The following is a 70,895-nucleotide window of genomic DNA, read 5'->3' on the forward strand; positions in this document are numbered from 1 at the left end:
TCTGCCCAGTATTTATATGAGTGAAGTGAATGTACATTTCCACAAGAGGCTGGGACAATTTCCATGTATGTAAGATTGGGAGCAGTGTTTTGCTCAGCTCGTTCTGGGATTTCTAAGCTTCCTGGGGGGGTAGTTCCAAGGCAAGAACTAGAGCCAAAGAACCAGAGAGGGATGTGTTATGAAGAGCAGCAACCCCATGCCACGTGAGCACGCTAGATGAGCCCTCCTTTCTTCCCTCTTGTTCATGATTTATCTGCAGTGATAAGCAAATGTGACTGGTCCTCACTACTGGCACCAGATGAAAAATACATCCACTCTCCTTTTGGGGACATGTTTTCAGTATACAAATAGAGCCTTTTGGGCCCATTGCCTAACTCAGGTTCACCTTTCAGAGCGACTTTTGACTCATGAAATCTGCTAGACCACGCATAGAAGCTCCTCTAAAATGCTTGGTAGAAGGAGCGACTGGCTGGCTCAGTTAGTAGAGCATGAGGCCCTTAATCTTGGGGTTTGGGGTTTGTTAGGGTATGGAGACGACCACCCCTCAATTAGAGAACACTTGATAATGCAAGACCCCAGCTAGCTGGGGTCCAAGTATCGGCCTGGCGCAGCGGGTTTCAACAGGGACCCCAAGCACTCAAAGCCAAGGGTTTATATAGCATTTTCAAGGCACTTCTTCATAGCTACATACATATCTTGCGCCCCACTTTGACAGTTTAACTTGGTTTAACCTTTTTCCACCCCGGCATCACCCTGGCGCCATCCTGGCCGTTTAGTGAGACTTAGGTTTAGAAGAAATTTAACTTGATTTACATTTCCTTCTGCCTCAGCCTCCCTCAGTTTTATGGTGGGGAGGGTTAGGCCTTGAGGAACTGAGCCCTTTTTCTCTGGAAATTGGGCCATTGAAGAGATAGCCCTTTTTGTTGTAAATCACCAGGACATTTGCAAACCAAGGGAGATTCCTGTCTTGCAGGATTGTGATTTCTGCAAGTTAACTATTTGTTTTCTTTAACATCTGGTCCCTGTGGCGCCACTACCTAACCGCCCTGGTGGTATATGATTAAGGTGTTTCTTAGGTTTTAGCTACTTTCGCTTATCTCAAGTTACGTGCGCCTTGTGGGCTGGTTAGGGACGCTCAGTAAAATAGCTTCCCAGCCTTCAGGATGGCCATTCTTATGCTAACCCACTCTTACAGTGCAAGGTGCCAGCTTTTGCTTTGCCAAGATGGCTGTACTTCTGTCAGCGCTAGACTCAAGGTGGGTACAGCCTTGTTTTTCTTGGCCTCCACACCTGGAGCTGGTTTCCAGGGGGAAGGGGAGCAGGGGCAGTAAAATAGGTCCTTACAGGTTCAAGCCCCACATTGGGTGTGAAATAAATATTTCCCCCAAAATGGCTTGATAGAAGCATAGCATTTCTCTTAATGAGAAAGTTGGCACTGCTGTTGGACTTGGTCAGAGGAACATCTAACCAAAGAAGACCTAATGAATCATTCCTTACCCAAAGGCTGGAGGCCATGACCTGAGGCAAACTTCCCGGCCCCACATGACTGGGCAGACTTTTCCACAGCCCTGCTGGACTGACAGCATCTACTGGCCAGTCCAGTCCATAGCATGGCTGTATTTGTATGAGAGGGTGAGAGTGGTGTTTTAGATTTAACTTCAGCTGGACTGCCCGTGCTGCCCCTTACTGTGTGTCCTTGGGCAAGTCATTTACCCTTTCTGAGTGTCTGTTTCCTCTTCTGTGAAAACAGGGGCAGCAAGAAGATTAAATTAGTTCGGGTGATGGACTTAACACAAGGCCTGGCTAGTAAGTGCTCAGCAGATGTTTGCTGTTGTATCACTTCTCAGTTCAAAAACATTCAGAATCTCCAGTCTAAAAGTTTGACCTCATCCTACCTTTTTCAGTTGGCCTGAGTTCCCACAAGCCCGGGACAGAGCAGAAATGTGACTTTCTCACATTTTGCGCTATACTTTGCCCCTTCCTCATGTTCCAAGTATCTACAGTTGATAGGGAATGTCTTCAGGTAGGTACATGACATTGGTCCCAGAAATTTCATTGATAGGGATGCCTTTTAAGATTTAAGGTTTTTGTTGTTGTTGTTGTTGTTGTTTGTTTGTTTTGTTTTGTTTTTAAAGTAGGCTCCACACCCAGTGTGCAGTCTAACACAGGGCTTGAACTCACAGCCCTGAGATCAAGATCTGAGCTGAGATCAAGAGTCAGGTGCTTAACTGACTGAGCCACCCAGATACCTTTTAAGATTTTATGCTTGACTTAAGAACTAATGAATTCTTACAGTATAGTTCAACTGTCTTGAGTGGTTTTGGGATCCTCACTTGAGGCTGATGGAGAAGACAGCAACAATAAAGCACATTTCCACTCAGTTTCTAAACAGACATGCTGGTGTTTATTAGGACAGCAGGGTGTCCTGTTCACCAGAATAGGTTTAGAGTTCCCTTAGTTCCCGCAGCTGGGCGGGGGCAATTCATGTGCTTCTCTACGAAAGGGGGAAGACATGGAAGCCACGTGAGGAGCTGTTCTCTGAGTCCTCCCGTCTGGGGTCAGACTTGAGCGAGGACAAGCCAATCAAGAAGAATGACCAATAGGGGGCGCTTGGGTGGCGCGGAGGGATAAGCGCCTGTCCGCCTTTGGCTTAGGTCATGGGATGGAGCCCCAAGTTCGGCTTCCTTCTCAGCTTCTCCCTCTGCCCCTCTCCCGGTTCGCGCTCTTTCTCTCTTTCAAATAAATAATACATACATACATCTTAAAACAAAACCAAAAAACTAATCACTAGGATGGAATGTTCCAAGTGCCTTTTGCATCTGAGGCGGGTGGTTTGGGAGGCCGAACAGTGAAGGGGCGACTAGACCCGACCAGACCTGGCTCCTCAGCCTAAGGGAATATCCACAGCTGAGATGTAGGAGGAGGAAAACAAAGAGGGAACTGAGAAGGGAGAAACCCAAGGCTATAAGTCCCAGCTCCGGAGAAAGGGAAGGTTGGGGTGGGGGCGGGGGCGGGCAGGCTTAAGGAAAAGGTGGCCTGAACTTGAATGAGACCGGCGGGACCGGCGGCATCAGGTAATCCCGCACGTTCTAGCAGTTGCCCCAAATGTCCCGTTTCCTTATATTTTAATATTCCAGGACAGCAGCAGAGAAGCAAGCTCCGCGAGGCTGCTGCTGCTGCTGGAGGCAAGCGCGGAAGGAAGTGCTTCAGAGCTGCCCAGTCCTGCGGCAGAGTTCTCCGGTCCCCGTACGGGCCCGCCGAGTGGGACGCAGCTTTATGGGGTGGGGGAGGGGCTCGACAGCTTCCCCTTCCCCCAGTTACAAAGTTGCCTCCATCGCGTCCCAGACGTCCAGGAAAAGTGCTGGAGCAGCGGGGGGAACGAAGAGAAGCCTGGCTTTTAAAACGCAAGCCACTTTGATGGAAGGACTCCACCGAGCAGACGGGAGGCAGCAGAAAAACTCTGGGAACTGGGTGGACAGGAAGCAGGGGACGCGAGACGAGGCGGGGCCAGAGCGGGCGGGGTTGGTACGGCGGGGAGGCCGGGGCGGGGCTGCTAGCGAAATTACGAGGGTGCGCTCAGCGCAGTAGGGCCTTAGAGGCCAGCCGGACGCGCCATGACCGCAGGGAGTGCGTGTGGCTGGGCCGTGGGGGTCCTCGGCGTGGTCTGCCTGGTGCTCCAGTTCGGTGAGTGGGGGCCTTCCCCGCGCCCTGGCGGGGACTGGGCAGCGCTGGGGGTGTCGATGGCTTCAGGGCTCTGGAGCCGGGTGGACGGGTGGGGCTCGAGGCGGCCACGGCTGGGTTGGGGAGAAGAAACTCAGCCCGCGGGACCTTGTCCCGCAGAGCTGTCACTTCAACAAGTCTCCCATGGGTACTCAGGAAGCAACTTTGACCTTAGGCACCGGAATCCGCCTTTGGAAGAGGGGTGGGACTGTGGCTTTTTCTTTTTAGAATCCTAAATCCCCATCTCCCCCAAGCCCTTTCACCTCCCCACTGGGTGTTTCTCCGGAAGGGTGTGCCTTTGCTGGGGTTCCAGTGACTGCGAAACCACTTGTTGCCCCCCCCCACACACACACACCCCCGGGGTGCCGTCGCCTAGCGCTGGGACGGCCCTTTCACTTCTTCCGAAGCGGGTAAGCTCCCCCAGGACGGGTCCCGGCGGCTGGACCTACCAAAGAACTACGCTTATCCGCGGCGCGCGGGATGGGGCTCAGGAGCGGCGACTGCCGATTGGTTCCCCTTCTGCTCCCCTCTCCTCCGACGCCGCCCCGCGTTTGAGTTGAGCTCCTGCCCGAAGGGTACCCGACCTGGGACAGGGACCCACCAAGAAAAATGACTGAATCGCCCCAGGATTCCGAAGCAGGGTGGCTGGTGCTCCTTTCCCCTCCCCTGAAAATGTAAAAGAAATCTGTGCGTGTAGAACTGCGTTCATCCCTTGCCCATTTCTTCAGCTAAGTTAACAGCCCCATGAAATATTTATGTCTCCATTTTTATCTCCCCACCTTTATAAACCCCTACACACAGCCATAGCCAAACCTCTGAAGCATAATAATAAACGCTTAACTAGTTCTTCTTTCCTTGAGGTTTCCCGTTGGGGGCCCCTTTGCACATACAGTAAGTTAATCTTCCATCCTCTTTCTGCACCCAGCTCCCATTGAGTGTCTATGGGGTGCGTGTCTTTGGAGACTGCCTAGCGCGGAGGGGTTGAGGATCGCGAAGTGCCTACATTCTAAGGCACAGAAGTAAATGCTGTAAGACAGGTTGAGCATAAAGTGCTCTGGGCCTCTATAGGGAAGGGAGCAGTGTCTTCTGTGGAATCAAGTCTGTCTTGTGAAACAAAGACTTCATGGAAGGGAGGGTATTTGAACCTGGCCTCGGAGGATAGATGGTGTGTGGACCTGCTGTGATGTGGGGAAAATTCCAAGAGGTGAAAAAGACAGGGGAGCACAGTGTACAGGGTGAACCTGGGCAGTTGAGAATCATTTGGTGTCCCTAGAGCCTAAGTGTGCCCGTGGGAGCTGGAGGCCCTGCTGCAGAGCTCTACACATCCCGGATGGGAGTCTGGATTATCTTCTGCAGGCAAAGGAGAATTCTTTCTGGGCCTCACAGAATCAGAACCATGTGCTTAGGAGGAATAATCTGGCAGCAGTATGGAGGAAGGATTGCAGCCGGGAGTCATTGGAGGCAAGGATGCTGTCACGGGGGGATGCCATCACAGGACACCCCCCCCCCCCAACTTTCCTATGCTGATGGCTGTGCCAAAGGGGCAGATGCACCTACAGGCAGAGCCTGTCTCAATGGGAAGCTGCCCACCAGTGATTAAGAGCATCAGCTCTGCAGTCAGATACTTGGCTTCCCACCCTGGCTCTGCTCCTCACCTGAGTTATAATTTCTGTAAGTTGACTAACTTCTGCAAGCCTCACTATCTTTGCCTTGAAAGAGAGACAGAGTATCACTCACTGGTGAGGAAAGGTAATGAGAGTATATACTTCCTGGAATGTGAGCATGAATCACTGAACACATTCTTACTGAGGGTCAGCTATGTGCTGGGCTCTATACAAGGGACTGGGGTTACAACAAGGGACAGACTTCCCTGCTTTTGTGAAGCTTACATTATAGTGGGGGAGAGAGACAGCAAATGAATAAATGAGTAAATATATAGGTGTTGGGTGGTGGTTAAGTAAACACTAATACAGAGATTAGTAATACAGAAGAAAGGGGAGTAGGCATGGTTGATATTTCTTTTTCCTTCTTTAAAACTTTGCAACATCAGAAATCTTTAGAATAGTTGCAAAAAATAGTATGATGAACACATACACACGTTTCTCCTGGAATCCCCAGTTATTAAAATTTTGACACATTTGGTTTACTTCTGTTTATAAACACAATATTTTTTGTCTAAACATTTGAGAATTGCAGATCTTATGACATCTTACCTGTAAACATTTCAACATATGTCTTTTTAAAAACGTATGTCTCCTGGAATCCATGAAACCATGATCATAGGAGATATACCATCAGTATAATACTGTTTGCTGATAGAGTCCAGAAGCTGATCCTGGATCACACACTGCATTTGGTTAGTCCTGCCTCTTTAATACCTTTTAATCTAAAACTTGCCAACTCTTTTTTCTTTTCTTTTCTTTTTTTTTTTTGGTACTTTATGACATCACCATTTTTGAAAGGTCTGGGCCAGTTTTATAGTGTCCCTAGAATTGGATGGTCTGTTTCCTCATGATTAGATTCTGGTTATAACTTGCAGGAATGTTCCATAGATGTGTTGTGTCCTTCTCCGTGCATCTCAGTAGAGAGCAGATGCAGTCCTATTTGTCCCATTATTGGAGAACTTAACTTTGGTTATTTGGTTAAGGTGATCCACTAGATTTCTCTATCACAGAGGCACCTGTTCCCCTTTGTAAATAATATGTGATTTATCAAGTGACATTTGAGATTGTGTAACTGTCCTGTTCCAAAACAATCTTTCATCCAGTGTTTTAGCTGTTTTAGCATCCACTGGTGATTCTTCTCCAAGTCCACTAAAATATTTGTGGATGGCAGTTTTCTATCCCTATTTTTCTTTATACATCATTGACCTTCTTGAGTAATGAAGAGCTTTTGCTCCTCTTTTTAAATTTTTTTTTTTTTTTTTTTTTTTTTTTAGTTTGAGTATGGACCCATGGGTATTTCTTAAGATGTCATTTTTTGTCAACTCTTTTGATGCTCGGTGATCCAGATTTTGGCAAATGGGAACCCCTGTGTGCTTCTATGTTCTTTGCCATGTTTCCATCAGTTTTTGAGAACTTCCTACTTTCTGGCACAGAAGCATGTCTTGGACTCATTTTGTACCGTTTTCCTGCCTCAGCCTGTAAACATTAGAGTCTCTCGTTCCTTTTAGTGGGAGATGGGATTTAGAAATCAGTGTCTGGGTATTAGGTGTACTCAAGGCTACTGGAGTCTTCATTTCTAAGCTGCCAGTTCTCAGAGCTGGGAAAGTTTTCACAAAGTCATGAGTTTATCCTGTTACCACTAAGCCTCATTCAACAATTTGGTTCAGTTTTCTCTTCCTCTATTCCTTATTCGTATGTCCCTTTGCCACAGTGAGAACACTATTCCTCATAGCATCACTGTGTTTTCCTAATATGCATTAAACACAAAATAGTTTCCTCACTGCTCTACCAGTACTGCTACCAAGCACAAACTTTATAGTTCGGAGTTTCTTCACTGTTCTTTTTATTCATCCATATATCCCACTGAATATGTACAGAATAATGTCTTTTTAAAAGTTGCTTGGATTAATTTTTTTCTTCTGGGTGGTTATGCTATCAACGCAATGTATAGTTGCATTAATTTGTTTCTATTCAATTTTCGGGTTCCCCCTTGATTTAATTTTTAAATAGGTGAAATATTAATATGGTGCCAGTCAAACCATATAGAGCTATGCTCAGAGAAATCCTGTTCCCACCCTCTCCCTGTCATAACAGGTACTGTTTGTTTCTGTTTTATCCTTGTTTTTTTTTTTTTTTTTTTGTGGTAACAAGTGTTTGCTGCAAAAACAGTAACAATAGTAACATCCTCAATATACCCTTTTCTACCTTGCTTTTGTCTCTTAACCATATGTCTGGATAATCATTCCATATCAGTTCATAGAGATCATCATCATTCTTTTTTTTTAAGATTTTACTTATTTATTCGACAGAGATCACAAGTAGGCAGAGAGGCAGGAAGGGAAGCAGGCTCTCTGGTTCACAGAGAGCCCAATGCGGGACTCAATCCCAGGACCCCGGGATCATGACCGGAGCCGAAGGTAGAGGCTTTAACCCACTGAGCCATCCCGGCGCCCCTGTCGTTATTCCTTTTTTACAGCTACATAGTCTTCCATGGGCTGAATGTCTGATGTTCAGCCACCCTGCTCTCTAGTGGTTTGTGTTCTACACTTTGTAGCCCAAGGAGGGTCTCCCTAAAACGGTAACAGGTGAGCGTGGCCTTAAGGGACCCAGGCAGCTGTCTGGGGGAGCAGTATTCCAGGAAGAGGGGCTAGTAGCAAAGACCCTGAGACGGGCTTCTGGCATTTAGGGGCATTCAAGGAGCCCATTGCACCAGAAAGCAGTAGGAAAGGAAGTTGTAAGCACAGTCAGGGCTAGGTCCTAGAGATAAAGTTCTGTGGGCCCCTTTAAAGACTGTGACTTTTTTACTCCCAGCAAGATGGGACGTTTTGGAGGATTTTGAACAGGAGTGAAATTACAGTGACTGGAATTTGTAAATGAATTATTCTGGTGAATCTGGAGAGCTGTCTGTAGAGGGAGCAGAAGAGACGCGGGGGACCAGCACGGGAGGCCATAGGAACAGTGTAGGTATGCAATGACCACAAGAGCGGGGGACTGGATGGGAGACAGGGGGCTGTGTTTGGAAGCGGGAACCAGCAGGACTGGGTGCATCATCAGGATGCCACGTGGATGGGGCTGAGGTAGTCCATGCAGGTAGCCAAGCTCAATAAGGACTGTTGTTTCAGCTCTTTTTAGCAGAACCTGCCCTCTTCTGTTGCTGCTTTGTATAGTTCCTTTGTCTTGCCAGCTATCTCCACAGAGATTTTCTTTCCCTGTATGCAGAAACAAAGCCATTTACTACTTCTTAAAATGTTCTTTTCACTGATTTGTTTTCATGGTTTGTTGTTTGTTTGTTTTTTTCTTAACAATACAGTGTGTTAAACCTGGACATTAGATGATATAGTGTCTAGCATTTCTCCTTTTTAAGTTATTATCTCACATTATTAAGTGAAACTTGTTCATTTTTCTTTCTGCAATCAAGATTCACAATCTGTGTGTTTTTATTTAGGAAAAAGATACTCTGAGTCAAAATAGTGTGGTGTATTCCTATAAGAAAACTAGACCTATTGTTATAATAGTAGCTGTCAGGAACTGAGTACATACTCTGTGCCAGGTCCTATGCGTAGTAGTTTGGATTTTTGTTTTCATTTCATTATCACACCAGTTTTTTTAGGTAGAGACTATTAAAGAGGAGAACAAAGTTCAGTTAGGTTAAGTACCTTGTCCAGGTTCACTTCACACAGGAAAGAAATGAAAGCGTGACAGAAGTCAACGTCCATCTGTCTCAGAACCCGTGCATTCCCAACCCAAGTTTAGATAAACTTTATGAAGATTTGAAGATCCATAGGTGACCTCTCTCTCTTTTTTTAAGTTTATTTATTTTGTTAGTAATCTCTACACCCAATATGGGGCCTGAACTCACAACCTTAAGATCAAGAGTCATACGTTCTTCTGACTGAGCCAGCCGGGTGCCCCCGTAGGTGATCTCTTACGTGTGGCGTGTATGCATTGTTCAGTGTAATTTTTGCTAAGACATGTAAAGTTATGTAGGACAGCACAGTTGCCAGTCACATAAGATTGTTTTCAAAAGCACCATCTGCAGAAGTGGGTTGGGGAAACTTTGTTCGGGCTGTAGAATTCAGGATGTGGATTTATTGACATATTTATGAACATTTTGTTACAGTTATAATCTCTCTATACACCCATACTTTACTCCCTAGTACTTTTGTGTAATCCTGATCACATTATAATATTTATGAAAATTAATGGTAATGCATCATATCACCTAAATTCTACCCTTACTCAGATTTCTCCAGTTGTTACAAGAATGTCTTTTTTAAAACACCAGGATCTAATCAAGTTTCCCACATTGCATTTGTGACTAGGTTTTTGGTTTAATTTTGATGGGTAGCTTTGAAAAATTTTTAGAGACTTAAAACCACCTTTTGAGAACCAGGTCAAAGAATTTGTTTTATTGTCCAAGAAATTGTAGGTGTTTCTTGAATGAAGACAGGCTTTCAGGGTAGGTATTAGTTCCTCTGTTTAAAAGCAGAAAGTTTGCCTGCATACATGAGGCATGAGTGTTTGGTTGCAGAAGTTTTCTGTCTTTTGATTTCAAGTGCAGAAATCAAGTGATTTCTTCTCAAGTGCAGAAGATCTTTTAAAGCTTTTACATAGGAAAACAGACTCAGCAGTCACAAATCAAACCTGTCTCCAGATTGAAAGTGAAACCAGGATACTACCTTGTCCACTTGTTCAGACCCATTGAGATCTGAATAGGAGTTGTAAAAAACGGAGACTGTCCCCATGAAAGTGCTAGAAGACATCTTAGCATTTCTTTGGAGATAGCTTTTGGTGTCTGTCCACTAGCATCCAAAGAAAATGTCTTCCTGTTACTTTATAGACACAGCATCTTCTCTTTTGACTGTTTCCTTTTTTGTTTTCTTGTTTTCTTTTCCTTTTAAAAAATCTTCTTGCCTTTGCACCCTTTTGTCTTTCCTTTCCTTTTCTTTTCCTGCTACTGGTGCCTGTACCAGTGACCTCTGAGTCCAAGGACTCTGAGGCTCCAATTAAAATCAGTGGAAGTAAGGCGACCTATTGCCCAGAATCCCTGTAATAAGTTCATGTCTGCTCTCTGCCCCCCGGTGGGGAACTCCTAGTTCATAGGTCTGCCCTTTGTGGCCTTGACCAAGTATCCCATCTGAAGGAAACAAATTATTTTGATAGGCTTGTTCTCAAGACCCATTTCAGGTCCTAGTGGACTTAAACTTCCTTTCTATAATGTTCCTCAAAATGTCTGTTGTGATTAGTGTCTGAATTTCCACCAGGCTCACTGCTGTGTAGTTTCTTGAACATCTTCCCCCTGTAACAGTTAAAAACTAGGGGGAAAATGCTATTTTATATACACAGTCAGAAAATAATAAGAAATTCAGATTCATAAGAAACTAATAAGGCTGTGTCATCATAAATTAGTTTCTCAACTATGAGCCAAGTAACCTGAAAATGGTAGGGATTATATAGAAATTCTTAATGAAATGATCAATAGTGTATAGAAATACCTTGAATCAGACTTTGGAGAATAGATTTTAAAAGGCTCACAGAGTCTTAAATTGCTCTAGTAAAGTCATTATTCCCCAAAGCATGCTGTAGATCTCAGATATATCCTCCAACAAGAACATGTGGCTTTTGAGCCTAATGAGCTCACAAATGGGGCTTTTGAGCAAGATGGTATACGGGTATCTTGAAAGACAGGCTGGAGGAGTGCTGACAATTAGAAACATAACATGAAACTGGCAAAAATGATTTTGATAATATATTTTGCTTCACCTAATAGAACCATAATATTTTCATTTCAACATCTAGAAAACATTAATGAGGGATTTTACATTCCCTTTTTCATATTAAATCTTTAGTGTCTGGTGAGTATTTTATACTCACAACACACCTCCCTTTGGACAGACCACATTTCATATACCCATGAGTCAGGTGTGACTGGTGGTGACTGAGGCACACTGTACAGATGGAGAGGGGAAAGGACTGTAAGTATCAGCCCAAGGGGTAAAACGGGGAAAGCTTTAGCCTGCCAGGAGACAGAAAAGCTCAACAGGAAATTGATTTTATTGGTTCCAACATCTCCATTCCAGATGAGCTCAGCAGGAGTCAAGTTGTAGCTTGACAACTGAGAGCACACGTGGGGCAAGTTCTAGGCTGTTTCTGGGGCTGGGGGTGCCAAGGGGCTTACAACCTTCTGAGATTCAGGTAGCTGCTGTTTCAGGCTGAAATCAAGGAGATGGGGAAGCAGTGGTAGTGTAGCTGAGAGCAGGAGATTCCTGTTTTTAGCAATCATGGCAGCACAAATCCTTGACTGGATCTGGACAAGGATGGTATGGACAAGGGAAGACCAAAGCATCTCACTTCCTGGCTAACAGTGTGGGCTCCGGAGCTGGCTGCCTGTGTCTGGGCACCAGCTCTGTGTCCTCTGCATGACCTCAGTCAGCTTCTGAACTTCTGTAATCTGGTGGCTCCCATTCTTTGGAATGTTCTTCCCCATATTCTCAGGCCCATGCTGTCACTTTTTCTAGGCTGAGTTGGCTTAAGACTCATTTGGAGTGGATTTATGAAGAGCTAGGTTAAAGAAACGAGCTGCACTGCGCTTCCTTAAGTAAAAAGACTCAATTTCCTCTTTATTATCTACACAGATTTCCGACCCCAAAACTGGAATATGGGTTCTGACTGATCTGCTAATATCTATGAACCTAATAGGACAGATTATCTGATAACAGACATTTTAGGAGAGTGGCCACTTCTCTGTGTTGTAAACGTGTGTACGTGTGTAGAGAGAGACTTTGTTTCCCAAAATGCCGCCACTTTCACACTCCAGGCAGATGTCAACGGGCAGTATGCCATGATACAGAGGAGAAAGGTTATGGTCACAACCTCCCATCTGGAGAAGAGACTCAGCTGCTCGCTTGGGTTCAGAATGCCCCCCAGATCCTGCTGTCTTCACGCTTGAAGGAGTCTTTAACTGAAACACCGTTAGAATATTGAACATGGGGAAATACCAAGATTTATATATTCAGGTACTGAAACTTTTAGGGGATTTTTTTTTTCATCAAATCAACTTCAATCTTAGCTACTCAAATCTGCAAGCCATCCTTAAAATATATTTTAGAGAGAGAAAAAGACTTTAAAATCACATCCTTCATTTCTAAGAAATGACTTCAGTAAACAAATTGCATCTCCTCAGACCCTATACGGGCTGTTGCCTTTGATTCTGAGCTGACATCCTGCATGGGTCCACTCTTACCTGGTGGAGGTAGCAGGCAGGAAGGGGAAGCAGGAGACATCTTGAAAGGAATAGCAGTGGGGGAGAGATGGGAGTGGGGATCCAGCAGCCTCTCCAGTCTGGCTGTGGTGCTGGTGGCTAGCACTGGGAAAGGTGCCTCTTTCCCCTGCACATGGTGGAGGGGGCTGTCCCAAGCTCAGGGTCTGGGCGAGCTGCCAAATTCCGAGGTTCTGTCAGGAAGCCCCGCTTTTCAGACGGTAGTCGAGTTGTATTTCCGTTACATTATTCACTCAAATATTTATCAAGTGCCCTTCCTGGGCCAGGCAGCGGTGAAACAGCGGAGGCAGAGCACCACCCTGTCTTTGTCTGAACTCAGATTGGGATCGGTTGCTGCCTTTTAAGAATGAGAAGTTCCCCCACAAAAGTTGAGCATCCAGCATTTCTTGGAAAATCAGAAGTTCGGCACGTTGCACGCGCACCCGCGGGTGGGAGCTGAGGAGTGCATGTGCGTCAGTGCCGCGGCATCCGCGGGCTGCCCCGGGGACATCTGTTCATGCTGCTGCTCCCCGTTCTCTCAGGCTTCGCAGTGGCACCTGTGGTTTTGTTTCCCATGTCACGTCTTCACCTGTCCCTTGTTTTCCCTTTCTTTCTTTTTTTGGCTCTCGCTTTCCTTCGCCCCCACATTCAAGCCTCTCTTGTCCCTTTTCCGCATCGCACATGGTACCTTCCATCGCGCATGGTACCTTCCATCACGCGTGGGGAGTGCAGACTCCTAGACCCTCCCTTCAGCTTCGTTTCTCATGGCCTCTAATTGTGAAGCCCTGTCCCATGTCCCTTTGTCACATCTGAAGTCGTTTGCAAACTGCAACACTACCACCACAAAACTTAGGTCGTCACATTTTGGGGATTTGGGTTTTATCACTTTCTTGCTCCGTCAAACCTCAATTTCCTCATGTATATCAAGCCGGGGGTCCTGGGGGCCACAGACTCTTGTTCTCTCAGGACCCCTCAGACCGTGACAGTCAGTGATTTGGGGACCCCTGAGCCCGTTACCTCGCCTGCAGGTTTCAGAGGCGTGCTTGAGTCTCAGCTGGAGTAGTCCCCTTACAGGAGTTCTACAGATGCAGTTTCTAGGATGTATCCTGTCACGTCTGTAATAGCCATGTGCCACATAGCAGGCTACATAAGAAAATAGTGGTTAAATTTTCAAACCGTCTCGGTTCAATTCTAGTTTTACCACTTCACTAGCAAGTCACTTAATCTTTGTGTTCCTCAGTTTCCTCATCTGCAAAATAGGGTTAAAAATAGTGCCTGCCTCCTCCATATTTGTAGAACTCTTCCAAGGGTGCCTTGCAGACAGTGAGTACTATATAAGTGTTTGATTACTAAAATTAGCAGTCAGTGTCAATCCCAGGACCCAAGGAAAACACCCAGAGGAATCTGTGTCTGGGAGTGGGAATCTGTCCTCTTTAACTCAGTAGTTATGGTGACCATATTTTCTAAGTCAAAAAATCAGGACACTTCATCTTTAAATATGTGAGTTCCAATTCTGACTTCAAGCTATATAAGAATTATCAAAATTGGGTGTGATGGTGATGTTTTGCAAGGACACTGCCACTAAGTACTTGGAGCTGAGGCTGATTTTAGATGTAGGATTTCTCTATCTATTGGTATTAGGTACCTCCCCTGTCTTTAAAAGATCGTTTAGTATTCTTCAAAACAGTTTTTAAAATGCAGGCTGGCATGGAATGTCTGTTTAGGCTATCACTAATGCATTTTTTTTCTTTCCCTTCGTTTGTAAATGATGCAATCCCGCACCATGCTCAGTGGTCACACCGCCAGGATCACACACAACAAAGGCCTTGATGTGGCCTGACTCACTGCAAGAAAAAGAGGGAAAGCCCTGCTGAAAGCCACATTTATTTCAGGCATTGTGTAAACACTCTCAGTCTTATTCAACCCTCAAAACAATCGTTTGTGGTGGGTGTTATGATTTACATTTTACAGCTCATATGGGAGGCTTTTGAGAGTTCCCCTGGGCCCATCTGCCCGAGAATCTGGGCACTTACCCTTCTGCCCCCCAGGCATAGGAAGTTGGCATCCTCTCTGACCACCCCGATATCAGCAAAGCAACCAGCCCACTGCTGACCCCTTTGTTGCTGTTTGTGTGCAGATTCATTCATTCATTCGCAGTGTGTGACCTTTGAGAAAGAACTCACTCCCCTTTCTCCCATTCTTCTTTTTCATTGGCAGTTATCCTATCAGCAACTTACTTCAGGGTTAGTCTTGAAAGTGCAGTGGAAAAGAGTTTACTGTGGGAAGGGAATACTAGACGGTAGCCACTGCAAATGTAATGATCCCCAAGTCTGTCTCCTCTCCTGTGTGCCCAGCAGCCTACTGGACATATCCACCTGGGAGTCTTACAGACCCCACCCAGTGCTGGCATCTGAAAGTATGATCTTCTTGCCCCAGCTGGCTCCCCTTCACCTCCCGTGTCTTAGGGAATGACACCAGCCACCCATCTAGGAGAAGAATTACAGTATAGATAACAAAAATTTCTATAACGTACAAGGAACTCATAAACTCTGGTGAGAAAAAGACGAGCTAGCCAATAGAACAAAAGGCAAAGGATACAAAAGGACAGTTCTCAGAAACGGAGATCCAAATTACCAAAAACCAGAAAAGATGCTTAAATTTCTAGAGGTTAGGAAAATGCAAATTCAGAGAACAATGAGATGTCACTTTGTGCCTGATAATTAAATGTGCAAAAAAAAAAAAAAAAAAAAAAGGAAAAGATGGCTGGATGCTTGCAGGGTGCAAGAAAAAGGTAACTCATATGTTACTGATCAGAATGTAAATAGCAAATGCAAGCATTGTGGCAGCGCCTATTAAAAAATCTGGGGCACCTGGGTGGCTCAGTCCGTTAAGTGTCTGCCTCCAGCTCAGGGATCCTATGATCAAGCCCCACATCAGACTCAGTACTCAGTGGGGAGCTTGCTTCTCCCTCTGCCTGCTACTCCCCCTGCTTGTGCTCTCTCTGTCAAATAAATAAATAAAATCTTTAAAAATTTCTTTTAAATAAAGAATGTGTTGCCCTTTAATTTAGCCCCACTCCAGGGACACTGTCCCATAGATACAAAGCCATAAATATGCAAGAACCTGGACACAGGTATGGTTGTGACAGTTACTGTAGTAGAAGAAGCTAGGGACAGCAGTGGTGGATGGCTAATTAATTACGGTTCATTCATACCCTGGAATGAAAGTCTTGCCCTGCCAGTGGATTTGGCGTGACCTCTATGAGGTACTCTTGCCAGGAAAGGCAAGATGTGGAGAAGCATGCATAAGACCGTTTTCGTTAAATCATGACCAGGCATATATATATGTATATATATACATATATATGCATTATATGTGATGCATCTTTGTTTCTATTTGGTGATCTGAGCAGGGAGAAAAAAAAAAGGGTATATTCTGAGTTGTTAATGGAAATTACTGGACTGAGGGTGGTTAGAGGGCTTGGGAGATGGGGTAAGGCATCCAAGCCACACACACCCACACAGTTCAGAGAAGATTGTGCTAAATGTCTGTATCTCCATTCTGCAGCTATATAAAATTATATCTATGTGTCTATGTATGTTTTGTTTTTAAACACATTTTTTAACTAAAGAGTTCATCTTATTTGTCACCATCCTGCCTAAAACTCTTTGGTAGCATTCTCGTCTCAACATACAGGGCAGAATTTTGTCTGAGGCCTTGCAAGGCCTGGGCTCTGCCTGCGCGTGCAGCCCCCCAGCTCGTCTTGTCTCATAGCATTGCCCTCCTGCCTTCTGGACCTGGATCCCTGAACAGGGGCCAGCTCCCCCCAACCCCGCTTGGTGGCACTTGCTGCTCCTCCTTCTTCACAAGCCGTCTCTAACCCCTCGTTGGCTCCCCAAGTGGGTGCTCTTTAGTGACACCCTGTGTTTCTACTTGCTGGCCCTGAGCACAGCTGCAACAGGACGTTGGTCCAATTATTTGTGGTTTTTAAAAATTAATTAATTAAATAATTTGACAGTGTGTACAAGCAGGGAGAGCAGGGAGCAGGCAGCAGGAGAGGGAGAAGCAGGCACCCGGCTGAGCAAGATGCCTGATGTGAGGCTCCATCCGAGGACCCTGGGATCATGACCTGAGCTGAAGGCAGATGCTTAACCCACTGAGCCACCCAGGCGCCCCGGTACAATTATTTGGATCAAGTCTGACTTTGCTAACAAAAAGTGAACTCTGAGAGGCTGGGACTGCATCTGTCATGTTCTGGGGGTGGAGGGTGGGGGTCCCCACATCATAGAGCTGCCCAGTGGGTACTTAAAGAGCAAATATTTCCAGAATGAGCCTGCTGTGAAAGGGGGGCAGCACAAGAGTCGGGAAATCTGCGTTCCGGTCCCTCTGCCACCCTGAGTCTGCAGAGTGACTGCGAAGCCTGTTCGCTCCTCTGTGCGGCATGGCCGGCGCCACTGCTGCAGTGTGCGTGACGGGTGTTACAAAGGGACATGAGGGTGCGGGAATGCACCGCGGGCAGCGAGGAGGCGTTCGGTGACCTTGTCCTTCAGTTTTCTTGGTACCCTGTCACTTCACCTGTGAGATGGGGAGTTGTCTTGTTGGGTCCCCCAAAATTGGGTCCCCCAATAATGGGTCCGTGATTAAAGGAGCGAGACTGATACAAAGCGAAGGTCAAACAAAGCTTTATTTCGCGCCTAGCATCAGGAATCAGACCAAGCGTCAAACAGACCGGTCAGGGCCGCCCCTCCAGAGAGGGTGACCCCTCCCTGCTTTCCAGACTAACTTTTATAGAGCAAGGGCCATTTGATTGGGCCTGGCCACACACAGGTGGCCAATGAGATTGTAACACACACAGGTAACTCTGCAGTGATGCTAGGTGACCAATTGAATCACAATTTACCCTAGAAAACATTGGAACCAGCCTATCACACCTTGGTTAGGATTGGCGCCAAAAGTATCCCAAAGGGTGGGGCCCGTACTCCTTGGTAGCGAGGAGACAGTATGTGCCCCCACTGATTGAATACCTCCACCTGGCCTGACCCACCCTTGTACTTGGTGTTACGTGGGACTGGTTTCCCGGACTTGCTTTCAAGTAAGTTCCCCTGGGGGGCAGCAGGGGGGGGTCAATTTAAGTTTTACAACAGAATGGCAGTTCCACCCGGGGTGGGGCGGCTCTGGCTGAATAGGCCCTTACAGTCTGATTTTACAGTCGGATTTTGAGAATTTCTTCCAGCTCAAAACTGGCTTTTTTGGAGCGGGTCTCCCCCTTCCCCTCCCGTGCTTTCTGCCAGCACTGGCTCCATTCCCGACTTGCTCCGTCCCTCTGTTCTCAAGCCCAGGAGCCATGGCCTCTCCCTGGGAAGATGGCAGCCGAGGGTCATCTCATACCGCTTCTCTTCCCCCACCGCCCTCCCCACTCCTGCATTCATTCACGCCCAAGACCTTTCAGGCCTCCGCTAGTGGGTGTGGCTAGACCGTCTCTCCTCACATCCTGCCCCTCTCATCCACCTTCCCACGTGGTCTGGTCGAGCGACCGGCACCCCAACAAGGCTGCTGGTGAATGCCTGTGGGCAGTCCCCCTTAGTTAAGGGAGATGGGTTTTCAAAATTCTCGCAATAGACAAACGGGCCCTATTTACTCCTTATTTGAAATTACTGAACACGGCTGCCTACCATCGGTCTATTTAAGAGTCTTGATTTTTTCCCATGTTCTTTCAATTACCCTGATTGCTACTAGGCAGAAACTTCAAGTTTTAATTTATCGTTAATGTCTTTCCCTTAACAGCTGCTCTTCTCTCTGAACAGGAAAGTCAAGTCTGGAACCAGATGCATTTAAACCCATTTTGGGGTATTGGGAATATCTCAGTCTAGTGGTGGTAGTAAATACTCAACAGCCAGATTGGGGGCGAGTAGGCGGGAGTTTCTGTTTGAAGCCTTAGTTCTTTGCTGTGGATATTCCCACGGTGTGGATTTCAGGCTCTCAGCCAGGCTTGGCGGCATGGGGTCGGGCACAGATGCTAACAGTTGACTCGCGAGGAGGGACAATTGAAGACAGCTCACCCACGCTCCCCACGCCACTGAACCCAGTCCTGTGCCCTGAGTGGCTCCGCTTGCTTCCCAGTCCTTGTTTCTGATCTCCGCTGATAGCCCGTCAGTCAGCCAAGAAGGACACCTGACCAGTCCATTAACGCCCCCTTGTTAGGGTACGGAGTCGACCACCCCTTAATTAGACAGAAATCACTCTCGATAATGCAAGCCACACAGCGAGGTTTATTTCCAGCTAGCTGGGGTCCAAGTATCTGCCCGGCGCAGCAGGTTTCAACAAGGACCCCAAGCACTCAAAGCCAAGGGTTTATATAGCACTTTTTAAAAAAGATTTTTATTTATTTGACAGACTGAAATCACAAGTAGGCAGACGCAGGCAGAGAGAGAGGACAGAGAGAGGAGGGGAAGCAGGCTCGATCCCAAGACCCTGAGATCATGACCTGAGCCGAAGTTAGAGGCTTAACCCACGGAGCCACCCAGGCGCCCCTATATAGCATTTTCAAGGCACTTCTTCATAGCTACATACATATCTTGCACCCCACTTTGACAGTTTTTGACTTGTTTTTAAGTCCCCTGGCACCACCACCTAACCGCCCTGGTGGTATATGATTAAGTTGTTTCTTAGGTTTTAGCTACTTTCTCTTATCTCAAGTTACCTGCGCCGTGTGGGTTTGTTAGGGACGCTCAGTAAAATGGCTTCCCGGCCTTCAGGATGGACATTCTTATGCTAACCCACTCTTACAGAGCAAGGTGCCAGTTTTGCTTTGCCAAGATGGCTGTACTTCTGTTAGGGCTAGACTCGAGGTGGGTACAGCCTTGTTTTTCTTGGCCTCCACACCTGGAGCTGGTTTCCAGGACTTGTTTTTAAGTCCCCTGGGGGAGGGGAGCAGGGACAGTTTAAGGGTTAAACAACAAAGTTATTGTTGAACCTCAGTGGAAGCCTCTGGCTAAAATAAGAATATAACATAGGGCCTTACACCCTCTCCCTCGTCTACACCTCCAGTCACTAAACCCTGGTGCTTTCTGACCCTAGCTGCTCTTGAGTCTGGCCTTTTGTCTGTCCCCTCCCTCCAGACCTTGCTCTGGCCCGCCCAGGCGGCCACCCTCTCGTTGCTCCAGCACTGACCTCGATTCCGGTTGCCTTGCCTGCATGCCTGTCCCGGGCCACCACTGTCCACTTTGCAGGCCGTCCTGTGGCTTTCGCTTGCCATTAGGATCCATCCCAAGCCCTGAGCCTGTCTCACCGGACACCCCCAGACCCTACCCACAAATGCTGTGACCTGGCCCTGCCTGCCCCCCCAGCCTCACCCCCAACCTGTGACCCACTTGCTTGCTTCTTCTAGCGATGGGGAGCTGCTTTTATTTCCTCAAACACACCCAGCTCCTTCTCCACTCCGGGCCTGCTTTTTTTTTTTGGCGGGGAGGGGGGGGTGTTGGTGGGGGGAGGCTCCGCTTCCTCTGTCAGTACAACAATGACCTCTCCTCCCCTCCTCCCCCAGGCCTGGGGCGATGCCTCCCGTGAGCCTCAGCATGACTTCCTGAGGAAGGCCCTCGAGGAGGTAGCTCCCCAGGCCTGCTTTGTCTTCCCCACACAGTGGGGCTTCTGGAGGGCCTGCGCTGCCCACAGTTCCCAAAGGGGACTTGGTGCTCCATCGAAGCTGAATCTGTTTCTTGCGTGTTTGTGGGCCGCGGCGTCCCCGTGAGAGAGGAAACTCCCGCCTTCCATGAGCTGTGTTTGCCATCAGCTGTTTATCTGTTTAGTGTAAAAAGTAGCTGATGAATCATTTTTACTGCAAAATCTCTCCCCCCCACCCCCACAAAGAGCATCTTGGAGGATGGTTTTCTATTTTCAATCAAGTCGTGTTGGTTTTCCTAACCAATTTCTTTTTCCCTCCTAGACTCCATCAGCTGTAATTTCCCGATGTTTGGAACTGTGAACCAGAGCGTAACTTTCCCTATAGCAAGCTCTGTACCCTTTACGGAGATTATGTGGACAAAAAATAGGGATAAAGTCCTTGAATGGGAAGCAGGCTTTCCCGTCAGAGTTTTCCCACCTTTCATAGGCAGAGTTCATTTAGACACCACATCAGGAAGCCTTACCATCTTCAACCTAACATATTCGGATGAGGCGGACTATAAACTGGATTCTTTGAGCAGTGGCGACACTTTGTTCACTCTGAAGGTGATTGGTGAGTATTCCATAAATTTATTCCATAAATTGGTTTGTTTAAAATGGCAACTGTCCCAACTATTTTAAGAGATGAACACAAATGAATGGTTTCTGAGAAGTAAGAGACTTGGATCTCTGAAGGTGATTGGTGAGTATTCCATAAATGTATTCCATAAGTTGGTTTGTTTAAAATGGCAACTGTCCAACTATTTTAAGAGATGAACACAAATGAATGGTTTCTGAGAAGGAAGAGACTTGGATCTCTTAGGCTGTCAGGCACACCTGTGTCCGTGCCCTCGTCATCCTCTGAGTGAGGAGAGGGTGTGACGGAGATGGAGGCCAGCTGGGTGGAGCTGCTGCCAGCAGCATTGCTTGTCTTGCTGGGAGTATTCTGGAAAGGGATGTAGTGGCAGCAGTGAACTCAGAACTCTGAGCTCCACTGAGAGATGATGCTCTGGAAATTAGAGTGTGCACCTGCACCACACCCCAGGAGGTGGATTTTTTTCTCTCCTCTATCACCTTACATGGGAATGTGAGATGGAGTCCTTGTTCCTCCGCACTTACTTCCCATCATGCTTCCAGGTCATTCTCCTTGTCATCTGTAGGCTCCTGGATACATCCCAACATTTCTGGATCATTGGAAAGCCTGGCCCACTTTTGCTGTTTCTGATGTTCCTGCTGTCATAATTCTCAGTGATTATAATATTTAAATATATTGTTCTAATATCCTGGCTTCTGAGCCCGCGGTCTCCTCTCCTGTGATGGTCTTGTCCTCCATCCACCGCCTCCGCTGCCTTTCCCCACGGATAGAACCTGGAAGTTGTCATTACCACTCATTCTGAGCCCTCCACTGTGTCAGGCCAGGTGTCCCCTGCTCTGCCAATCCTGCTATCCCTTTACCTCGCGTGACCCCCTATCCTCCTTAGGCAGCCCGAATGTGCTCACTCACTGGGCCAAGCATTGGAAGATTTGGTTAGTTTCCTTGCTCCTTTTAATTTTTTTAATTTAATATTTTAAATTTTTTTTTAGTGATTTTACTTATTTATTTGGGAGAGAGAGTAGGGGCAGGAGCAGAGGGAGAGGGAGAAGCAGACCCCCTGCTGAGCAGGGAGCCTGACGTGGGGCTCGATCCCAGAACCCCAGGATCATGACTGGAGCCACCCAGGCACCCTTTTTAAATGGGCTGTACTCCTGTGGCCTGTGTGGCCAGGTCCAGTCCAGTGCTCTCCCTGTTTTATGCTAACACACTGTGGCTGTAGATAAACTCATTGCCCCACAGAGCCTCACACCTGAAGCGTCTGGTCACTTGCCTCAGTCAAATCCAATATGTCATATGTCCCGCAGTGTCCCAGCAATTATCCTTCCTCTCCTCAAGCCTCGTAGACCCTCTTCTCCAGACCCACTCCTCAGCTGAAGGCTTTGCATCTTGTTTCACTGAGGAAGAGAAGCACTTAGAGGAGAATTTCCACAGGCTGTCACCCTCAGCCTTTCTGCCTACCTGCCCTGAGCACCGGTACCCTGCTCACAGAGGTCTAGGCCCTCTGCTATACTCCAAGTCCTCTTCCTGCCACTGCCCTTGGGGACATCGCCCTAGTCATTGCCCTTGCCCTGTTCCTGCCTCAGCATCCTCCATGGACCCAACTCTCATCCGTAGTATGCCGTCAAACATTGACACCAGCGCCGGGAGCCCCCGGATGCCCCCGCCCCCACCCCTCCAGCTACCACCCACTTGCCACTTGTTTGTAGAGAATTCCATGAAGGATTATTTGTGTTTGCTTTTTAACCCCTTTCCTTCTTTTTCCTTTGCCCCCACCCCAAACAGGCTTTTATCACCCCAGGCTTTCACCCGAACTCTTGATCTCATTAAAGAAACCAGTAATCCATTCGTGCTCTCCTCACCACATCTTTCTTGGCCACTCAGCAGCATCCGACAGAGCGGATCCCCGTCTCTCCTGAAACACGACCTTCTGTGGGCATCCAGGATCCCACCCCGTTCTGGCATTCTGTTCGCTCACTAGCTGTTCCTTCCCGGTTTCCTTGGCTGGTTTGCTCGTCTTGCCCACCTGCAGGCCTTGGAAACCTGAAGGCCTGAGCCACCTTTCTCTGCCTGCGCTCACACCCAGCTGGGTGAGCTCAGCCTGGCTTCAGGCTTTCAGTATTATTTTGGCACTGATAACACAGATTGAGAGCTCTGACCCGGGGCCCCACTGACGTGTGTTTCGAACCGCTTCCTCTGGATTTCCACTTGGATGCCTGTCTGATGATCGTGAACTCATCAACTTTCCCTTGAATCCCGTTCTTCCCCATGTCTTCCCCGCGCTTGGTTAATGGCAGCTCCTTCTTCCCAGTTGCTCAGGCTAAGCCTTGATGTCATCTTCAACACCATGTTTCTCTTCCTCTTTCTCTCGAACACCATGTTTATTCCACCAGGAAATTTGCTGGTTTTACAGCCTCTGACCACCTCTCGCCACTTCCTCCGGGGCTGAGCCAGGGCTCCTTCAACTTTGTCCGGAGGACTGCAGCGACCATCTAACTGGTCACCCGTTGCCCCTTAACAGGAGGCATTTTGTGTTATTTTCAGATTTAACTACATTTAATTTTTTTCCCGTTTTATTGAGGCATAATTGACCTGTTTCACTGTATAAGTTTGAGGTATACAGCATGATGATTTGACTTACATGTATTATGACCACAGTTTTTTTTTTTTTTTAAAGATTTTATTTATTTATTTGACAGAGAGAGATCACAGTAGGAGAGAGGAAGGGAAGAGATCACAGAGAGAGAGAGAGGGAAGCAGGCCCCCTGCTGAGCAGAGAGCCCGATGCGGGACTCGATCCCAGGACCCTGAGATCATGACCTGAGCCGAAGGCAGCGGCTTAACCCACTGAGCCACCCAGGCGCCCCATCCACAGTTTATTTTTAAATGCAAGCAGCCAGAGTGATCTTAAAACAGAGGTCAAAGCATGTCATTCTTCAGCTTAGAAACTTCCAGTGGCCCCATCTCAGTCGGAGCTAAAACTAAGATCTGTAGTGCAAGGCCGTATGAGATCTGGCATCCCTGATCACCTCTTTCTGTTCTTAGGCATCCTAGTGTTGCCCTTGACTTTGCTACCTTTTCTGTGCTGCCCCTCAGCATTGCCAGCTCAACCCGTACCCATCTCGGCCCTCTATGGGGTCCCAGGTTCACTGTTTTCTCCTAGAAGTGGATGTCATTCTAGCCTTACCTCCTCTATGCCAGAGGCATTCTAGAAAGATCCATCTGGTAGCAAAGTGTGTAAGATGGCTTGCAGGGAAGGGAGAAGAGGCAGAAAGTCCAGTGTAGAAGTTCAAGTCTGAGCTCTCCAAGTCCTTTCTGAGGCAGTGTCAGTGGAATGGGAGGGGGTGAGGAGCTGGTGGAGTAGCTATTATTCATAAGTTCACCTGCCTGGTCTGTTGGAGACACTAGGAAGAGGAGAGAATTTCTCTCCTGTTATCATTGTAGCCCTAGAACTCAGGTACTAGGTGTTCAATAAATATTTATTATAGTAATGAAAGCAATTGAACCAGGTGACCGGGAGGTGGGGGGGGGGGGGAGTTGACAGAAATGGAGGCTTTCAGGCTGGGTGGCTGGTTTGTCCAGAAGATGATTAACTCCATTTAGAAGAGTGAGGCTTGTTAAGGTGTGGAGGCATCCCATTAGGAAAACCAGTGCATGCCTTCAGAGAAGCAGAATTTATAAAATATGCAGATTGGGGATCTGGCTATTTATAGAGCCAGCAACTAAAAAGATTGATTTTGTATTTAGATAACACTGGGAAACATTTGAAAAGCCCTTTCATAAGAGTTTGTAAAACTGCGTTCAGACTTTTGGATATGTTTAACTTTTTAAACTTGATGAAAGCGTTAAGAATAATTTGATTTTTAAAATTCCACGGTCATTCAACTAAGGTGCATGATTTCAGGAGTCAGCCCAACTGAATAGCCCTTAGGAAGCCTCGTTAGCAAAGACCTGCAGAGCCTGAGAGAGGTGAGTGTTGATCAGGAGGCAGTGATGTGGGCAGCGTAAAGGGTGTGACCTCAAGTCCTGGCTCGAGAGTCTGGCTGTTAGCCTGTGACACTGAGGAGCCACTGGATCTGATCCTGGAGCAAAGAAATGACTCGATGAACTCTATTTTCAGATGATTAATCAGATGGTAGGTATTGACAATGGATTAGAGAGGGAGAGCACCAGGTTGGAAGTGACTGTGATCTTCTAGGGAGACAGGTGTTGCTGGTAGATGTTGGGAAAGGAAAGAAAGAGAAGATGCTTCTAAGAAAGAGTCAAGCGAACTTAGATTTGGGTTATAAAAAGACAAGATGACTCAGGATTTCACACCTGAATGACAAAATGATTGGTCATACCTTTTTTTTTTTTTTTTTTTTTTTGAAATGAGGAAGGACTACTTCCTTCAGGGTATGTTAGTTAATACCTAAGTGACTTGATGATCTTCCGGAGACACCAGACCTATTGGGAGATTTTCAGAAAGGATATTTTCGGCAGGGGGATTTCCTGGCACCCCCTCAATTCAGGCCATCCACTTCCTTGTGTGTAAGTTCGTATTTGGCTTCCTTCTTCCCTCAAAATCCCCTTCAAATTTCCACCACCAGTGTTTATTAGTGCTTTCTCTCGTTAGCTGCATTGAAGGCGGTAATGGTCATATAAGTAGAATTAACTACTCGATCCTTAAACGATCTGAAGTGGTGTGACTTTTTACTAAAGTTAAGAGAAATACACAAATATCATCAGATCTGTAGAAGCGGTTCTCCATCTTACAGAGCAGGGCACTGGATTCCTGCATTGTAAATGGACCGAGTTGTCTTAAGGATGAAGTGGGTATGTTTCCTGTCAGTTTCATGCTGCTTGAGGTCCAGATGTAACTCCTACTTGTTCGCTGTGGCCTTGGGAAGTCCGGTGGGCAGTGAGAGAAGCTGGGGAGTCTCAGCAGAGATCTGAGCTGTGGGAGACCTGAGGAGGGTTTGCATCCTTTCCCGTGAGTGGGACCGGCTCTTCCAGCGGCCATGCTGTGGCGAGACCACCAGAAAGAGGTTTTGGATGGTTCCATGCGCTCTAACAACACACAAAATTACACCAGCTCTCCCATGTGGGCCCTTTCAAATTCTCTTCATACTCCAGTAGACCTTTCCAATCTTTCAGAGTATTACGTTCCATTTCATAGGTGAAAATGAGATCGATTTAACCAAGGGCTTCCTTCTGCATCTGTAGAACAAGGGGCCTGGGCTGGTTGGTTTCTTGAACATGTTCCCGCTACCACAGGAGCCATGGGCCAAGGTCACACAGCCAGTCGGAGTGGAAGTGCACACCTCCCAGCTCCTGGTTGTGTAATGCACGCCCGTGGAGGGGGTGCTCACCTTGCCGCCGTGCGCTCTGTTACAGCTGATGTGACCATGCCAGGCAGCGCGTGGTAGTCCCCATGTCAGCTGTTACCATGTCACCTCTTGTGATCCTCATCCTCATCGTGAAGGGGCGGCGCTGCTGGTTTCCCTGTTGTGCAGGAGAGGAGACCTAGCCACAGAGATTCAGTACCTTGGCCAAGGGCACGTGGCTCTTCCTAGCAGCGCTGCAGTATGAACCCAGGCAGTCAGGCTCTTAGCCACCTCACCCTTCCTTTTCGGAGGGGAGCCAATGAAGTTTACCTTTGAGACAGTGGAGAGAATCCCTCCCCTCTGTCCAGCGTCCGCTCTCCTCACTGAGGAGCCACCTCTGAGCCTTGTGTTGGGTCAGGCGCCGTTGGTAAGAGCTGAGGCGTGTTGAGTCCTTACCTTCCACAGACATACAGCCGAAGGGGGCTTATGAGGTGCCACTGTTGAGTTCACAAAACACTAGACGCTGGCTGAGTCAGATCACTACACGAGAATCTGGGACAGAACGCTCAGAGCACCCACATCAGCATCCTTGGTTGGGGGTGGGGAGCCCAGGAATCTGTATTTTAATACACACCCCTGGTGACTTCTCATGCCCACTGAGAGTTGAGAAATGCTTCTGTGGAACATTTCCAGTGAACTAGAAAGCTCAGTTTCAGGCCCAGCATAGTCACAGAGGGAGGCATAGGTACGTGCAGAGCGTAGAACAATCAGTTCTGGTTCTTAAGTACACAAAGACACTTGGGGCCTCAGGAAGGTGCTTCCTGGGGCTGCTGTGGGCATGTGGTAGGCAGGAAGGACCGGAGGAGGCTTAGAGAGGAGGGCTCCGGGCTGGCTAACTTGGAGTCAATGATAGCAGCTCTTACTCTTTTAAAAGCTATTGGTCTGTGGCTTACAATTTAATCTGGAGAAAGATGTCCATTGCTTGCTGTCAGGCAACACATAAAAAGTTATGTGAACTAGATTAAATCCAACAGCTGAAGAAGTCCCAAGCAGAAGGGGAAGTCATGGGTGACTCAGGTCTCTAACCGGGTGTGTTACTTAACTGAGCATGAAAGAAGTCTGGAGAAGATGAGGGGAAAGAGAAATTGAATATTTTCCATTTTTAGATTTTTTTAAAAAAAGACTTTACTTATTTATTTGACAGAGAGAGCATAGGCAGGCAGAGCAGCTGGCTGAGGGAAAGGGAGAAGCAGGATCCACGCTGAGCAGAGAGCCTGACGTGGGGCTTGATCCCAGGACCCTGAGTTCATGACCTGAGCCGAAGGCAGATGCCTAACAACTGAGCTATCCAGGTGCCCCCATTTTGAGATTATTTTAGATGAATAATTAGATTGTAAGCATTCCTTTGCCTTAGAAAATACTGTTTTAAATAGCAGCATGGTATTCTGTCATCTTGATGAATGTTACTTTGCTCTAATTTGCTTTTTCATAGATGTTCATAAAGCATTGAAATTTTATTATCCAAATGCTACCATGACCATTTTCTGGAGAGTCCGTATATTTATACATGTTTTCTCCAATTTCTTATGGTGAGTTGTTGGGGCAAGGTAGAGATGCAAAAAGGCCTATGAATGAATAAATACATGGACGTCTAATGGGATAAACTAGCGTTATGGTTCTTAACCCTTCCTTGCAGGTTTGGGCTGCTTTAGCCAGTCGGGGGCACCTGTAGAGAAAGACTGGGCCTGAGGCCTCCAGACTGACAGGTCTGTGGCAGGTGCCGTCCCCCACTCTGCCTATTAGCAGGACCTGCTCACGGCACGGCTCCACGCATGCTTTGCAAACACTGTAAGTTAGATATCTTTTGGAATTAAACATTTTTAGATTGTAGAATAATACGAACTGTTTCCTCTATATATGTTAGGAAGCACCCTGCTTAGTTTTGGGTACCACCTTATACTCAAATACAAGAACATTTTTAGTACAACAGGGTAGTGAATACTTGAAGTAAGTGAGAAAAATATGGAGCGCCTGGCTGGCTCAGTTGGAAAAGCATGCAACTCTCGATCTCAGGGTCACAAGTTCAAGCCCCACATTGGGTATAGAGCTTATTTTAAAAATAAATAAATAAATAAATAGGGGCACCTGAGTGGCTCAGTCACTTGAACATCTGCCTTCTGCTCAGGTCATGATTCCAGGGTCCTGGGATCGAGCCCCTGCATCGGGCTCCCTGCTCGACAGAGAGCTTGCTTCTCTCTCCCCCTCTGCCTGCTGCTCTGTCTACTTGTGCTCTTTCCCTAGCTCTCTGTCAAATAAGGAAATAAAATCTTTACATAAATAAATAAATAAAAATAAAAAAGAAGTAAGTGAAAAAAAATAAAAACTGTTAAATCCTCATGTCAGCTCAGATGAGGATTTGCAGCTACCTGACTTTGCTGCTATTCTGTGGAAACTTGTGTCTTCCTGCATGGAGGATAAGGGATTTAGTGCCTGCGTATATTCTGAATTTGAGCAGGAAGATCTGACCCAGAAGAAGAGGGAATTCTGTCCCCTGAGTGCTCAAGGAAGGGGGTCTGTTTGTCTTTTCTAGCTCATGAGGAAGCTGGGAGCTCTTCATCTCTTCATAGATGATGAGCCTAAATGTTCCTCTTTCCTATACTAAATATTACCTTTCTTTTCTCCAGATCCTCTTCCATCTCCAACACTAAATTGCACCTTGGCTGCTGAAGACATTACAGTCAATTGCAGGATCCCAGAATCTTACAATTTCATACAACTTTTAAACTATTCATGGAACTGCTTTCCGGCACTGTGTAAAAATGGCTCGAATATGTCTGAAGTGGTGATTAAGAGGAACAATGATCTCTCGCAGGAAATAAGCTGTACTGTTAACAGTCCATTGTCCAAACAGACATCCTTGCTTGTCTTAGCAACCTGTGTCCCAGCTGGTGAGTAAACAACCCAGTGTGTCATGGCAGAGATACTCTACGGGGGCGGGAGGGTTTGGGGGGGTGATGCATCCAGGGACCCCAGGTGGCTCGGGAGTTTCAAACCAGAGATGCTCACCTGTGTTTCATGTCTGAAATGTAAGATGAAGAATGGTTTCCATGGACCTTGCATTATAGACATGCAGCTGCCATTTCTCAGCCTCTGCTGGGCCAAGCACTGTTCTGATCAGTTCATGAAGTCAGTCCTCCCCCAGATGCAGGAGTTGGGTACCAGCCATTATCTTTATTTTATGGGGAGGAACCTGGACGCGGGGAGTTCAGCGTGGTTGCCTCAGATCACAGATAGTGAGGGGTAGAGCCTGGTTTTGAAGTCAGACCATCGGGCTCTGGAGCTCCTCAGGAACTGTTCCCAGCAGTACTCAGTAATGTTCTTGATAACCATTGTGTTCTTGAAGGCTGCCCGTGTGCCGCAAGAATGTGTACTTGGTACCTTATCTCGGCTGCTCCCTGGATGGGATGACAATCTGTCTTGGCTGTGGCCCTTTTATTTTGTTCAACTCTCGTGTATCTTTGTAATTTGCAATTTTTATTAGCAGGTTTTGGTTTTTTTTTTTTTTTTACATTATATTCCCAGTTTACAGACAAAAGGATCGGTAATTTGAAAGTCGGTCATTAGAACATAAAAAAAGAGGTGAAAATAGTGAACACTATGATGCAGAACAATATCATCCTTGTAAATAGTGAAGAGGACTCTGTGAGTTCCCTTGGGCAGTGATGGGGTGATTCTGTGAATCCATTTTTTCTGAACAGGCAACTAAAGCAGAAAAAAGCAGGTAGTCAATGTCATGAATATAAAAAAACCTTGAATTATATTTGATTAGTGAGCCCTTCTCCCTGAGTTGCCCATGTACTACTGTCCTTCTTGAAAATTTTCTTTCCTCTCTCCTCTCTCCTTTTTAGTAGGTTCCATACCCAGGGTGGAGCCCAACATGGGGCTTGAACTCTGAGGTCAAGACCTAAGCTGCGATCCAAAGTCAGACACTTAACCAGCTGAGCCACTCAGGCACCCCCAAAATTTTCAAATAATGACATGGAGGGATTAAGTTCATTATATCATTTTCAGACTAAGCAGTGTGAACTCCTGGGTAAAGCAAACAAATACTTCCAGATGAAGTACAAAATGAGTTCTAGTTCTTAACCTATGGTTTTGATCCCCAAAGGCAGAGAAAAAAACCAGACCCACAGAGGTGCCACTTAGGATGGCACCTTTTGTGCAAGTCACACAATTGTCCAGAAGATTTGAAAGCCAGCTGCAAAGTCCACGACAATTGTTCTGCGTGGAGCAGACACGTCTTTAGTAATTCCACTTACTGGGTGTTACATAATATCCAAGGTGTGGAAATGCAATTTGATGCTAGCAGATAGTTGCCTTATTGTGGGAACAAAAATCAAAAGCAGTGTGCTTTTTTGGCTTAGGGGTGTGTGTGTGTGTGTGTGAGAGAGAGAGAGAGAGAGAAGAGAGAGATGCCCATAACCAACAAAAGAAAGAAGGTATTGCCTGCAGAATAAACCAGATGGTTGAAATCTTGAAAAGCTTCTTGTGCCCCAAGCATTTTGCCCTTGCATAGGTTTTCACTTAACCTTTACCCTTGGAATTGAGTGTCCAAGTAAGATGCCCTTTCCTGTGGATACCTTGAGAAAAGATCATCATGATCTCATCCCTCTTCTTGATGATAGAGGTGGTTAATTTGCAAACAGACTCTCTTGGTTATGCAATAATGGTGATCCATCTTTCTTTTACATCACCCTCCAAACTAATAGTTCACATTGCATTATAGACTTTGAAAGTTTGAGAAACAGTGCTAGGTAATTCCAGGTCATTTAAATCCTGGAGTAGTGCTGAGGCATCTGGGTGGCTCAGTGGGTTGAGGGTCTACCTTTCTCTCAGGTCATGATTCCAAGAGTCCTGGGATTGAGTCCCACATCAGGCTCCCTGCTCAGCAAGGAATGTGCTTCTCCCTCTCTCTGCCTGCCCCTCTGCCTACTTGGGCTCTCTTTCTGTCAAATAAACAAATAAAATCTTTTTTTTTTAAGATTTTATTTGTTTATTTGACAGAGATCACAAGTAGGCAGAGGGGCAGGCAGAGAGAGAGAGAGGAGGAAGCAGGCTCCCTGCTGAGCAGAGAGCCCGATGTTGAACTCAATCCCAGGACCCTGGGATAATGACCTGAGCCGAAGGCGGAGGCTTTAACCCACCTGACCACCCAGGCACCCCTAAATAAATAAAATCTTTAAAAATAAATAAATCCTAGAGTAGTCCTGACATAGGAGATATATACCTGGGGACCCACTAAGCTAGTGTTGGCGGACGTCTTTCTTCCCTGCATCTGGGGCCCAAATTTAATGATCGTAATGGTTCTTCTTGACAATAAATTGTCTAGGATCTCTTTTCTTTCCAATGTGATTTTTGAATACTTTCTGTAGAGTTGCATGCATCAGAACAGATAAATTTTTGTGGGTATAGTGGTTAAAATCTAGGTGTTACTTTTTTAAGTGCTGATTTTTTTCTTTTATTCCAGACTTTTCCTATTTTATCAGTGAAACATTGTAACTCACATGGACCAGCCTGCTGCCCTCTGGCAGGCCCTCCCCAATAATCGTCTTGTTGGCTGCCCACTATCACCATTCCAGACTGCCCCACAGGAGTCACTTACCTTATAAGAAGATGTTTACCTTTTAAGAGTGAGGAAACAAGTTCTACTAGCTGGAGCGGCTTCCCCAAGTTCAATTATGTAGTGGAGATACAATTAGAATTTAGGTCTTTGAATCCTAGAGCCTTTTATTTTCCCCATTACATCATCCTGATTCTGTATGTCTTAAAATAAGTCAAATTAAGGAATAGATTTTGACTCACGCACAGGACTTGGTTGCCAGAAAACCGTACCATTGGAATGATAGTATGGACTATGGGGGTGTTCTGTAGGACCAGGGATCAGGTTTTTTAATAAATAAATTATAAGGGGAAGAAAGAGAGAGGCGAGGGGGAGCTTAGAATGTCAAGAGATTTAAGAAGCCTATAATTAATTGCAATGTATGGACCTTGTTTGAACCTGATTCAAACAATCAAAAAAAAAGTGAAAAAATAAGAGAGATTTAAGTGGTGACTGCATATTTGATTGTATCAAGGCCTTAGTTTTTTTTTAGCTATGATAATGGCATGGTTATGCTTTATAGATAATCCTTATCTTTTGGAAACATATACCAAAATGGGTATGGCTTAAAAATGGTGCTCTCTGGACTTAAACAGGGGCTCACTTCTCTACTTACCTTGAAGCAAGTGAGAGGGAGAGGAGAGAGCACAGTCCTTCCCTTTAAAGAGCCACCCAGTGTGGCATGCATCACTTCCAGGGCCAGCAGCTTGGCCAGACTGAGTTCATGGCCATGGCCCCTGGGGGAGACGGGGAAGTGTCCTCCTTACTAACCGGCTGGCCGGGCATGCACCGACTTAAAACACAGGGGTTCTATTCCCAAAGGAAAATGGGGAGTTGGGTATGGGGACCAATAGATTAATATAACTTGTACCGTTTTATTTTATTTTTAAAGATGTATTTATTTATTTTAGAGAGAAAACATGTGTGAGTTGGGGGAGGGGCAAAGGGAGAAGGAGAGAGAACATCTCAAGCAGACTTTGCTCTGAGTGCAGAGCCTGATGCAGGGCTCGATTTCACGACCCATGAGATGATGGCCTGAGCCAAAACCGAGAGCTGGATGCGTAATCGACTGAGCCACCCAGGTGCCCTAACTTGTACCATTTTAAAACTTAAACGAAATCGGAAAAACGTAAAGACTGATAAAAGTAGCAAAGTAAACAGAGGGTCTCGCATTTTTGCACCTCGCCGGTCAGTTCGTGTACTCCCTGGGGTATGTGCACCTAATTTAGAAACTCTGGGTCTCAGCCAGAGGTTATGGTGTCTCAGAAGGCTGTAATGGCAGCAGATTGGGAGCAGTGGTTCAGGTTGGGGTACGTGTTGGAAATACAGCCACAAGGAATTCCTAATGGTTTGAGTAGGGGAGAAGGGTCCCAAATAAGAAATGTGCAGATGACCCCCAGATTTCTGGCTCAAGCCGCTGGATGAACAGTGTCGTGGTTTACTGAGACTGGAAAGCAGGGCAGCAGGTGTGTGGAGGACGTGAGAAGTTTGGTTTGGGACATGTTCGAGATGCCTGTTAGATTTCAAGTGGAGACCTCAGGTAAGGCGTTTTGATTTGAGTCTAGGTCTCTGGGGAGTCATTAGCACGGGAGAAGGAAGTGTGGGCAGAATCAGTGTACAGTCAGCATTTAAAGCCGTGGGACTAGGTGAGCAGATAAGACAGAGCAGTGGACTGGGACTGAGTCTCAGGGACTCCAGCATTTCGAGGCTGTTGAGAGGACAAGTGTCCCACAGAGGGGACAGAGAAGGACCTCCCAGGAGGCAGGAAGAAAACTCCAGCAAGGTGACCTCTCAATCAGGAGCCACGTGAAGAGGGGGGAGTACCTGTCCGTGCAGCAGACGCCGAGGAAGAACAGACTGAAGAACCTGTGTTACTGTTTTGTCATCTCCCCTGAATATCTGCTGTCCCAGAGTGGGCGTGGCATATGGCATCATCCCTGGGAGAAAGGTTTTTGGAAAGGACTGGATCAAGTACCATTAGACTCAGCGGTTTAAAAATAATACTCTTTTAAAAATATTTGTGGCTTGAAAATGAAGATGGCTTTTTTCACATTAGAATCTATATCTATCTATATTTATCTATCTATCTATCTATCTATCTATCTATCTACTGGGGTGTGTGTGTGTGTGTGTGTGTGTGTGTGTACATACATACATACATATCCAAAGTAGGCAGTCCTGGATGTATTGCCGCTCGATAAAGTTGTCAGAGACCCAGCAGCAGCCTGGCTCCTCCTGCCTTGCCCACTGGTTCAGGCAGGAGGATCCAGAAAGGGGAGACTTTGGAGAAATCCACACAGCCCTCCCTACAGCTCAGTGCCCAGCACTTAGTCACGTGGTCAAACCCAGTTGCAAGAAAGGCTGAGGAACTAATCTGTGAGTGGAGTGATAGCATGCCCAGCCGAAAATCTGAATTCTGTCACCAAAGAGCGGGGGAAGGATAGGGGGCATTACAGGGAGGTAACTAGCAGTTTCTGGTTGGGGGGCCTCTCAGCTCAAACAGGTGGGTGACTTTCTGTTTGTTCTGACCCACGTGTGTTCTGAATAAGAGGAAAGGGTGTGTATTCACATTCTCATTCTCATTTATTCATTCACTTTCTCTCTCCCCTCCCCAGCCTCTCCCTTCTCTCTTAACCCTCAGTGGTTGCTGTTAGTGACCCCAGCCTTCCCTTAGCAGTGCCCTGGGATCATTTTGCCATATGCTTAGGTATTCTGCCTTTGGATTTTTAGCAGCTGGATGGAGTCCACATTGTAAATATGTCCTGCCTTTCTGCTGAGGACACGTAGGTTGTTTTAGCTTTTTTTTTTTTTTTTTTTTTTTTTTTTAGGATTATTTATTTGACAGAGAGAGATCACAAGTAGGCAGAGAGTCAGGCATAGAGAGAGGGGGAAGCAGGCTCCCTGCTGAGCAGAGAGCCCAGTGGGACTCTGGGATCTCAGACCCTAGGATCATGACCTGAGCTGAAGGCAGAGGCTTAACCCATTGAGCCACCCATGCGCCCTGTGTTAGCTTTTTGATATTGTCAGGAAAGCTGCGGTAAACATCTTTGTGCCTTTTCTGGAGGGAGGGAAGAGCGCATCACTGATCGTTTCTGTAGAAATGGACTTGCAGGGTCAAAGGATGTCAGTAGCGATGCCAAGATCATCTCCTCATTAGGGTGATGGTGATAGGTTATAGCTGTTCTCAAGGATCTTAACTCAACTGATGCTCCCAGCTGCCCTGTGAGACAGGTGTACGTATCACTCCCATTTAGCCACCCCTGGAGGAAACCGAGGCAGCAAGAGGTTTGCAGCACACTCCGACTCTTATAATGGTTCGACGAGACTGGGGGCACACTGTGTAGCTGCTTTACGATGGACGTTTTTACGGAGCCCTTGTTACGCACTGCCACCACAGTGCCCTACCAGACACGTGTTGCTAAGTTAAGCTTCCACAGACAGTGTGGGCTAGCTGGAAACAACACTTCTAGTGGAGTGTTTGCATCTTTGAATAAATAGCACTGGGCTTGCTATGTATCAACCGTATACGGGTAAGTTTATTTATAAATACTGTTGGATCTCTTGATCTACGGTAGTCGTGTGTCATAAAGTCACCGTGAATACGGAATGAGTGAATACTGAATGTTGCTTCTGGGAAATGCAGGGTTAGGTTCCTGCAAGCTTCTGGTCAACATTTTTGGCAAGAAATCAGTAAACAACCTTGTTTTGTGTGCGTTTCTATTTAAAGACACCTTATTATAGATGTGCTGTTGATTCATGAACATTGGACTCTCGGCCAACAGCGCCATGACTTAATGCCTAGATGAAGCATATCTAACAAAAACATATATTTTCTCTGAAAGGCATATCCCAGCCTTCTTCCACGTAGGAACGCTACATAGCACTTTGGCACTGTGTTCAGGGCTGTTTTAGACAATTAGCCAACAAAAAGCACGAAAGTATGAAAAATGTGGCCGTACACAGACCAGGCATAGGACACTTCCTTACCTTAGAGGAGAGGACTGAAGAAGGGGGAGTGTTGCCTGGTTCAGCCTCAGTGGGGACATGTCCACCTAGCAGTCGGGTTTTTTGCGGTCCTGCCGCATGTGTCCTCCAGGGACCATGAACATGCTGTGGCATGGACATGGGGAGGACACATACTTGCCTCTTAGCAAGTAGGCGGATTGTAGATATGGAATCTGCAAATAAGAAGAATCCCCTGGACTCTGTTTTGGTCAATCTGGCTAATTGTATTTCCTTCTTTCTTACCAGCTTCCTTTATTTTTATTTTTATTTTATTTATTTATTTTTTTTACAGAGCATTCAAGGAACAGGTTTGCACTTATACCAGCAGTAATCATACCCCTAGCAGCAGGAGTAATTTTTTTGGTTTTTCAAAAGAGGTATGTATACTTCTTTTCAAAAAAATCCGCTTCGACCTCGAATTGGTTTTTCAAAGGCCAGAAAGTTAATAGTTTAGAGACTAAAGCAAAGTTTGAAATTTTAGGCATTTGGAAAGAAACCAAGGCCTCTGTTTCTTCCTGTGTTCTTCATCATCCAAAGTTGCTGGGTCCGCCAGGTTTGCCAAGATTTTGCATGGTCTTGGGGGGAAGGAATCCTCAGGCCATTAGGAGGCTTTACAGATGTGGGAACCCCGCTGGATGTTCCCCAGCCTCCTTCTGCTTGTGGTCTGCGTCAACATGTATTATATCTCTGGTCTCCAAGCTAGATTTTGCACAAGACCCCTTGCTCTTGGCTGCCAGGGCTTTACTTTCCATTCTTCTAGCCCAGAAGGGGGTCCCAGGGAGGAGGAAGCTGTTGTTGGGGTTTGGTGACTTGGAGGGGGTCCTAAAGGCCTGGTGTTACTTGCACTGCCTTCCTGAGCCATCCTGGGTCCCCTAGACATGTGGGCCAGTGCCGAAGGCAGCCCATGTGCCCTGGAGAACAGGTGGGCTGTTCCCCCATCCTGTTCTTCTCCACATCTGCTTTCTCAAAAGGGCTCTTGGCAAGGCTGATTTGTTACTCCCACAGGGAATGCAGAAGAGTCACCTTTCAGCCACGTGATGGCATGTGGGTCCCACGTCATTTCACATGCATGTCTTGGACCAACTTAGATTTTATGTTCCCCTAGACCTGCGCTGCTCAGTACCGTAGGCACTGGCCACGTGGAGTGGTCTAAATATAAAAGCAATTCATTAAATTGAATTTAAAATTTCTTTCCTTATTTGAACTGTCTACATGTAAAGTGCTCGGTTGCCACACAGAGCTAGCAGCTACCATGGTGGGACGGACCAGTCAGAGAAGAATTCCATCATCGCAGAAAGTTCTGTCCGCCAGTGCTGTCCGAGACTACTGTTGGTACCTGGCCACTAACATGTTATATCCCAGGGATACTGTTTCCATATTAAAGGTTGCATATACCATGAGGATCCCTAGGTGGTAGATTATGAGTCAGTCGACTCTCCTCTAAATAAGATATAAAAATCAGCTGAAGAAAGTTTTGAGGCTTCATCACCAATGAGTAAAATATTTAGGAAGCTCAAATGTTCTTGTAAAGAATTATTTTTAATCCCCAAATAACAGTATCATTGTTCATCAGCTCCATAACAGATGGGTTCCCAGAAACCAAAATCATTATCCACTCAGAGTTCTTGTGCATCTGTCATCAGAATACCTGAACCAAAAAAGAAGGTGTACTCAGTGCCCATATAATTCCAAAGCAGTCAGGTGATTTAACTTTTTTAAAAAGTTCATTCAGTAGAGAAGAAATTAATTACTCCATGGTCAGTACTCGTAGCACCTTATAACCTGAAAAAAAATTATCTTGAAAAATATCCTTACTTCAGCTGGCTTCACCACCCTAAAGCCATAACTTGGGAAAGGCTGAGGCATTTGGCATGGAGCCTTCTGAGGGGGATGGCGGTGAGTTGTAGTTGACAGACACCGGGACGAGTTCAGTCAGGCTTGTGGACTAGGCTGCTGGACCACCAGCCTGGCTCCAGACGAGGGCTGATGCCTTTTATGGGAGGACACTGATGTGTACGTGTATGGAAGCCACATCTTAACATCCAAAATGGCAAGCCATGAGCCAGTCGTTGAACCTGGGAAACATGGGAGTCCAAAAACACATGCCGCAAATGTAAAATGCACACTGACTTTTTAAGACGAATTTGGAAAGGGCTGCAAAATATCTCATTAGTAATGTTTATTTTGATTACACGTTAAAATGATAATATTCATGACATGTTTTAAAAAAATTATAGTGTCAAAATTAAACAACTTTAATTTCAAAATTAGAACATATTGAAAATGAATTTCACCCTGTTCTTTTCACTTTGTAATACGACTGCTAAAATTGTTAAATGACCCGGGTGGCTCACATATTCCTGGGCAGTGCTGACCCACGCCATCCGAGCCTGCCCTATGTCTTTAGCTTTGTGCATGGGCTGCCATAGACATATCCATTTTTGTTAGCAGTATTTGCATTTCTTTTCCTATCATGTGAGGAGCCATCTTGGAACACGTCCCTGGACCCCCTCTGCAGTTAGTTTGGCTTCAGCATTTGGAAGGGTGGGAAGACCAGCTCGACAGGGCTTTGATTTAGAGTGCTTCAGAATCAGGTCTCCATCAGGCACGCAGGAACTGCAGCGTTCAGCTTTGCTTTTCAGTCCTTTAACTGAGTTGAAAATGTCTTCATTTGTAGGTTTTCTGAAATATGGCAGAGATACAGAGAGAACCGAGTAAGTACCCCGTAGACTGTGCGGTGGGTAAATTAGGTATCATGCAGCAGAGCCAGAACAGGCCTGATGTGGGCCACCTCTTCCTTGGGGACCATGTGTATCTGTCACTTGTCTTGAATGGTAGTAAGTGACATCCGTGCTGGGCTCAGCAGTTTCCGGGTGTCACCTCCTCCCGCCCTCGCAGTGGGTTTTGCACAGGGGTATCGTGGCCACTTGCTCTGAGACAGTGACTATGAGAAGTCAGGGCCCATTGCTAAGACGTCATCGAGCTGGGTCAGATCAGGGTCTTCAGACTAGGAGGGTTATCCTGTTAGCCTCCGTCTCCTGTCCCCGGAGAACTGGACCAAGGATTGGGTTCACTTTGGGAGCCAGGATCAGACCTGGGCCTGTATCACAAGCCAAAGGTAGGATCCACACAGTCAACAGCAGCAACGTGGCTAAACTCCCCTATGGAGGCTCCAGAAGGACCCCGGTCCCCTGCCAGGTCCTTGGCAGTCGGGAGGCAGGAGCCCAGGAGCTGGGCTTTAGGGGGTGGTGGGAAGAGTAAAGGGACTCAGGGCTGTGAGGCAGGATAGGGAGTGATGAGTGTCATCCTCTTTGGGACAGCAGATGTCGGCGAGAAGAGGGAGCTAGGGCTGGACTGGCAGGCTGGGCCAAGCCAAGATACTGAGAGAGTTGCCAAGAGGTCTGTGTCGTTTTTTTCTGGGAAACCACTGAGGGTTTCTGAGCAGAGCTATGTGTCAGACAGAGCTTAGGGGGCGTTAGTAGACAAGAGGCTGGAGATGGGGACACGGGCTGCTGGACAAATGGAAGAGTGCAGCCAAGTAGAGAAAGCCCGAGTCATGGTCGCCCTGGCAGGGCTGCCATGGGGGGCCGGCTGCTGGAGGAGGTGTGGCAGTCATAGTGATGAACACTCCAGCTAAGCAGGCAGGCTGCCCGGGCCGGGGGTGCGAGTTCCCTGCCAGCTCATCTCTCCCGGGCCTTGAACAAGTCACTTCAACCCTCTGTGCCTCAGTTGTCTTCTGTGGAAGAAGGGCGTAACAAGAGTAGAGGAATAGTAGTGTGGGTGATAACATAGAAGTAGCAGCATGCACAAACACGTTAAGAAAAATACAGCGCTTAGAAGAGTGACTGGCTTGGAGGGGAGCTTAATCAATGTTACCACGCTAGGATGATTGTGAATATTATTATTATCCAGGAAAAAAGCCAGAAGTGGCAGGGATTCTGACGCTTGGTGCCCAGGCGGGGCTCTGGGTTGGGAAGCCGGGTCTGTGCTATGACACGCTGAATGTGGGCTTCTGGCGCATTACACGGGTCCCGAGGTCTGGTGCACAATTGCTGAAGTGGCTTCCGGGGCTGCGGCTGGAGCTCCAGCTTGGGGTGCACCTTCATTAGTAACCGATGCCCTGAGCGTCTGAGGTCACCAAGAAAGACAAGTCCTTGGGTGACAGGCTGAGTGGAGGAGCTGGGCTGGGTCGAGTCAGGGACGGAGAGCCAGATTGGCCCTTGCTAGAGACCCTCAGGGCAGCGGCTGCATATTAACGGTGAGGAGAGACTGGGGAGGGTGGGTGGGCAAGACGTCTTCTTTGGCTTTATTGAGTGAGTTGCTGATTTTTGAGAATGCCCCCGGGGTCAGCGGTAGGAGTGGGAATGAGGAAGGGCTGCTGTGCAGCAGGGAGCACCTGCCTGCAGCGGGGCCCATGGGCTCAGAAGGTCCCTTTCTCCCCAGCTGCCGAGTGGGACACACCCAGGTTACCAGGGAGGCTGGCTGGAGGCCTGGGGCAGCTCTGGGAGGCTCCTATCAAGGCTGTGAGGAGGGGTCAATGGGCCAGGAGGCCATGCGGAGGGGGCTGGAGAGAGGGTGAGCAGCGGTCAGTGAGGTGAGGAACAGGTGTGCCAGCAGGGAAGGGGGAGAGAGAGGACAAGGGGCTGTGGTCAGAGGTGGGGATTACCAATTGGCAGCAGTGAGCATGACTGCTGGGGAGGGCGAGATTCTGGGCCGGCCTCTGCTGGGACCCTGCTGGTGACAGCGGACAGGCGGCCATCGGAGGGCCACTGGGAGAGGTGACGGGGTATCCCAGAGCTCATGCCCTCGATGGCTGCTCTCTCCATTCAGCACACTTTCACGGAGGTCCCTCTGCGCCAGCAAGGTGAGGCTCTGTGTTCGCTGGTGGCTTGAGATCATGTGCCCAGGGAGGCCTCCACTGTGTGGGGTTCAGAGAAGGGGTATGTTAGGGCTCCCCCCTCGAGCAGCGTGTGGGCACACTGGAGAGAGTGGATGAGTACATAAACAGATGGGCTGAGGCCCGGAGGAATGGGCCAGCATGTGTGGTAGGGATGGTCTGGGCTGGGCAGCCACCCGAGGGGAGGTGAAGAGGCCAGAATCATCACGAAGGCTCTGAGGGGAGTGGGATGCCAGCTAGATCTTCGGAGCAGGGTGGAGTGGAGAAGGCATTCCAGCCGGGGAGGCAGCAGGGGCAAAGACATGGAGGGGAGCTAGACCCTCGTGGTTTATTTGACCGAGAGATTGGTCTGCTTAGCATCAAGCTGAGTCGGTGGCAAAAGAGTGAAGTCAGGAGCATTAAGCTGGAGCAGTATGAGAATAGGGAGCCATCGTAGGCTCTTGAGCAGGAGAGCTCTGCCAAGCAAGAGAAGCACTGCTTTGGGATAGTGAGTCTTGGAAGGTAAAAGTGACATCCGAGGGTGACATCCTGGGGAGAGACCTGGGTAGCCTGGAGCTGGGTGTGGGAGCTCACTCACAGCTCTTGGTGTAGTTTTGTTTACTGTTCAGATTTTGTACTTTGTATATTTACAACCTACTTAATACTAATTGTTACATTTAAAGAGGCCACTATAGCCACAGTGGGAATTCCTTAAACTCAATTATTAGTTACATATATGGTTGGAAGAGTAGTGGGGGAGGGGACAAGCATAACCAGGAACAAAGGCCAAATTTTCACGTTTCTGTGAGGACAGTGTCTGAAAGAGCTAGACCCACTTAGAATATATCCAAGGACAGCCAAGCACATTTCAGAGTGCTGAGAGAAAAACAGGCTCATACCACACTTTTCAGCCAGACAGTTCAATGTCGACAATTTCCAGGAGTGCTGGTCATCTCTATTTTTGTGTGAATGCCTGGAAGACAGGTCACAGAGTCACCCAAGCTAAAAAGGGAGCCGAGAGCCCTGTTTCTCTGGGAAAAAAGATCTGTAGTCTGTGGGGGTGTCTCAGCCTGAAGGGGAGCTGGAGAGGCAGGAGGAGCAACCCGTGTGGGCATGGGTGAGGAGTGCGGCCACCCAGCCCTGCCCCTGCTCTGAGGAGTGCTCTGCCTGCCGGGACACATTTGGGAAGCACCTCTCACTTCATGCCCCTCAAAAATTCACAGCACCCATTTTTGGGTTCTATTAGATTCTTTTTAAAAAATTTTTTTATTTTTAAGATTTACTTATTTATTTATTCGAGAGAGAGAACAAGCAGAAGGGAGAGGCAGAGGGAGAGGGAGAAGCAGGCTCCGAGCAGGGAGCCCGACGACGTGGGGCTTGATCCTGGGACTCCAGGACCGTGACCTGAGCCTAAGGCAGCCGCTTAAGTGACTGAGCCACCCAGGTACCTGTTAGATTCTTAATAGGAAAGCTCATAATCTTCTTCCTTTTCCCTAATCCCTGTGACCACAGCACTCACTCTTTATGATCTCTGGTCACCAATGGGGCACAGATATTTGGGGAGCCCTGGTGTGGTCTGGGCTGCACCCAGTGGGTCTGGCCTGACTGAGGAAGTATAGGTGGTAGGGAAGGCACGAGGCAAGAACAGGCAGGGGGGTGTGAAGGGGCGTGTCCAGGCTTTGCTGCAGCTTTGTGCCTGGACTCGTTTCTTCTGAGCCAACCCCAGATTGTCCTGTCATCACTGCAGAGATGACTCATCAGGAAGAGAGGTTGAGGAGGAGCGGAAACCGTCCCCAGGAGCCATATGTGGCCAGGAGCAGATAGCCCCCAGAAGGAGCGACAGCTCACTTAACAGTCCTTAAGGTCTCAGCTTTGTTCTTCGGAGGTCTCAATGACGCTCCAAGACTGGGTCGGTTTGAGGAAACGGGACTGAATGTGAGTGCCTCGCACTGAAGGGGCTACTTCCAATGGGCTCCAGCTACCGTCCCAGGAGGGCTCAAGACCCATCTCCCTTCATCTCTGCACCGCAGAGCCCTTGGCTTTGATGGCTTCATTATAAAAGGTCTACTCCCAGTAGAATAGGAGGGTAACTTGGTTTGCATTTTACAAGTTACTAACAGAAAATCTTTTTTCTTATAGCCCCAGTTGACCGGTACTTCAAGATGATCAAATGTATAGTGACTAAGTTATTTAAATAATGGAATCAAAAGCCATCTGATTTGCTGTTCAAGTATTCTGTCATCTTCAAGGACATTTTGGAACTCTAATCTGAAGTGACCCTCCACTGGAAGAGTTTTTTTGGAAGAAATATCAACTATTAACCAGAACTAGTATCTACCCTATCCCTGCTCTGGTCTCCAACTACATACTGTAAATAGTTTTTGATTCTCAGTTTCTTACTGCTAATTTTCTATCAGATATGCACATGTAAATATGTAAATATACCCTAAATGGTAGGTGGTTTGGCTTTATTTTTTCCTCTTAGGTCAGAAAACTGTTCTGAGTCATCTACCTCAGGAGGTGAAGGCTTTTTACTTAGATCCGTCCTCCGCTGCTCTTTTGTCTTAGAGGGAGAAGAATTCATTGCAGGATGGGTAGTGGAGTGAGGAGATGGACAGAACACGTCCGTGTGCTGCATCCGTGGCTCTTGATAGGAGGTGAGAACACATGGGTCTTCCGTTTACTTCGCTAAGACCAGATTGCCGCCATCTACACTGAGGGGGACTTGCCCCATGAAGGTCTCTTAACGCACTCAGTGTCTGGTGTTAGCTGTCACATGGGCAGGGAAACAGCAGAGAACTCTTAAAAACACTGAAGTCCTATACAAATGCAGACCAACAGCCTCTCCTGAATGAGGAAGCAGATGGCGCTGCCTATCCCCTGGGTCACCGTCATACATACCAACGTCCAAGGCCCTTAGCTCCTGAACCCACACTACCCCTGGAGCTCCTGTCACATGAGAGTCTTCAGCCTGAAAGAGGAAACACCGCTTTATCACACCAAGGCAAAGCGTGCTGAAAGGAGCCCCATGAGACTGCTCTCTCTGGCCCCCTCACAGTTACCAGCAAGAATGAGGTGGGGGCCTGGGAGCCCCGAGTACTCTTGGGAAGAGCCCTTCTTCCCCTGCTCCTTCTACCTCTGGGCAGCAAAGCTTCCTATCAACACGTGTGTCTGGATCATCTTGTGAAACCCTTTTATTTCAGGCCCTGTGGGGAGCCTGGGACTCCCAGACCCTCCTTCGCCTTTTGGACCTTCATCTCCAGACGCTCTGTAAGGCCGTTTCTGACCCCTTCATTAGTAGCAAGATTCCTAGGATTCTCTGCTATGAATGTTGCCTCCACGATTCTGTTCTCACCAGAACCCGACTCTCCCTGAGGCTGATGCTTCCCGATGCCCTCTCAAGGGCCAGCTGCTTCCTCTCTTGGGCTCCTTGGACCCTGGGCAAGAAGGAGGCCTGGTGTCCTCTTGGCTCCTTTCTGCTTCCAGCCCATGCCTCCTTCCTCGGTTCTGATGGGCAAACCAGCAGCTCAGCACCACCAGACACTCCCTTTTCTAGCATCTTCGTTGTTCCTCAACCTGTGAAGATTTTAGCGCTAAGCCCAGATCACTCTCCTAATGCGCCTCCCTTCCGAATCTGAGTGTGCTTTCAGAACCCCAGATCCGGTGCCCTGGCATGGTCTGCCCCCAGCATTTTGCCCCCCTGTCCCTTCCCAGCAGCCACTGCCCTGGTCTTGTCCCTGACCTTCTACCAGTAATGCCTGCAGCCCCTCACAGTCCCTGTTACAAGTGTCCCTGCTCCTCTCTCCATCTTACACATCTCTCCCAGCGGGCCCTGCTCCACAGACCCCCACTGGCCTGCTGCTGCAGCAACCTCTTGTTCCCCGAGCCACGCTGGGTTTCCATGTTCATCGTGAGAGTGACTCCTCTACCTTTACTCTTCTACCCTCCCACTTGTCCTCATTTGGCCAGATCCTAACAAGGTGGGCAGAGTCACCTCTGCTGGTTCCCTCCCCACACCCGAGCTGCCAAGCACCCCTGCAGGCAAAGACAGCCCTGGGCTGAGTCGGGTCATCTTGGACTGCAGACCCCCAGGGGGCTCGCAGTGGCTCTCAGATGACCTTGCAGCATTACCGGGGTCTGCTCACTCTCTCTTCCTCTCTCTTCCTAGACCTGTAGCCCTGTGTCCGCATGCTCGGCGGCTCGCCTCACTTCCTCTGTCACCGAAACAAAAGCATCCAGAAAAACGTCCCACCACGTGTCTGCACACCCGACTGCGTTGGCAGCCGTGTCTTTTGCTTCCCCTCCTGTGACTGTTTGAACACTCCTTGCTCCGCCTGAACCCAGTCTCCCCGACCTTGTCTTTGTCTGCTGGGGCCACCATAACAAAATACGAGTAACTTAAAAAACAGAATTTAGACTGGGCGACTTAAAAAACAGAAATTTATTTTCTCACGGTTCTAGAGGCTAGAAAGTCCCAAGATCAAGGTGCCGGCTGGCTTGGTTCCTGGTGAGGGCTCTCTTCCCGGTTTGCAGGTGGCTGCCTTCTTGCTGTGTCCTCTCATGGCTGGGAAAGAGCCCTGGTGTCCCTTTCTCTTCTTCTGAGGGCACCAGCTCTATCAGAGCAGGTTTCCCCCTCTTGACCCCATATAACCTTTGTCACCTCCTCACGGTTCTGTCTCCAAATAGAGTCACATGGGATTTAGCGTCTCAAAATATGAGTCTTAGGACAAAATGTTCCTTCTATAACGCTGCTTCTGGGTGGGATCCCACCCACCTTCATCTGCTTAAGGAGATCGCTCCTTGTCTGTCTCCCACATCATCAGCATTCACCTTTCTGCTACGTCACACAAACAGAATGTCATTTCCCATATCTTCAAAAAACCAAAATACCCTTGATTCACTTCCCCAGCTGGCCCTTGTCTTAATTTTCCACTATCATTAATGGAAAATTTTCTCAAAAGAAAGGGTCTGTACTTCCTTTTTTCTGACTCCTCCCCTCCTTTCTTGAACCTACTTCTATCAGGCTGTGGTCCCCACTGCTTGTCAAGGTTACAAGGGATGCCCTCCCACCCCGCCCACCTAGGATCTGGTGGGCAGCTCTCCAGCTTCACCTTGCCGTGTCTGTAAGCAACATTTGACTCCCACATAGTTAGTACTGTAGGTGCCCGGTTCTGTGGGGTATACGAGAGGAGAGCTTGTGATGTGATAGGGTAAACAGATCTGTGAGCACTTGGGGAGAGTTTACGAAGTCCTAAAAGGGAAGCCTATACAAAGAACAAAGGAATTACAGCCGTACCATCCGGCTGTTCCACTCCTTGGTATAGACCCAAGAGAAATAAAAACATGTTAACGCAAAAACTTGTGTATGAATGTTCATAGATCATTACTCATAATAGCCAAATAGTGAGAACAAGCCATATGTCCGTCCACGAGAAAAAGATAAATGTGGTCCATTCAGACAATGGGCTGGTAGCCGGTGTAGAAAGTAATGAGGATCTGAGGACGCCTGGGTGGCTCAGAAGGTTAAGCAAGTGTCCGACTCTTGGTTTCAGATCAGGTCTTGGTTTCAAGCCCCATGTTGGGCTCCCTGCTGGGTAAGGAGCCTACTTTAAAAAAGCAAAACAAAACAAAACAAATAACCTACCAGGGTCTGATACATGCTATATACCATGCGTGAGCCTTGAAAACATGCTCAGGGAGAGAAGCCAATCCAAAGAGACGGTATGATTTTGTCCGTGCAAAATGTCCAGAATAGGCACATCTCTAGAGCTAAAATGTGGATTTCTAGTGGCCCAGGGCTAGAAGGAGGATGCAGGGTCAGGGGAAGGAGGGACTGCTAATGAGGGCATGGTTTCTTTTTGGGGTGATGACAATGTTTTAATATTGTAGTAAATGCATAACTGTTGGACTAAAACCATCAAATTGTCCACTTCAAATGAATGGCTTGTGCTGTGTGTGAATTATGTCCTGATAAAGCCATTATTACAACAAAAAACTAAGCTATTAGTTCAAGGTGGGGGTCCCCCCTCCCCAGCACCGGCCTTCCCCATCAGCTGGCTCAGCCCTGGAGGCTGATGGGAGATGTAGGCAACTTCCCTAATCTCAGGATCCCAACTACAATTTTCCCTGCTCTGCCTGGGGCTGAAAATTACCAGAGGACAAAGTAACCTTCTTTTTGGAAGTCAGAGCCCAGAACAATCATCTAGCTTCAAACACCGGCCAGTGAATCTATGAATGTGTCACGAACCAGAGTTTGACTTAGAATCTTGAGACACGGGGGGCGCCTGAGTGGCTCAGTGGGTTAAGCCTCTGCTTTTGGCTCAGGTCATGATCCCAGGGTCCTGGGATTGAACCCCGCATTGGGCTCTCTGCTCGGTGGGGAGCCTGCTTCCCTTCCTCTCTCTCTGCCTGCCTCTCTGCCTACTTGTGATCTCTGTCTGTCAAATAAATAAAATATTTTTTTTTTAAAATTTGAGACACAGGCACCTGGGTGGCTCAGTCAGTTCAGCGTCTGCCCTCGGCTCAGGTCATGATCTCAGTTTCCTGGGATGGAGCCCCGCATCAGGGGTTTTGCTCAGCGGGGAGTCCGCTTCTCCTCTTCTCCCCCTGCCCACGACCCACCCTGCTCATGCTTGCTCTCTATCTCAAATAAATAAATTAAATCTTAAAAAAAAAAATCTTGAGACAGATCCTTCCACTGTGTGTCCCCTCCTGGCCACCCTTAGTCATGTTATGCCCAGCAGCCACAGCCTGGCTCACCCATCTTCTCCCACACTCCCCTTCCCAGGCCCGCTCCTCCTTCTGGGGTGTCCCCCTGCAGAGCCAGTGGAACCTCCCTTCCACAGTCAGCACTGGACCCTCCGCTCCCCGCCCTCAGCCTCGTCTCTGCGTCGCTGGTGCTCCTTCCTGAGGCCTCTGGCCCCACCAGAAGCCACCCCCAAGGGACTGGCAGGTACATTTTCTCTCCGATTCATGCAGGAGGAAAGCCACAGACACCTGTCCAAGCTCAGCCGGTCACAAGTGAAAGAATCAGGGCTCCAACCCAGGCCGGGCACCGCCGAAGGACTCTTCCCCACCAAGCTATACTAAGAGAAGTTAGAGGCATGTGGTCACTCTTCCCCAGATAGTTGGGAGACCTCTGAACCCTCAGTTTTACGCCCCCCACCCTCAACTAAAAGGTCAGATGTGTGTGTCCGTCAGCCTGAGGAAGCACAGCCCTGGCCACTGGGCCATGTAGTGAGAGGCTTGGCAGCGGCCCAGCAGCCTGCCAGGGCCCGTGTGGCCGGAGCAAGAGTGGCCGGGGATGGCGGAAGCGAGAGTGAAGTGAGCGGATGCGTGGGTTCCCTGGGCAGCCCATGTCAATATCTGACATCTGGGGAGTTTGAGTCCTTCCTCTCTCTCTAGCCTCTTCCTCTTCTTGATCTCTTTTTCTTCTTCAAAGTTTATTTTTCAAGAGTCTTTCATGCAAAAAGAAAACTATTGATTAAAGTAGTTGGTCTCTGATCAGGGAAATACAAATCAAAACCACAGTGAGATACCACCTCACACCAGTCCGAATGGCTAAAATCAACAAGTCAGGAAATGACAGATGCTGGCGAGGATGCGGAGAAAGGGGAACCCTCCTACACTGTTGGTGGGAATGCAAGCTGGTGCAGCCACTCTGGAAAACAGCATGGAGGTTCCTCAAAATGTTGAAAATAGAGCTACCCTATGACCCAACAGTTGCACTACTGGGTATTTACCCTAAAGATAACAAGTGTAGTGATCCGAAGGGGCACGTGCACCTGAATGTTCATAGCAGCAATGTCCACAAGAGCCAAACTGTGGGAAGAGCCCAGATGTCCACTGACAGCTGAGTGGATAAAGAAGATGTGTATATATCTTGCCATTTGTAATGATGTGGGTGGAATTAGAGTGTATATAGGCTAAGTGAAATAAGTCAGTCAGAGAAAGAGTAAATATATGGTTTCACTCATATGTGGAATTTAAGAAACAAAACAGATGAACATAGGGCAAGGGAAGGAAAAATAAAATAAGGCAAAAATTGAGAAGGAGGCAAACCGTAAGAGACTCTTAATCATAGGAAAGAAACAGGGTTGTGGGTGGGGAGGTAGGTCGGGGGATGGGTTAAGTGGGTCCCCAGCGGTAAGGAAGTCATGTGATGTATTGAGCTCTGGGTGTTATATGCAACTGATGAATCATTGAATTCTATCACTGAAACTAATAATACACCATATGCTAACTAAATTGAATTTTAAGGTTTTTTTTTTAAAGGAAAAAATGAGAAACAAAACAAAAATAAAGTAGTAGATGTACATGTGTTGATTTGAGAGTCGTTTGAAAAGCACCCCAATGAAGACTGCCTCCCTCACCGGCCTCCTGAAATCCGTCCCCCCCACCCCCACTGCCTTCATTCCTTCGGATGCAAGCAGTTCACACCAGAGCAGTTAGAACCTGTTTAAAGATGACTCATGAAACCACTTAATCGGCACACCTCTCCTGGCCAACCCATTTAGAGACTGGAGCAAAAGGGAAAACATGCGTGCCCCTATCTACACATCTGCATACATTTTCTTAACAAGCGAGATTTTTCTAGAACATTTCGGTAAGAAAAAAAAATTTTTTTTCTTTTGAAAAATTGAACAGTAGGTGTATTAAAACTCAACAATATTTTAAGTTTAAATATTGTATTTATACCCTAAAATAGTGTTTATCAGAATGGTACTTTCCTGGCTTTGATGAAAAACTCATTAGTAAGAATTTCAAAGTCTACTTCTTTGCTTATCTTAATTTTCAATAGATGACCTTGCCATGTTTAAGAATTTCTCTTGACCGGGTAGGCTGATGATGGCTGCCGAGGCCTGCCCCAGGAGCCGGCTCTACCCCCTGGTGCTATGCAAGCCCGGCCAGGACTTGGAGGCCAACACCAGTCTGGCCCAAGCATCCAGGTTTACCTCACCCACAGGAGTTAAAAATATTGTCACCCCTGCTGTTCCCTAGGGTGGGGGAGGGGGAAGAATTTCTCTTGACCAAGGGATGATCTTCATTTCCGACCAACTTTAGCTCATTGCAAAGCCTTTCAGATCTCATGTTTGTTTAAAATGCTGAGATTTGGTTCTTCACAGATTTTTTTGCGTTAATTTTGAATCTTAAAAATATTGCATTAAATATTAATTTATCTTGATTACTGAGTTCTTTTGGTGCCCCCTTCAATTTTGCACCCTAGCTGAGGATCTCACTGGCCTCACCCTTGTCCCAGCCCAGCTGAGAACCTTCTGATAGCAGAAGTATCATAGGAGGAAAAGAAAGAAAACCAATTCATTCATTCAACAATGAAGTCATCCATCCATCCATCCATCCATCCATCCATCCATCCATCCAATATGTTAACTGAGTGCCTACTATGTGCCAGGCACTGTTGTAGACACTTGGGATATAACAGTAAACAAAACTGACAGAAGCCTGCCTTCCGGGGCCTACATTCTAGTGGGGAAGACAGACATGAAACCAGATAAATAAGGGAAGTACAGTATTAAGGGCTAAGCGAAGAATAAAACAGGGAACCAGAGGGGCGTCAGAAGGGGTGAGGTAGAGCTCTAAGAGAGTGAGGGCTCACTGAATCCACAGAGTGGGAAAGAGTCAACCTCTAGGTGTGTTTTGTGTAGTCTTCACAGTGTTAATTTTTTTTTTTTTAAATTTGGATGACTTAGAGGCACACAACTCTCTGCCTCACCACTGACTCCATGCTTCCCTATTGTCTTGCATCCATGTTTTTTTTCCTGGCTCTGTAACCCCAAGCCATGAAGACAATTGTATGCTCTAAATATGCCCTCCAAGCAATAGAGAGACTGGGCACAGGCAGTGAGCCCCAGCCTGTGTGACTGGGAAGCCAGGGCCAAGTACCCTCCACCCCAATGTCCTTTACAACGTACAGTCACAGACTGCAATGCCACAGTGGGGCATTCCCTGAGAAGGGCAAGGGTTTATGTTTTCCACCAACGAAGAGAAATGAGAGCTCAGAGTCAGAAGTCAGTTGAGTTATGGACACTAGAGGACATTCCATTCTTTCATGTCTTAGTTTGTGGACTAAGAATCCCATCCACAAGAATAGCGTCTATTGAGCCTCTCCTGGGTTCCAGACGCCTTTGAACTCAGAAGCTCTATGCAATCCTCACCAGAACGGCTTGAGCCATGTGTGATTTTCCAACTCTAGTCCTCCATTTCCCAGGGGACAGGCGGATGCTCAGAGAGATGAAGTGACCTGTCCAAAGCAGCGAGCTCCTGCTGGAAGTGTGGCCAGACCCTGTCCCTCTGCTCCAAGATCAAATTCTTTGCTGTAAACCTTGCTGCCTGTGGAAGGGACGGAATGCCTCTTCCCATCCTGTTGCTGCAGATGGGGTGTAAGGTACGCACATCTGAAAGAGCCTGGCTGGTCCTCTCCCAGTAGTAACCACGGCTATGAAGACCCATCCCATTTGAGCCTCAGGGAAACTCTGTCAGTGAGAGGGTGTCGCCCCCTTTTGCCGAGAGGGGAACAGGTGTAGCGACCTCAAATGGTATGTTCAAAGTTACTTAGCAAGTTAGGAGACTGTCCCAGTGCCAGTGCTGCACCTCCTGTCCCAAGACAGGATGGCAAACCCGTGGACCGCCCACCACCACACCCCAGTCAAGCCTCTTACCCCTGCCTTCTTGCCCTGGCAGCGAAATGCTATCTAATGTTTGGTAAAAGGGTGGATCTGCTGTGTCTGCTGACTCCTGCACTCATTCCCAACAGCAAATATTTCAATCACAGAGTAACTGACTGAGTCACATAGAGAGCTGGAGAGAGCCTGGCAGCTCCCCATTCCCCAACGGACCGCACGTGAGCTCTCGCCTCTCCTGCCTGACTTGCCAGGCTAGGTGACCCCATCCCTTCTCCCCGTGAAACGCACCTGCCCTTCCCTCCCTGCAGGACTGGATGCACAGGCCAGAGAGGGTTCTGTGGCTTCCCTGTTGACCCGAATGTCACCTGCAGTGAGAGGTGTCTGTTCCCAAACCTGTTCCATGCTGGGGTGCTTCAGTGAATGTCACATAAGCTGGGGAAATGTGGGTGTGAAAGAGTTATTGTTTCTGTAAGAGCCACGTTGACAGTTCGGAGAAATTTAATAAAGAAGAGATCCTAAAATAAGGTTATTGTTGAGCTGGAGGTAGGTAAGACAACAGGAAAGAACAGAGGCAAAGCCTGGTTTCTACGAGGTTCCTGTACTCAACCTGTTTTCAAGTGTCTAAGTTCGCTCTCTGCTCCACGGAAACCATTAGAGATGGTAGACAATGCAGCGAGGGCGTGATTTTTGTACAAAGGCACAGTAGAGCAGAACTCCAAAAAATCAGGCATATTCTCAATGCAAAGGCCTTGACTCTGTGTCAACTACTGGTAAAGGAATATACATATGCATGTTTGGGTTAACAAAAGTGTTCAAGATACATAGATGCAATTTAAATTTCCTTCTCACATATACCCCCCCACACTTGGACATTAATGGAGAAATGGGATTATGTTATATATATTGTTTTAATTTTGATACAGTCCATTTTTTTTCTTCTTCTGATGGGGTCCTCCCGCACCTCCTCCCATCAACCTCCGAAAGCAGGATGACAGCGGGGTCTGGCCTCTGCCACGTTTCCTCCACACTCATGTGTTTTGGCTCACATACACAATGGGGCCAGAGGGCGGGGAAGGAGGACATAGTTCTTCTTAAAAGTGGGGTAATTTTTTTTTTTTAAGATTTTATTTATTTACTTAACAGAGAGAGAGATCACAAGCAGGCAGAGCAGCAGGCAGAGAGACAGGGAGAAGCAGGCTCCCCGCCGAGCAGAGAGCCCACGTGGGGCTCGATCCCAGGGCCCTGAGATCATGACCTGAGTTGAAGGCAGAGGTTTTAACCCACGGAGCCACCCAGGCGCCCCAAAAGTGGGATAATTTTGTGTACAATTTCCTGCCCTCCACTTTTTCTCACGAATTACTCATGGAAATCCCTACGAATCACCGGACTGAGGCCCAACTGCTCTTTTTAAGGGCTGCAGAATATTTCTGCACATGTCCTAATCTATTCACCCTTCCTGCCCTGAAGGACATTTTCTGTGTTTCTAGGTTTTGTTTTCCACCAGAAGCAACGATTTGTTACACATCCTTGTGCATCTAGTTGTATATTCCGGCACAGTGGCACAGGGTTTGGGGCGCTGACCCACATGGTCCAAAATCCATCTGTAACTTTCAACTCTCCAAAAATTTTACCAAGTAACCTACTGTTGACCGGAAGTCTTGCCAACATCATAAACGGTCAATTAACACACACTTTGAATGTCCTATGCATTATCTCGTGCATTCCTACAATGAAGGGAGCCAGAGAAAAGAAAACGTTATTAAGAAAATCATAAGAAGGGAAAATGCATTTACAGGGCTGTACTGTGTTTATGGGGGAAAAATCTGCATATATGGGGACCCACACAGTTCAAACCACATTGTCTCTGGGTTAGCTGTCTTTTTATTTCTGTGGGGTTGATTCCCAGAAGTGGGATGGATATATGTATTTTTAGTTTTCATTTTTAGTAGATGTTGCCAGATTGCTTCCCAGAGATTGCGCGCCACCCAAGAACAATGACTAAAGTAACCTTTTCCCACATTCCCGCCAGCAAGAGGTACCATCAGGTTTAAAATGTAGGTCATTCTGATAGAGGCAAAGAAGTAGCTCATTGCTGCTGAAATTTACATTCCCTGATTGCTAGAGTCTGAAAGCGTTTTATGTGTGTTTTTTTTTAATCAATTGGACTCGCTCTTTTGTGAATTGCCTACATACATCCTTCATAAGTTTTCCTTATTTTTTAAAAAATTATTCATTGCTTCAATTAATTCTGCAGCTAGTCCATCAGCTTCCACTCCCTGTCCCGTTAGATAGGACTGGAAATGTCAGCAACGTTGATATGTTGCTACTGTAAACCATTTAAAATGAGCAGGAGAAATGAAAGCCCCAAAGGGCTAGGAAACGGGGGTCGGAGAAGAGGTTAGAAAGCCATAGAGTGAGAGGAAGGACGAAATAAATAACCAGGATTCTTGAGAAGAGAGAGATGATGTAGCCCCGTGGTGCTCGAATTGGTAGATGAAGAAAAAAATACAGTGAAGGCGTCAAGCCTCGGGAGGGATACACACATTCATATGCGTGTGCTCACACACACACACACCACACACACGTCGTTCACTGAACCTTCGCCACGTGCCAATCACTATGCCCATGCATTGCCTGCTGCATGTCCCCCTTCACTAGAAGGTAGATGGTAGTATTCCCATCACACAGATGGAAAAACAGAGGCTCCCAGAAGCGTAGTAACACGGTTAAGCCTGCATTGCCCAAAAAGGTGTAGAATGGGACGGGGACCCAATTCTGCCTGCCCAAGCCAAGAGCTGGGAGAAGACTGACCTGAGAGGTCTGGACAAACCTGTCATCAAGGGGCTTGGGGCCTAGACCAGGGTTCCAAACGGGACCCCAGAAGGGGTTACAGACCAAGGGGAGACAAGTTAGAAACGCTGCCACCTGGGTTGGGTGGTCAGTTTCTTGAGAAACCGGTGTGGTCCGAGGGGCCTGTGGGGGGGCGGGTTTCGGGTCTGAAGATGACTGGGGGCCCTGAGCCGGGAGAAAGAGGGCTGGTGGGTACAAGAGAGCACACCCCGGATGGAAGCCCCCAGTGGATGACGTAACACGGGCACCCTGATGTCACAGCACATCCCCAGCTGCCGTCACGGGGGAGTGACTGTCACAGCCAGTCGGAGGAAGTGCCTATTTGAGGACCCTGCCGTCTCAGTCCCTGGAGAGAATGAACAGGCTTGTTACTGCTGAGTTTCCAGGTGCTTTAGCTGCTCAGCCCTCCCCACACCTCGGTCTCTAGGTGACAAGAACCCCTGGGGCAAGTGGCCGAGTGGCTGGAGGAGCCATGCTGGTGAGAGCCCCCCAGGGGTCTGGAGCGGCAGATGCAACGAGTGCAGGCCCCCGATCCCCTGGGCTCCCCACCCCAGACTCAGGAAGTCCCTGGCGCCTGTTCCCAGCCACAGCATCAGGCAAGAACACTCCCCTCCCAACTCACAGGGGGTGAGCGAACTCCTTGGAAAGCACTGAGGCTTCGGTATAAATAGCAACGTTTCCCATGTGGGGGGGGGGGGTGATGCTAGAAATGCTTCGACTGACCCAAGCAAGCGGCCAAGTGATCCCCCTTGTCCCAGGTGGCTGGCAAGGCTGGTTCCATTCGGGCCAGAAGGAAGGGTGTTCCGAGAATAGGGGAGGAGAAATGTGACCTGTAAGACAGTGGGGTTTCTCTGAGCAACCCCCAAGCTGAAACCCCTTCCCAGCAGATGACTCCACCAGGGAGTCTGGGAAAAGACCCCATGCAGTTGGATCCAGCAGATGGAGGTTCAAATCTCAGGTCCTCCATTTATGAGGGGAAGCCACCAGCCAGGCTTCTGTTCTCTGTCTGCGCAGTGGCAGAGCCCCGTGTGGGTGTGAAGGACGAAGGCGCGTATTTGGTGCAGGGAAAATACTGGGTGAATTTCAATTCTCAGCTAACTCCATCCTGGGCTTTGGTCCTTCCAATCCACAGGGAGGGGACGGCTGATATGCAGCAGTCCTGCTGGGATCTGTGCTCTGTGTTCTCTCTGTGGAAACTCCTCGAACCCCATGAGGTGTGCGCTGTGATCCTTCATTTACAATTAAAGCATCCGGTGCTCAGAGGGGTTGAGCCGCCTTCTTGAGGTCTTACCCTTTGAACCCTTGCCTGACATCAAAATCTGTGCCCTTTATCGAGACAACATGCCCAGTCCACTGAAATCTATAAATTACTTTTCTTGCAGATGATAAGAAACTCTCAAGGTACAAAATCCACGCTGATGAGTCAGTTTCAAACACAATCTCTTCTCGGTCAATGAACCTGCTGTTAAATCAGCTCTCGGTGCCTCCTGGGCATCGTGGTCCTTTTTCTGGTTGCACTCTGCCTGCACCCCCAGACCCAGGTCGGAGGAGCATCAAACCGTAAGTGCAAGAAGTGTTCAAGGCCATTCCACCCCGCCTTTCCCTCCGGACGGGGGAGAATGAATCGGGACCGTCAAGTGCCCAAAGTTGCCTGGGAGAGGCCTGGGCTGCTGAGTGCCCTCCGTGCCCCTTTTCGAGCCCCCTACCTCTGTGGGAAGCACAAGGCCTCCCCTCCCCGCTCCGGGCCCTTTTCTCAGAAGCAGGTGTCCAAGACACTGTTAAGGACAGGGTCGTTTCACTGCATTTTCCTTTGGATGACTGGTCTACTGGGCTGCATTTTCTTCTTCCAGATCTAGGACTGTTGAATGAATGTTTCCATATAAGGTGGAAATAGAAATTCCTTTTGCTCAAAATAGCAGGGAGGGAGAAGGGTGTGGCCTGGGGAAGGCGGACAATGCATTGAGCTCTACCTGGAGGACGGAGGCCTCCTCTGCCCAGATCCCTCTCCTTTTCCGCTCCCCTGCCAGAGCCCTGCTGCATTCTGCACTTCTTTATTTCTTTTTTTCAAAAGATTTTATTTATTTATTTGGTGGGGGAGAGTAAAAGTTGGGGGAGCAGCAGAGGGCCAAGCAGACTTCCCACTGAGCAGGGAGCCATACACAGCTCCATCCCAGGACCCCCAGATCATGACCTGAGCTCAAATCAGATGCTCAGCCGACAGAGCTGGCCGGGTGCCCGGCATTTACACATCTAGGAGCCAGCCAGCTCTTCCTCCTCGGGCCCCGGACTCTCCTGCTCCCAGGGCCAGCAACCCCCCTACGGAGCCTCCTACCAGGAGGGCTCACTCCGGCCCACTCTGGCTCTCTCTCCTTATTCTTCTTATGTTGAGTCCTTAAATCCTGTACTTTCATGAAGTCTGGAGCATTCTCCTTGTTATCGGAGGCTATGCTGCATGGTGCCATAAGAATTTGCTGAGGAACCGGACACATCGGGTTTAAACACCCTTTCTTCCCCTGGCTGCCTGTGTGATTCGGGGCAGCCCTGTGTCTGCATTTGTTTCACGATCTGCAAATGGGTATAGTAATAGTTTTCAGCAGGTCTCGGGTCTGAGTCAACCGGACAGTGTCCCTAAAGCATTTTGCTCATGGTCAGGGCACGGTAGATGGTGTCTTTTCTTCCAGGGATTAGCCCGGGTCTCACGCACCTGCTGTGATCAGGCCTAGCACCCCGGGGGCCCACCTGGGTCGTGCAAAGTGAGAGATGAATTTCTGTGTCCCAGAGGTCTGCCCTGGTGCTTGCAGCCCCCCTCTGCCCCTGCACGTGGCAAAGTGAGCCTCCCGCAGGCTGATGCTGCTGCACCGGCTGTGTCGGGAGCCAGACTGGGCAGGCCTCCAAAGCCATCATCATTTCCAGCACGCGATTAATCATCACGGGCCCCAGAGGCCCACAGAAGCTCCAGAGGCCAGAGCGACAGAGTACAAAGGAAAAGCTCTTGGGAACTGGGGTCTAATGCTCGGCTGCGTCCTTGGGCAAGTCTTTTAGGTTTTCACTAAATTTACTCATATGAGATTCAACTACAATTCCAACGAGAAATTCCTCCCTCTCCTCCTCCTCCTTACCCCGGCCACAGACAAATTCAACAAATGCAAGTTGGACATGTAGGTGCGAGGGGTACGTGTACAGTCCCGCCATGATAGCATCACGGAACCCCTCCCCTGATGAGAGTACAGGTGTGTTCATCACATAAATGAACGCAGAATTGTGCCCCTGAGGAGGGGTTCGTGCTGCTGGAGTCTGGTGGTGACCCAGTCAGAGAGGTCGGGGAATGCTTTTTGATGAGGCTGTGATTGAAGGGAGACTGAAGGACCGGGAGGCAGTCACTAGCCACCACGGGGTAGAAGAGATTTCCAGGCAGAGGGCGAAGTCAGTTGTAAAGAGCCAGCAGATAGAGGGGACAGAGGTGTGGGAGGAACTGGAAGGCCAGTGGGCTTGCTGGGTGGGGAGGATGGCTGCAGTGCTAAGGATTTGGGCTTCAGTCTCCCATGAGCCCTGAGATAGTTTAAAAAGGAGGGGATGGATGTTGGAAGAAAGAATGATTCTATCAGAACCTCATCCCCCTGTTCATTTCTCAGATCAACTTAATGATCCCTTAGAAAGAGCTCAAAAATCTGGGATAGGGCAGATGTTTTGATGGAAGATACTTTGACATATAAAAGGGGTTGGAAAATCTGGAATGTGGGGTGATGTCTGAGAGTGTAGGCCCAGATGCTGTGTCACATGGGGGTCCCTGGCCCCTTGTGAGGAGCTCAACACTGGGCACATGGCATTGGACGGGGGTGGAGACAGGGGTCCCAAGGAAGGAAGGGAGACGATTCCAGTGTCTTCTACACCAAAGACCAAAGATGTCTTGACCACTTCATAATCAGGATCATGGCGAACCATTCCTGAATCTATTGTGGATAAAAAAAGAGAAAAACCTAGTGATTCTTTGGGCCCTTTACTGAGCCAGGGATGCCCTCTAAACCAAAGGGAGGAGCCACCTGTTATCTGACAAGGAAACATGTGTTATGTGCGTAACTGAAACTCAATTCAAGTATGTGCGTCCTACCTAAAGACATTTTCTGTCTATGCAACCTTTCTACGACCTCAGGGAATTAAGTACAGATCTGCCTGCCTGCCTGATCACAGAGGTTAACTGCATGGGGTGGATACTTGTTGTTTGACCACAGGCTGATCGCTTAGGGATAGTGACCAGTTTCTGCATCATGAGTTGGGAATAATACTCCACTGGGTTAGATAAGAGAATGTACGTACCATGTGCAGCATGGCGTCTGGTCCTGTGGCCACAGATATTACAATGGCAGTTATTCTGCATGTGGAATGTAGCCGTGAAGCTTCCACAGAGATTGGGAAGGCAATGTAGTCAACAGCACGATGAGCAGTGAGGGACAATAGGGGATGGTGGGGACTGTGTTCGCAATGGGAACACTTACCTCTCCAAAGGGGGAAGCAGCAACTCAGCTTCAACCATTGGCTGTAACACAAGAACTCAGAACACAAAAACGTGGTCTGGCTTTTCCAGAATGGCTGGAAATCCTAGTTTATGATTTTGGTATTCAATTCAAATAAAAAACCACCAACGATAGCAACGAACAAAACAAACAATATCATGGGACACACAAAACGGGTCCTGGAGCAAAGCTGGACTAAAGGAAGCTAAAACAAAGCTTCACCAAGGCCAACTGTTCTCAGGAGTCATATGTGTCCCCCAGATAAGACTTGAAGTGCAGAAAGGGCCATCAAGGCAGCCCGAAAGAAGTGCTCCTAACACGTTTGGGGAAATGGCAGCTTTGTTAAACAGGCATACTGTTCTCATGTCCCACAGGGACGATTTCGAGGAGGACAACTCTCATTTATCTGTCTGTACTGGGGCAGTTGCTCAATGACATTATCAGTGATTTACACTCCTAGCCCAAGAAGTGAAGTGGGGGCCTTGGGGTGGGGGGCGCTGTTGGAGTTGCTCTTGGAGGCTGCAATACCACAAATGCCCACTGGAGGTCTCTCTCCTACAACTGATGGCATCACCATCCCTGACCAGGGGAGAAATGGCTGGCCAGGTCTCAATGGGTCCCAAGGCCAGCCCCAGACCGCTGTGGAAGGATGGCCAGCCCCTACACGGGGATGTGACTGCCTGTTAAATGTTCGCAGGAGCCAAACTTGGATTTTAAAGGACAGCTCTCCTGCCAGCTAGGCAGTCTGTCAAAGGAGCCTTTCCTGTGTGCAAAAGTCTTGGAGATACTCTCTGTACGCACGGGTCTCAGACAATCCTAAGAATTTCTGGATAGGTCAGCTAGGTGGCTTCCCCTGCCCAGTATCTCTCAGACGCTGACGCCAAGGGACCTGCTGCGTCCTTCCCCGATGGAGCCGAATAAGAAGCACAATCCCAGGCTTCAGAGGTTGCCCTGTTGGGAGTAGCTTTATCTGGTCAAAAATCCCCCGCTGAGAGGTCAGAGTTCTGGGTTTGGGTTCTGGTTCTGCCAAGGATTAGGCGTCTGTCCTGAGTGCCCTTGTCTGTAAAAGGGGCCTGATAGTCATCAAAAATTGTTTCCAGTATTAAAGAGGAGTGCACTTGAAACATTTTTAAAAACGGAAAGATATCTGAGTCATCTACATTGTTACCACAGGGTAGGGCTTGGCAAATGTTCCTTGGAAAAGGCCACAAAGTATTTCAGGCTTTGCTGGCTTTCTAGTCTCTGTTGTAGCTACTCAGTTCTGCCAGTGTAGCCAGAAAGCAGCCACACACAATTCATAAACTAGCACGGCTGAGTTTCAATAAAGCTTCGTCTTGCAAACACAGGCCGTGGGCGGGATTTGGCCCGTGGGCTGTACTTTGCCCACCCTGACAGGATGTTTTTGTAAGGCTTGTGAGCTAAGAATGGTTTTATATTTTGGAAGCGTCCTAAGAAACCAACAAAGGAGAGGCGACAGAGGCCAGACCGTTGGCGGCTCGCAGAGACTACAGTATTTGCCATCCAGCGGTTTACAGGAGTTGGCTGAAACCCCCCCAACCCCCACCCCCCAGCTCTTGAGCATCTCGGGCATGTCTTAGCCCAGGAGATGGCAACTGGTCCCTGGATGCGGGGTGAGCTGGCTGGTCATGATGGCACAGGCAGGAACCGGGTGGCCGCTAGGGCCGTCACGTCATGGGGCTGCAGGAGAGTGGGGCCATGTGGCCTCCCAGTTCTCTCTCTCTCTCTCTTTTTTTTTTTAAAGATTTTATTTATTTATTTGAGAGATTGACAGTGAGAGAGAGCATGAGTGAGGAGAAGGGCAGAGAGAGAAGCAGACTCCCCGTGGAGCTGGGAGCCTGATGTGGGACTCCATCCCGGGCCTCGGGGATCATGACCTGAGCCGAAGGCAGTCGTCCAACCAACTGAGCCACCCAGGCGTCCCCCAGTTCTCTTTTCAGATGCCTCTTATGGATGGGCCCTTGGAAAGGATTAGAAAGCCTTCCATCCGGAAAGGAACCCATTATCAAGTGCAAAGGGCTTTCATTTCCTGAACTGTTTCCAGGGTTCAAGGTGGCTCTGAACATGGCCCTGAGTCACTGGGGAGCCCAGGACTCCCGCCCACCAATGGAGCCAGAGACTGGAGGAGGGGAACTGTCAGGCCAGAGATGGGCCCTGGAACCAAGGCAATGCTTCTTCTTCCTTCTGGATTCAGACACACAGATGCACAGAGACAGCAGCTGCCCGGCCCAGAGAAACAGTGTGCTAAGAAAAGGGAGAGAAAACCTGGCCGAGGAAAGCACGTTGTGCCTGTGAAATCATCGCGCACAGCCATGACGCCCCCTGTGGGGGAAGGTCGGGAAGCCGGGACCCTTGGCAGGAGCTGTGCTGGTGTGTTGGGCGGGGAAGGCAGGGGATGTGGCACAGTTGTTATGGGTCTGTTTCACTCCTCTTCCGCGCCCCCCACTTTCCTCTCACTGACCCCAAGGCAAAATGCTGTTAGGGAAACGGGCTGCTTGGCCCCCACCGAATCCTGTTGTCTACCATCAGGAAACTGGTGGCTCTTCCCAGTATTGTTATAGCTCCGAGGAGCTCAGGACGGACCTGGTGCCACTCAGACCCCGGGGTGGGGAGGCACTTCAGTCATTTTGAATAAGGAAAAGGTTAAGGTATAGGCAGGGAAAGATAGGGGGCCCTGGCTGGGCTCTGAGGCTATTCCTGGCAGGCGGAAGTGCTAAGCCAGAGTGAACGAGAGACAAGGAAACAGACCACCTGGCCTGGGTTGTTTGGGAGTATTTTTCTTTGGTGGCTACAGTGTAATCATAGAAACTGGCCAAACCTCAACGAATTAAGTCATCAAGGGTGTTATCATTAGTCCGTGCTCAAACCAAGATGGTACCAGCACCTCAAGACCACAAGTTTCCCAGTCAGTTCAAGAAAAGATTGCCACTAGAAGCCCTCAGTGGCAACCACTCAGGACCCCTCTCACTCTAGAGAGCTTCTTCTTTGCTTTCTGCTCTCATCTTCCTTTACTTACTCAACTTTCACTTCTCTTCACACTTTGTGTCCACGAGATTCATTTTTTGACTCCATGACACAGGAACCGGGCCATGCTGTCACAGTTTCAGAGCCACTCTGGGCCTTCCCAAAGAATGGGCTTGGAAAAAAGACTTTTTTGTCTTTTTGTATCGCTTTTTTCCTGACTAAATATCATAATTACTGAAGAACATTTGGAAAATATAGACCTGTATAAAAACAAATGTACAGAATGATTTTAGACTGAAAAGCACTGATTTATTCAGGAAACAATCATTTAATTGAGCATCTGGTCCCTGCCAGTGCTGGTCTCAGTTTGGGGGATATTACAGGAACAAGCAGAGTCCTTGCCCTCCTGAAGCTTCTAGTCTAGTCAGTAGAGCAGGGGAGGGGCTAGAAGCTGATGACACAGGGCACCTGTCAGGGGCCAGGAGTCAGGAAAAGAGGGAACAGCTCGGGGGGGTCTCTGGGTAAGCGTGTTTCAGGCAGAAGGAGCAGAAGCGTGGTGGGAGCCTACCTGATGTGGTCAGGGGTATGAAGCAGGCCCCCATGGCTGGAGGTGGGTATAGAAGGAGAGGAGGAGGGGCAGCTGGCTGAGCGTCTGTGGGGATTTGTTGACCATGGGGAAAGCCTCAGATTGTTAGCAGATGAAACAGAAATTCCACATAGATGCTTAAGCCACAGAGCAACATGACCAGCCTTATGGATTGAAATACCCACTCTGGACGCTGGATGGAAAGTAGGGAGGGGCGGGGGCCCTGGGGTTCGCATGGGTGGAGCTGGGAAACCGGTTAGGCTTCCGTGGTCGTGCAGGGGAGAACTATTCCTTGAACCTCCTGGACTCCCCTGCCTGGGGCTGAAAACTAAACTCACAGAGGCAGATTGATGGGAGAAAATCACACGCATTTTACGTAATTTTTACAGGAGCATGAAAGCCTTCACGAAAGAACAAGGACCCGGCGCAGTGACCAGAGCAGGAAGCTTTGATACCCTTTACACAAAGAAACAATAAATTTTGAAGAATTGAGAAGATAAAGGGTTGGGGCCAACAGTAGCAAGTGGGGGGCTCCACATTCCCGGTCACTGGTGCTAAGGACGTCTTCGTTCCTTTGGGTGCCTTTTATACAGGAGATTTACTTCCTGCTTGAAGGAGCACAAAAAGCACCAAGGCATCTTTCTTGCATCAGCTGTTTCTTAGGCCCCTTTAATTAAAACAACGTGCTGAGGAGGCGTATCTGGGGGTGCCATGTTTGACGCCTCTTTGATAATAATCCAGCCCTGTGAGTGGCGGGAGCTGCCCCGGTGGAGGCCAGAAGCCCCACCCTCTCAGCAGCCTCCGAGGCTCCCCTCTGGAACCCCAGGGTGCCTCGGAGCCCAGTTTGAAAACCACTGAACTGGACGGTCTCTGAGGGCCCTTCCGGCTCTGGCGACCCTGTTTGCCAGGCTGTTTGAGGCCCGGACCTGGTTCTGTGAGAGCTGCCTGGTTTTCATTATCCAGGCCTCTGGAAAAGCCTTCTTGAAAACCAGACAGTTTTCAGGGTCCAGAAGTGGGGGAGATTTTAGAAAATGAACTCAAATCCCATGTCCAGACCACAGCCCTCTGGAGGGATGGTAAGGATGAGGAAAACAAAGTGACTGCCCCAAGGGATTCACCGACTGGAATGGGAGATAGGAAGTCACACAAATGACCAAAGGTCGGGGTCTGTGACTTGCCCTGAAACTCTCCCCTGTGTCCAGGGGCCGGCCCAAGGGCATCTGGAGAGCTTTAGAGCACACCAGCTCCCAGAGAGTTCCCCAGAGACTCTAAATCAGTGGGCCCCAGTCTCCCCAGCCACCCAGCCCATGCTTGGGTTATCTCCTTAGTGACCCTGAACCTCTCTGCTGGGCTGAACTCTGGTCTGCGACACCACTTAGAGCCCTGAAATGTTATCCCCAGAACACAGCCAACATGGAAGAAAGCGTTCTTACCGAGCCCCACAGAGCCCACAGAGGGAAAGTCCTTGCAGGAGAAACAAGTATGAGGTGAGGCTTGCCGATCTGGTGGGACCCTAAACTTCAGTCTAGGACCTGAAGACAATCAGACATTTCCAACCAGAGAGAGAGAGAGAAGCCCGGGGTAGGGGACCGGGGCGGGGGGGTTGCTGGGGGAGGGGAGGACAGAATGAAGCATCTGGGAGTGAATGGTATTTTTCTCACAATTACTGGGAAGAAAAAAAAAATAGCAACAAAACCAGACCGAGAGCCGCCAACTAAAAAGATTTCTCTGAGTCAGACTGCTTTCCTGGAAGCTGTGAACTTTATCCTTCGGCAGCCATTAATCTAATATTAAGGCCCTTAACCTTCTTAATTGTTCTCTTTCAGCATCGGCTGGTTTCATATTAACCTTCCAGGCTTTCCCATAATGCAGTTACCTCCACCTCCAGCCAGGCCCAGGAGCGCCCGCTGGCCCCACGCCTTCCCCTGCCAGGCCTCAAGGCCCCGTCCCCGCTCCCCTGCAGGCTGCCCCTCATTCTTCCTGGGCTGAGCAGCAGCCTACCAGACACAGTGTGCAACGCGGCCTGGGGCGGCTCCTGTGTTATTGCAGACGGAGCCTGGCCCGGGGAGAACACAGCCACTGCCTTTGGTGCTCAGCTGCCTCGAGGCATTTCTGTGGCTTGCTATTTGAGCTTTGTTTTCCTTCTCTCCTGTGAAGAACTCCTTGAAATTGTTTCTTGGGGAAGGACAAAGCCTCTCACCGAGAGGCTGAAGGCGCAATCGGGAGCTGCCTGTGGGCCTACCTCGGATTCCTGCCCTGTGCCCCGGGAGGGGTGAGGGACGAGGGCCGCTGGAGGGCTGCGTCCAGAACGGCCCACTCAGGAGAGCCCCTCCTGTGACTGGCCACCTGGCCTGCATTTGTGTTCTGACCTCTCCTCAGAGTGGTGTGTCCCTTTGGGAGTGGGCCCTTGAGTCCTTGGGTAACTGCTGAGGGCTGGGGGAAGGTGTTTGGCCCCCCAGGAGAGGCCACTGGGACACTTTCTCTTAACCTTAATATTCACTTTTCAAACCCTTATTTCAGGGGAAATGGAGCCCCAGCCTGGAGGTGGGGCTGCAGAGTTCAGTCAGAAGTGGGAGAGGTGAGACCCTCTGAGAGGCCTTCCACCAGCCTCACCGTACCCATTCTGGGCAGGATGTGGGGGGTTGGTGGTCAAGACTGTCTCCTCCACACGGCACTGGGGTGGCAAGGCTGGGGCAAAGGGGTGGTAGCAGCAGCTTCTTCGAGGCCGGTCCCCACCAGAGATGGGCCTAGTTAGCATGGACCAAAGCCAGCTCTGCCGGGCCTTCCTGTCTGGGGGCCTCCAGGTTTGATGACTGTTTGGGGCTTTGGCTCGGTGAGGACACCCCACCAGTACCTCCTCAGACCTCAGGGTGGGAAAAAGGCAAGCCCCTCACACACCCAGGTCTTCTCTCTGACTGAGCCCGTGCACCCAGAGAGCCCACACCCTGTCCCCACCCCAGGACCACTTCTTGGCTGTATCATGGTTTCCAGGCACAGCACCCCTGTCATGAGTGAATAGAGCCCTGGGCTCAGTTTTGGGGGAGCTGACCGCTCTGCCCCGGGGCCTCTGTTGTCCCCTCTGAGCAGCTCTGGCCTGCACACTGAGGGAGTTCTTTCAGACCTTCTCCAATGCCAATTCCCACCCAGAGGCACCTTGACTTGTGCCCCTTTCTTTCGAGTGGGATACCTCTATCAGTGTGCGCCCACCTCAGGGGACTAGAGGACAGATCCCACAAAAATGATGTTGGGGCCCCAACACCAACATGGCTTCCTCCACCACGTGCCTCAACACAGCTGTTTGCCTGGCACCACACACGGCAAGGGGGTGTCCCCCAGCTCTGCACTCCCAGGCTCCCAGTGTAGGGAAGGCCCCCAAACCACACCTCATGTTCATGAACTTAACCTTGGCCTGAAAGGCACTCTGGAAGAGATCCAGGTTCTCTCAGCCACGAGTAGATGCCATTAGGTTGGGCAGTCATGCACAGCCCTTCACGTGAAAATACAGAAGAGGGTCTCTGACCGTGTGAACCTTTGGGGGTCATGGCCCTGGAGGTGGACATTTCCCTGGAACTGTCCCAGGTAACAGGCAAATGGGACTAAATAATAAATAAATAAATAAACAAACATTTCTAAATAACAAAGCACTGTGTTTTTATTTTGTATTTTATACAATTGAAGCTTTAGAGGTTGTTTTTTTCCTTTTACTAGGTTGTCACATATTCAAAATGATATCCAGAGCTGTCCAATTCACCTGTCAGTCCAGCCTACTGATCTGAAGAAGTAAGACTGAGTAGGTTTAATTGGACCGGCTCAGGGGTGAGCTGGGTATCTCTCAGAGTCAGGCAGTAGCACTCACCAAGGACCTGTGGTCAGCAGAGCCCTGTCTGGGATCTGTGCGAGGCCACAACCAACCAACCCAGACGTGTACTCATGGGGCCTGGATACTGTTGGGAAGATAAAGGTCATGAGCCTGATGGGGGAAAAAAAAGTCACAAGATGAGGAACAAAGCATGTGATTCCACTCAAAGGAATTAAGGGCAAACTCACTAAGAGTGGGAGGGTTTGGTTGCCGAAGGGATTAGCCAGGTGTGGTTAACCACAGATGGAGGAGGCAAGCTCTACCCTGGGTTTGGAGGCAGAAGAGACAAAGTAGAGGAAGGTCTCCATATTTGGGTGGAGTGGTTAGTGGTGGGGGTTGGGGGCGAGGGTAAGTGAGGAGGAAGAGGAGCAGAGAGGCCAAGCTGGCCTGGAGAAATCAGCCAGTGGTCTAGAAAGTCACACTCAGGATATTGCAATGCCTCCTCTGGCCTCCACCCCAGACGTCCAGCACCCCTGCGTTTCTCAAGTGCGGGTTCGCGGCCTGGGGTGCCGCAGTCATTGCCATAGCAACCAATTATTCTGTCACAGAGACATGACTCTGACTCCAGGTGGGTTATGAGCAGAAGGCACACAGGAAATGGCTAAGTGACAGAGATCTAGTTTTCCAGCAAGTGCCCCAGCTAATAAAGAAGAGAAAATAGACCAGAAGATAAATGCAACAGGGATGAGCAAAGGCTACATTTTGCATGAGGCACCAGCTGTTTGCTGCAAACAACAATAGCAGTTTAATAGGTTCAATGGGAATGATGCCGGCAAGGGCAGCCTCCGTCAGCCTGCAGTCTAAGGGCAGGGCTGGGCTGGGCATGCGCAATGCGAGGCTTGTGAGACCAAAAGGGGGATGCCTGCAATGTGTCCTCTCAATCTTGCACATATTCCTGATGCTTTTCCTGGCAACAGCGGCTCTGCAGCCCCTTGCAGGACTCCAGCTTTCCTCTGTGCATGGGTGCGTCCTCCTTGAGAGGAGGACTTGTCGGTGCTACTTGGGAGTTAGTAGTCCAAATACAAACCTTACTAATTAGAAAGAACTGGGAGAAAAGGAAGTCTGAGTCCCCAGCGATCTTAGGAGCAAAGCATGTTACTGCTCTGAAGGCGTGAGTGCCGCCGTCCCTTTGTTAGAATGAGTCAGGTCAGTCTGAGTCTGCTCCTCGCACTTCAGGACTGAGGGTAAGCCACTTGCCTGTCCTGGTCCCCATCTTGCAAAGGGGGAGCTGGACTCCGGATGCAACTCTGGTGCTCACCCTTGTTTTCCAGCTCTGTCTAGTGCAGAGGCCGGCTCTGAGCGACGCAACTGTAAATGTCAGATTTATTTCAGGTATCTGGTGTCTTCGTAAAGCAGACTCAAGACACGTGTTCATCTGCTGTTCCATTCTGCCTTCAATTAACATTGATTATCGCCCTATTGTGTGGCAGTCTCAGGGCCAGGCATCCAGAATCGAGATGAGAAGGGATGGTGCCATGGGGAGACAAGCAGGTACCTGCTCAAGCCCATGGGGTATGGGCATCCCCACATGGACAAGCACATCCAGGCGTGGGGAAGGGTGGCTCTGGATGTCGCCTGCTGAGCTTTCTCCACACCCTGGGCATGGTGGGAGGCAGCTTTGGGGAGGAAAGCAAGCTGCTCAGAGGGGGCGGTGCTGGGAAGACCCCGAAATGTGACCAGGGAACCTCAGAGTGGCAGGAGGGGTGAAACAGAGAGCAAGCATGTCATGCCAGTGCTGGTGCTCTGGCATCTTTGTTCTCCTCAAAGAGCTACAGAGAGAACAACCAGTCTGAGAGGAAAGGCAGTAAGCTAAGGGAAAAGAAAACAGGCAGAGTCCCAGAAGGGAGGAAGATGACGTCTGGGGTTTGCGCATGGAGACGTGTCCCTAGAGGAGATTCAAGGTGTTGTTGATGGTTAGGCCATCATCAGTAAGGCCCTGGGGAGGTGCTGGGTGTGGGCACCCGGACTTGGGGAAAGATGGAAGGAACAGGTAAGGCTGGCAGAAAGCCTCCTGGACACAGCCGGCAGGCACGGTGTTCTATCCCTCCCCACCAGAGCTGGCAGATGGCTGGAGGTCTGAGTTTAGTCCAGGGCAATGGCGGTGACCCTGGAAACGCACAGAAAGATGGGGAGAACGTTCTAGACGGAGGCACAACAGTGAGTCTTGACCAGGGAGATGGAGATCGCAATCACCTGTCTGAGATTTCCATGCTTCTCCACTTAAAGGAATCAGAGACTCACATAGCCTCCCCCTAAAGATCCATCGATTAATCATTTATGCTATGCTAAACATTCCTGGGGTTCAAGGCCTTATCCATGCCTTCTGGTTCCAGAGCAACTGGAAGTTTGCAGGCGCACATTTGTGTGAATGGAGCTAAGCCAGGGGCGCAGGCCGAGAGTCGCAGGCGAGAGAGCGATCTCCCAGGATTGCCTACTTGGGAAATCTTCACAGGGAAGTGGATTTTGCGAGGGCGTTGCAGGGCCTAGAGGTGGGGAGGATGTGATGAGAACAGGAGACGAGTCTGGGAGGCAGAGGACCAAGCTTGCAGAGGCGTCCTGCCAGTAGCTGCCACCAGAGGGCTCCTGTCTCAGCAGGGGACTGGGCACCGGCCTGGGAAGGGGGAACATTTTGGGTCATGCACTTCAGGTTTGCATCCTGGGTCTGTCATTGAATAGCTAGCAGGGCCTGGCCCAACTCCTTAACTTCTGCATGCCTAAATTTCCTCACCAGTAAAGTGGGAAAAGGAATAATGCTGCTCTCCAAGCTGGGAGACCCGGACCCCTGTGGCAATGGGCAAAGCCCCCAGCACCAGCACCGAGCAGGCCTCCAGGAATGCTGGTCCCTTCCCTTCCTGGCCTGCCTAGAAGGCTGCGTTTGAGACTGAAGAGAGTAAATATTCCAGAAGTCCTCTGACTGCCCTTGTAGGGGTAAACACAGATTGGTCAATGGGGAAAAAATGTTCTCTTCCAGCCAGTGGGGTGAGTTGACCATGCACGCTTGTCTCCGGATGTTGGACTTCCTGAATCTTCCCCGAACAATGCCATCTCTGTCTTGGCACCACTGGCAAGCAGTCCCACGAGAGCCAGGTTCTTGTCACAAGGCCTTTTCCTGGAGTGAGTCACTAGAGAATTGGGCTGGAGTTATAACCTTCACCAGCCCCGGAGGTGAAAGTGGACTGGAATGAACACAAACAGTACAACTTGGTGCTTAATGTTCCTTTCCATCAGCATTTTGCCCCAGGCCTTAACCTTGCCACTGGAAAAAGTAGGGTCGCATAATGAATGAGATAAACCGAGTGACCCCTCGTAACCCACAAACAAAGGGCCTTTCAGCAGCCCGAGGTCCAAAGCCTTATCTATCGCATTGAAACCTAGCTGGTGACAAACCGGAGGCAGCGCGAGGGATCCTAGTGAGACTACTTAGCCCCCGCAGATAATCGGAAAAATGCATCTTGGTCCTTCCCCAAGGAAAAAGGGTGACTGTGAACAGAGAAGGGGAAAATCAGAGTAACTGATGGAATGACACACAGAATTTACACTTCGAAAATTGAATGCATGTCTTCCTTCTTTGGTTGTATAAACATAAAATCATTTTATGTTGGCAAGCAGAAAAGTAAACACACAAATCTGCGTAGACCTTGTACTTCCCAAAACTTGATGTAAGCTTGGGAGTGATGGTGTGTTGAACCTAGGCTGGGAATGGGGGCAGTCTACATGCCACCCTCTGCCCTGGCCACGTGACCTGGGGCAGGCCCCTTGTTTCTCTGGGACTGAGGTTCCTCAACTGAAAAATGAATGGTTTGTCTAGATAGTTGACAGTTTCCTTTAACACCCCTCCCCCAAACAAAAGGCTTTGATTTTCATAGCTACTCATATTTTGAGCTTTTAAAAGAAAAAAAGGGGAGTGGATGACATTAGTCCTTACCGGTCCCGTGTATCACCTAGTGAAGACCCTCAAACACACACCCAGAAGGGCAGAAGCGACTCCTCTTTTGTGGAAACCATAGACCTACATTGTGTATTCCAATGGAGCCCAAAGGTTTGCCCCCAGAGAGGTGTAAATGGTCACCCAGCTCTCTTGACTTGCCACCGCTCATAGGTCTTTCCATGAGTTGCTCAAATTCATACCCGGTTCCCATGGAACACTGGCTCAGCTCTGCAAGTCCGTCTACAACCCTCTGTGTCACGGCCATGGTAGGCGCTAACACCAGCTGCTGTCAGGAACAAGGGTGAGCAAGGGTAAGCACCGCCCCAGCCCTGTGGAAGCTGACATTCTAGCAGGGAATGCAGAAGTGCTTGTGGACCAAGTCTAACAGAAGCACAAAAGCACTGTGGCAACACTTGGGAGGGTGAGAGCAATCCCAGCTTGGCTAAGGCTTCCTGGAGGAGGAAGGCTTTGACTGGATCTACAAGATGGCTGAAGCCAGAGGAGCATGCCTGTGGAGGACATGCTGGAGTAAACACAGTGGCCAGGGGGCATGAGGCATACTCAGGAGTGGCAAGCTGTTCTTTCTTGCTGGAGCTTCAAGTATGTGAGGGAGGTGAGCTTAGACACGTAGACAAAGGTTTACTCATAGAAAGTCCTCACAACTCCAAGAAATTTGGACTTTAGGGCCGGACCTGGGATATCATGGCAGTCCTCCCCCCACCCCCCGCCTTTTTTTTTTTTTTTTTTTTTTTAAGATTTTGTTTGACAGAGTAAGAAAGCATAAGCAGGGGGAGCAA

General features: G+C 48.6%; 1 protein-coding gene across 3 annotated transcripts; it reads left to right on the forward strand.

Moving 5' to 3' along the window:
• The first annotated feature begins 3,517 nt into the window (after positions 1 to 3,517).
• CD58 (CD58 molecule) lies at positions 3,518 to 44,330 on the forward strand. 3 transcript variants are annotated; one of them, XM_032303638.1, is made up of 6 exons: positions 3,520 to 3,684; positions 20,585 to 20,875; positions 28,884 to 29,147; positions 36,156 to 36,240; positions 38,541 to 38,577; positions 42,879 to 44,330. In XM_032303638.1, exons 1-6 carry the CDS (start codon positions 3,615 to 3,617, stop codon positions 42,903 to 42,905), a joined length of 774 nt encoding a protein of 257 aa, XP_032159529.1. In that variant the 5' UTR covers positions 3,520 to 3,614; the 3' UTR covers positions 42,906 to 44,330. The 3 variants fall into 3 exon arrangements, with proteins under 3 accessions (XP_032159531.1, XP_032159529.1, XP_032159530.1); XM_032303639.1 differs by lacking the exon at positions 38,541 to 38,577 and having other exon boundaries at positions 3,521 to 3,684; XM_032303640.1 differs by lacking the exons at positions 36,156 to 36,240; positions 38,541 to 38,577 and having other exon boundaries at positions 3,518 to 3,684.
• The last annotated feature ends 26,565 nt before the right edge of the window (positions 44,331 to 70,895 follow it).

The sequence above is a fragment of the Mustela erminea genome, chromosome 10 (genome assembly GCF_009829155.1).
Source record: "Mustela erminea isolate mMusErm1 chromosome 10, mMusErm1.Pri, whole genome shotgun sequence".
Taxonomy (NCBI): Eukaryota; Metazoa; Chordata; class Mammalia; order Carnivora; family Mustelidae; genus Mustela; species Mustela erminea.

Coding starts and splice junctions, on each gene's coding strand:
- CD58 (XM_032303638.1), top strand. CDS start 3,615: ATGACCGCAGGGAGTGCGTGTGGCTGGGCCGTGGGGGTCCTCGGCGTG. Junction 3,685..20,584: donor CTGCCTGGTGCTCCAGTTCG/GTGAGTGGGGGC, acceptor TTTCCCTCCTAG/ACTCCATCAGCTGTAATTTC. Junction 29,148..36,155: donor AGCAACCTGTGTCCCAGCTG/GTGAGTAAACAA, acceptor TTTTTTTTACAG/AGCATTCAAGGAACAGGTTT.